We start from the raw sequence: 72,089 nt of genomic DNA on the forward strand, positions 1-72,089 counted from the left end.
CCCAGTGCCCAGTTCAATTTAAGAACTTCTGCTTAAACCAGATCACTGTCAGGATCCACCTGGCTTTGAAAGTCTCAAAAAGTTCAGCTTATCAGCTGAAGCCTCTGTTCTGATCCCTTTTAGTGGGGGGGAGGGGAGGCTGCCTTCTGGAGCACTTGTTTAGCTACAGGTGCATAGGATCAGGACAATTCTGGTAGCCTTGCAGCTCCTCCACCTGATTTTCCACACCAACCAAGGCATGTTTGCTTACTTGCGAGTAAACAGGACCGTGAGGTTTAGTTTCGCTTTCCATGGGGCTCAATATAGTCATCTGCTTGGAGGGCAGGACTTCCTTCTCAGGTGTTTTTGGGGGTTACATTCATTGGATCAGAACCATTCTGGTGTTGTTGGATTCCTCTCAGCCTGCCCTTTCTGATGGACCATGGCAAGTTTGCCTATTCACGAGTAAACGCGCGATATGGCTCACTCTCACTTTCCATATGGATTCATGCATTTTTTGTTCTCCAGTTTTTTGGCCATAGCTTTTGATCAAAAGGTGATATTTCACTCCGGTTTTTTGCATTGCATTCCGCTTGAAATTCCACATCCAACGGTATATAATATGATGGGGTTACTCCTAACCACTGTGATTTTGGCATGTCACCCCAGTGCGTGTCACCCCAGTGGCCCGCACCTCCCGCACCCCCCTAGCGACGCCACTGGTCCCCAGCAACCCGTGTGGGCAACAAGTCTGAATAGATAGGAAAATGTAAGATCCTAGGAAATTTCTGGGCCCCTCCTTTGGCTCCTGGCCCCCCTTTTTGACTCTGGGCCCAGGTACAAATTACCCCCTTTACCTCCCTCTCCTAGTGTCTTCCTGGTGAAACTATTGCAAGAGAGTATACAAGCTGCTCACCTTGCCCGTATTCCTTAAATCTAGTAATGTAGATTGTGGGAAGCAATTTTTCAGCTCTCTAGTTTGCAATTAACAGAAAGCCTTGTCACATTTTTAGTGCAAGGTGACCAAATGTGTGTGCTTGTGTGTGCCTGCCAGAGTACCACCAGCCAAAGTTGGCATCCTTCAGTCTTGGAAGACTATGGTGTCACGCTCTGAATGGTGGTTCTGGAACAGAGTGTCCTCTCCAGTGCGCGAAGCCTGGGTAAAGTAGGTATGGAGGATAGGCTGTTACCCATGCAGCAAATCCCCCCTCTCCACGTCGCTGAAATGGTCCAATGGAAAGGCAGAGGCCAATACGGTTGGTTCCAGCGGCGTCACAGGAGTTGCCAGAACATGACTGTGTTCAGCCATGAACTGCCTCAGGGACTCCGGCTCCTGATTTTGCCTCGAGGTTGACTCCTGAAGCCTTTTCCATAACTGGATGTAGCCACAAGGCAGTGGAGGTTTGGGATCAGAGTTTTCCTTCTCTCAGATGAGCTGCCTTCCCAGGCTGACGAGTCCCATCTACCCGGTGGCTGTTTAGTCGCCTCTTACGACAAGTACAGCCAAACTGAGGACCTATTCTTATCCCCAGCCCCCAGGGGTAACCACCACCAGCCAACTTATTGCATATATCAAAATTATGTGCCTATGCTGGGCATATGCAGTTAGGAGATGGCAAAAACAAGCCAGATACACGTACTGAAAAGTGTGACAAGGCTCAAGATTTTGGAGTGTATTTTGTATTTACATAGAGACAAACATACATAATTTATACTCTGCCTTTCTGAAACACTCAAAAAGACTTACAAAAGACGTAAAGCAGCATGCAATACAATTAAAACAATCAATCTTAAAAACAGAGCATCCTAAAATCACTAAATCCTTCACCAGTCATTAAATAAGCAAGCCCCAATCAAAAACCAGAAAAAAAAACAACTTGCCATATGCAACTGGCATATTGTTGCTGCATACAAGAGGATTTAACAGTTTTTGTTTATGATGCTACAATGTTATGATTAGACGCACATTAAGAGCTCAAACCTATGCATGTTTACTCAGAAGTAAGCCCCATTATAGTCAATGGGGCTTGCTCCCAGGAAAGTGTGGATAGGACTGTAGCCTAAAACAGCTTAGGGTTGATTTTTCAGGGGCAGTACAAAGGGCCAAATTAGACATGCTACAATAGTGTAGCAGTAAATTTTGAAATGCTGGAGTTTGTCATGACCCCCTGATAACCACTTCCTGTTAAGATTGTAAAAACAACAAGTTGAAAGTTCTTGCTTCTTGTGTTTCCATGGCCTGACACTTATGCCTAATTTGAATCATATTATACTGCATTTAAAGATATAGCTCAAAAGCTGGCACATCATCGGATATGGTAGCAAGCATTTAGCAAGCATTTAGCTTGCTGCCAGGCACCCAATCCTATCCCTGGTGGCGCCATCAGGTGCAATGGCGTCAAAATAGCTACTGTTGCATCCAGTGGCACTGTCAGGGCTGCCAAAGGTCTCCTCAGGGGAAGGAGACTTGCATCCCCTTCCCCCAGATAAAGTCCCAAGCCCTGCAATGGGGCTTCTCAAGTCTGCGCCAGCTATTTTGCTGGCACAAACTTTAAAGCCTCTGTATCGGGCTTTGCAGTCTCTGAGCAGGGCTGTGCCTGTCCCACCTCCATCCCGCCCCAGTTCCTCCCCTTGCCCTGCCCTCTCCCCACCCCAGAATGCCCCCTCCCCCAAGGCCCTCACCATCACTCAGAGCTCTTACTGTGCTCCGGGTGGCATCCATCTGGCACTGGGCTCAGCGCTGCCTGGTACTGAGCCAGCGCCAGTGCTGACTTCTCTCTGGGTGAATGGACATGCCTTTCTACACCCACACTGGTGCTGGAGCTCACTGCCAGTGCTGGTCCAAAATAGGATTGGGCCCTTAGGTTTCAGGAGGCCATCCCTGCTTTCCTCCATCATGAGTTTTTCTGAACTGCATGTACTGCTAAACCTGCTTTTAAACTCAGTGTTGCAGGCAGTTTGGATGATCCCCTTGCCCAAACCATTGGAAAACTATCTCAGAAGTTAGGGAAGGGGCCAAGATGTGGAAGTATCATGGGCATGTTTATTATTGCATGGGACCAATTCAGGAGATAAGTACTGTATTAGCCAAATTAACCCTAAGCTGATATGAGCGTTCTGTCTGTGATGTTAGAACTGACCTAATCATACATGCACAATTATTCATTGGAAGTTACAGTTGTAAAGTGATGAATATGCATGTATGGATCAACACTATGTCTTGGAGCTAGCACATATCTTTGCTAACTAATGCAGCTCTGAAATTGGGGATCAAATGGAAGATCTATAGATACTATCCTGCTCCTGATGAAGCTCTCTTTCTTCCATTTTTCTCTTGGCCCCAGGGAAACTTTCTGGTTTTATCTCTGATTTTGTCTCATTCTGTGCAGATTCTGTATATTGTATCCAGCAAATTTATTTAAATGTTTTAATGAAGAATAGCTCCAGTTAAAAGGAACTTTAAAAACTAATTACACAGTCTCTGCTGTGTCAAGATCAAAAGGAAATGCACCGTTGTATTTCTTTTGGATTTCTAAGTGTGTTTTTAATATGCTTTATTTTAAGAAAGAAAAAACCTCCAATGCATGGCAAGCCGAGATCATATCCTCTCACCCCAATGCTAGTGCAATTTATAAACACAAAAGCAGCTATGCACATCTGTTCTCTTATTTTCTTTTTCGATTTAAGAGGGAAATTGACCTTACAATCTTCAACGTGACTTCAGGTCATTGTTATTAGAGATGAGAAAATGCTGGTGTTCTTCTTTTGACTTAGCCTGGCAAACCTCCCAGATACTTTACAATAAAAACTCTGAACTGCTTTACAGTATTTTATTTTTCAGGTGGAGACATTTGCTGTCCTCTGTACTTTGGGCAAATAGAAAATTCTGCTTGTAAGAGGACTGAACAATGGTTCCTTTTAAATGCACAAAAATAAATTCTTCACTTGACATTCTTTCATGCCGGTTGGGATGTAATTTTAGTGTTTTAGAGGAGATCAGGTAGCCGTCACAGTTTGCAGGATTTTCTATCTGAAGTGCCCATATATCAAGGGTGCCCAAACTGTGGCTGTTTGACATATAATGTGCAGCTTATGGAAATATGTTGGTTGAGTTCGCCCCCCTTTTTTTTGCATCAAAATCAATATAAAAAGTAAAAAAAATTCAAGCTTTATAATTACTGTTCATATGTACCAAGTATAAACTGAGAGTCCACCAGGATGCAAGTCCTGAGTGCTCCCTGAGCCATCTGGTGGGCCATATAGGAAGCTGGACTACATGGGCCTTTGGCCTGATGCAGCGAGGCTCTTCTTATGTTCTTATGTTATGTCCACTGGATTAAAATGTAAGTTTAATGTTCATGGTGAGTAAATATATTTAAGAATTTAAATACTTCTTAAATATTGCAGCTCTCAAGCATCTGAAGTTTATCATATGTGGCTCTTGCATTAAGCAAGTTTGGCCAGCCCTGCCATATATACATGTGGCAGTATCTTCTCCCACACACATGTTCTGAGATCTTTAGGGAAGTCTTTGGGTTGGCTGTGCCTTAACTGCCCTTTTTTTCTTTAAGTGTCTCCCAAATGTCTCTTCTCCTAGAAATGATAATGAAGAAAAAACACTATTCTGGTTTTAGAGGGGGGAAAAAATGCCTGTGTGATATCAGCAGCCATTGCGCCTACTCTCAGTTCAAACTTAAGGAAAAGAAGTTGAACTGAGTTGAGATTTAGGATTGGTGTAATGGCTGCCAACAACACAGATGTACTGCTTTTGCCCCCTTACTCCTTGCAAATCTAGCAACTCTAGTTGGAGTTGCATTAGAATGGTCACAGGAGTGCGTGACAGCTGGCTGTAAACAGAAGGAGGCAGGAGCCTGAGGTAAAAGGGCAGATAAATCACTAGACGGAAAGGAAAGATAGGTGGAAGGAAAGATAGGTGGAGGTAAGCCTGTTGTGATGATGGCTGATCACATTGTCTTACACATTACCACCATTTTTTTTGGGCACTTCACTACTATTAAGAACAAGACATAGCCAGAGAGCAAGCTCTGCTGCACCAGTCCACCCTGTTGTGGCTCTCATTCATTCATTCAACAGTGTCTGCTCAGGACTCTTGCTACTTGAGTGTGTCCACAGAGTGATTTCATCTGCTTGACAGTGCCAGTATCAGGCAGCTGGGGGCCCCATGGAACCTCTGCCCAGCACCCTCTGCCATTGGACACTGCTGCTGATGCTGAGAATTCAGGTGTCAACCAGACCCAGTAAGGCCATGTGATGGACATGAGACTTGGTCAATGCCCAGCCTAGGTGACCTCCAATGCCATCCTTTCTGCCTTAAAGAATATAAGCTTATTTCTTCTAAAAGTTTTTTAAAAAATATATAATTTAAGCATTTTGAAGCAATGTATTGTAGAGAGCTTCTGGAATTCTTACACGTGGTTTGAATTTTTTAAGTTCAAGATTTTTGTAGAGAAGATGATTCTCAGAATCCCCAAGTAGTAGAGTACGTGCTCTACTTATGAGGTTTTCCAGCATTAGCCTTTATTTAATAAATCCTATGAACAATAAGTAGAGATAAGGCAGTGACTTAAATGCACAAAACAGAGGAAATTCAGAGATCAGCTATTTCGTTCCAGCTTTCGCTTGTGCCTTTGTGTTCTGATATTGCAAGAACCTGAGTTCCGTGTTTTAGCACATAAGAAACAAGATAAGAGAATGTAGCAGAGGAAACAAAAGCAACATGTTCTAAGTGCAAAATTAATATAGTTCTATGCGTTCTTATTTGTAATAGAGTGTAACCAGCTGATGAAGGGCTAATCCTTGAAAACAGGGTTGGCCTGTTGGAGATGGAAACTAGTATTGGAGCAAATGTGTGCAAGCTTTTAATACACCTTTTACTTCTAATAGCTATGAGGCTCCTTATCCTTTCTCCAAAGAGAACACACTGGCTGGGAGGTAGAACAACTATGTTGGTAAAGCAGTCTCAGAAGTCATGCCATAACAGTCTTGGTTTCTCTCAATTTCTTGCTTTCCTAATTTGGACGTGGACACCACTGGGATGCTACTATAGTGGTTATGATCAGGGCAGGCTTTAAGCCAATTTGATCAATTAAACCCAATTGGGCACCATGCCTAAGGGTGTCCTGTGCTAGGGTAATTTACTCAAGTCTTGTCAAATACACACAACACATTACATTATACTTCACTCACAACAGGAGAGGAAACTGAATGCTTTCCACATGCGCTGCCTCCGACGTATTCTCGGCATCACCTGGCAGGACAAAGTTTCAAACAACACAGTCCTGGAACGTGCTGGAATCCCTAGCATGTATGCACTACTGAAACAGAGACGTCTGCGTTGGCTCGGTCATGTCGTGAGAATGGATGATGGCCGGATCCCAAAGGATCTCCTCTATGGAGAACTTGTGCAAGGAAAGCGCCCTACAGGTAGACCACAGCTGCGATACAAGGACATCTGCAAGAGGGATCTGAAGGCCTTAGGAGTGGACCTCAACAAGTGGGAAACCCTGGCCTCTGAGCGGCCCGCTTGGAGGCAGGCTGTGCAACATGGCCTTTCCCAGTTTGAAGAGACACTTGGCCAACAGTCTGAGGCTAAGAGGCAAAGAAGGAAGGCCCATAGCCAGGGAGACAGGCCAGGGACAGACTGCACTTGCTCCCAGTGTGGAAGGGATTGTCACTCCCGAATCGGCCTTTTCAGCCACACTAGACGCTGTTCCAGAACCACCTTTCAGAGCGCGATACCATAGTCTTTCGAGACTGAAGGTTGCCAAGGTTGCCAAGGATTACATTATACACAACAACACATTGCAACAAACACCTAAAACTTTTCAGGTTTTACAGAGAACAGCAATTATTTTAATTTTCTTCTGAGTTCTTAAAAAATCACTAATGTCACATACACTTTTTAAGCGAACATTTTGATTGCTTTCCATTTTACCATAGAGATATAAAGTCTATAATACATTTTATTTATATCTCTAAGATTCTGTAGACCTTAGCTGTGACCCTGGGGCCCTGCAAAAAGTGTTCCAATTGGGCCCTGCAGCCCTTAAGGCTGGCACTGGTTATGATGAACGGGAAGTAAGAATTTACTGGGGTTTGGTCTGGATGGGTTAGGTCTTCATGAACGTCCCTTGTCTGAGCCACAGAGCAGCACCTTCCACCTGTTGCACATCAGACCCTGGCTTCAGGAACCTGAAGTCAATGACCATACTCTAGGTATGGGTTCAGACAGTTATAGGCATCCACTGGCTTCTGAGCAGTGCCTTTCTGTGGTGCCTGAAAAACCAAATGGAATCCCATGGAATTATTAAATGGGGCACCAACACATTCTTGGACAGCTTCTGTTCATTTCAGTGGGACTTGAGCAGTGCAAGTCTAGGATGGTCACCTTCACTGTATGGTAAGGCCACCTTTGATACCAATGTTTCTAATAGGAATGTTTCTAAGGATGCCACCTTGATCCATCAATGCTTCTGGGAATCAGTGTTGGTGCCAGATCAGGGTGCTGGGGCAAAATCCTGCCCTGAGTTCCTTATGGTGTCACTGGGATTTACTGGGTTATTGAGGACTCAAGAGTTGATCTGCCCAGATGAGCCTTCAAACAGGGCCCAACCTGGCCAATCCCCGATGTCAGTTGATGTCCCCTGATGTCTGGGTATCTCTTGACAGGTTACAAGGCTCTTGTTAGCTACAAATTAACCACTTTGCATATAGTTTTAAGCCATGAAGTGTTCAGTATATACTGAACATAGCCAAGGCAATGCATGTCCTGCACAGGTACAGCTGAAGCAGGGCCACTGCCTGAGGCAGCAGCCTAATATTGCAATCCCTCACCCCCCCAAAAGCAGTGCAAGCCCCTCATCATCACCACTGCCTCTTGCCCATACCTGGCTATTTAAGAAAGCAGCAATGAGAAGGAGGCATGAAAATCCCCCCCCCCTTATCTGGAGCTCTCATGGTAGCTGCAAAGTAATTCTGGTAGGCTGGTCTGAAAGCAAGCGGAAAAGGGACTGGTGACCCTTGGACTCAGTGAGTGGAGGGCCAGAGGGAAAAAGTGGGCAGACACAAGGTGAAGGGCACCCCTCTATACTTTGCCTCTTTCCCCAATTCACCACTTGCAGTCTGCACAATGGGTGAACTGGCCCTGATCCTGTACCAAACAGAGATATTTTGCATCAGGGTAATTCAAATATGGTACCAAGAAAGCTGAATTCTGTAACCTGTGTGAATTACATATATCAGGGGAAGGAGCAGAGACGGGCACTAAAGCCTTAAGTTGCCCCTTGCAACTGGAAACCCTGTTCAAGTTCTTCTCCTGGGTTCATCTTGGAATTATTCACAAACTTTTAAACATGCAGCATTAAGGGCTAGAAACTTTATTTCTAAAGTTTATTTTACTTTATTTCTGAGTTCAGTGCCTGTACTTGTCCAGTGCCATCATGGAATTTCAAGAATGTCATGGCTTTAACATAGCTATAGTTGTAATTGGCAATGGCTCTACCCCAGTGGAATTCAGGAGTATTAAATGTAAATAGTAGTACTCTGATTTAAATAGTAGTACTCTGGTAAAAATGGGATTACAAATTGTGGTTGCATGTTTTCTCCATATCAAAAGAGGGGATCTTGACTGCAGCAACAGCAAAAAATACTAATAATAGATAGCATTACTCTATAAAATATATAGAGAGCATTACTCTATAAAAGATGGTGCTCCTCTTTTATTTAGCAGGGGGAGAGTAACTGGCCCTCCTCACCCCAGCAGTGTCTTTTCTAGTGGCTGTTTTCTGGTGTTCTTTTGCATCCTTTTAGATTGTGAGCCCTTTTGGGACAGGGAGCTATGAGTTATTTTGGGCAGGAGGTCTGGTCTAGAGGGTAGAGCCTCCGTTAGCCCGAAGATAACATCAGAAGGTCGCCAGTTCGAGGACACCGGCAGCTCCCTGAACAGCTGAGAATGGCAAGACCTTGAAGCAGCTGACAAGCCCAGCTGAGTGATTCCACCTGCTCTTGGTGAGAGCAAGAAGCGTCTTGGCTGCCCTCCATGTGAGAGATGGAGCTGCTTGTCAGCCTGCCTGGGAGAACTGGAGGCCAGAAGTGAGACAAAACCAAGAAGATCCATTCTGAAATGTTGTTGGTTCTTGAAAAAGAGAATCTCTAAATCCCCTTGAGGGATTTAGAAACACCTGCCTATGTAAACCGCCTTGAATAAAGTCAGAGGAGTAATCCGATGACCAGAAAGGCGGTATATAAATACCTAGTTGTTGTTGTTGTTGTTGTTTGATTTTTCCCTGTAAACCGCTTTGTGAACTTTTGTTGAAAAGTGGTATATAAATACTGTTATTAATAATAATAATTAATAATACTTAGTTGGCAACCTTCAGTCTCGAAAGACTATGGTATTGCGCTCTGAATAATAATAATAATAATAATAATAATAATAATAATAATAATAATACAATATAAAATGAGAAATTAAAAACCAGAACCTTTTCATAGAAAAACAAAAATGGAAACTTGTTAGCATGAAGTCAAATATAGGTGTGTCTCCTTATAGTGGAAACCACAGATATGGGCTAACGCCCATCCTTGCAATCCAATGGGCCACCCCCCCTTGCCTCCAGAGGGGAGTCTGAGCTTAGCAGAGGCCAAGGACATCTGTCCCCGGCCTTTGCTAGGCTCAGATTGAGCTTTAGAACTCAAAATACGTGACTTCTGGTTTCACAGAGAAACTGAAAATGATGTTTTAAATGCCTTAGAAGGCATCAGGAGGGCTTCCCCGGACCTTATACAACATTAAAAACGTCACTTCCAGTTTTTCCGTGAAACTGGAAGTCACATGTTTTGAGCTCTAAAGCTCAGTCTGACCGAGGTAGAGCTTTAGACATCCTCAGTCTCTGCTGAGCTCAGACTCCCCTCGAGAGGCAGAGGGCGTGGACCAGATCAGCAGATAACTGATTCCATGGATCTGTGGATAAGGGGGCCCCCTCTATATTGTTCTGTTAGCTACTGGGCAGCCCAATCCTGAGCTGCCCGGGGCACCCAGCCTCAGTGGCACTGAGAACGGCTGCTGCTGGATCCTTTGCGCCCAGGGCTACCGCTACTTTCGTCCCCTTCTACTAGATAAGGTAAGCAGCCCCACAGTGGGGCTACTCACTTTTCTGCCAACCAAAAGGTCAGCAGTAAAGTAAAGTTGCTCATGTAGGGCGCCGAGCCCTCCACAAGTGCCTTGGATCTGGTGGAGCAGAGCTCCACAGACCCACCTCCCTCCCTCCCCCGGCATGCCTCCTGCCCACCCCTCTCCACGTTGTGCCTCCGCGTCATGCCTCCCCTGCCCTCTCTCCGCCCCTGCCAGCCTCCTCCCTCCCTGGAACGCCTCCTCCCCGCCCCCTCTGCACCCCACTTACTGTGCCATGGCTCGGTGGTCTGTGAGACCGCTGAGCCGCGGAGGCTGGGCAACTGCCCTGTGCTAGCCCAGTACCAGCCAACACGACAGTGCGCAGTGGCATGGATTTGGCTCGAAGTGATTACCTCTTTAGTAATTTAGGGAACATTTCTATCTTTTTGTCAAAATGAAGAAAGAAAGAAAGAACGAAAGAAAGAATTGTGTTTCAGACATGTCATCTTAAAGTTTTGCTTCTCACATGATCTCAGTCCAAAGGAACCCTGATCCAGTTAATTAACATTTAACATTAAAAAAACCACACTGTGCTTGCAGAGCTCGCAGAGCAGATAACATTTAGTCTTATCCCAAGTAGGATGTTTCTTGAATACTTCTGGTGGTCAAATTGCAAACAAGAAAAAACAATTAACACATACACACACACATACTCCATCAGTGGGGTTTGAGAAATGTATCTCCACCATATTTGAACAATATCCAGTGATGCTGAGAAAAGATGATATAATAATAATACAAAACCTGAAATGAGTAATCAATTTGCCTATCAAATTTTAACTGCCCAATAAACCACTTTGTCTGAGAGAGAAAGTTTAGAACATTGTTTTGCAATTAGAAAAATACAATATATTTTCAGGAAAACTGTACATTTTTCTTTGTTAGGTGGCCACGTTTGAAACTTTACAACGCTTTTTTTTCCTATTAAAAAACCCCAGTCGATTAATAATGTATATTGTTCCTTAGGAAATCCATGGTAGTTTAGACATAATTAATGTCCACTTTTCATTTCCAAAAAGGAAAACAAATTTATCATGCTCAGTGGAACCAGTGTGAAGGATCCATCACGATGTAAATGGAACTGAATGAGACACTTTCATTAGCCATGGATCATTAGTACAACACCCCATAATGGCCCTGCCAGAGCTTTGGGGGTTTGTCATGTGAAAGCATGCCCACATAGCCCGTTAATGCATGAACAGCAGACATTCTACATCAAAACATTTACCCTCTTAACGCTAGCAAATTATTCCAGGACATCTGCATTTATCTCAGAATGAAGTGTTGCCCCTTCCATAAGCACGAGACTGAGTAGTTTATTACAGTGCTATAAATACATGAAATTTAAAGCTGTATCTACAGATAGGCTGAATTGATACAGATTGATAGATGCACTTCTTTTGTTTGTCTTTGAAACACCATTAAAACATAAAGCCAAAAAGCCAAAAAAGCCAAAAAACAAAAACAAAACATAAAGCCAAAAATAGATGTGACAGTGACAGATCCTTGAGTTTAAATGGGAATCTGGGACAATCATGTAGAAACCAGTGTGTGTGCATTCTCACATCAGATTTTAGAAGCAAAAGGTTGCTCAGGTGAGGAGTACAGAACCCTCCATCACTCGTGGCTTATTGCTGGTTTACAGATGAAGAACCGAGGATGACAGAACCCAGGGTTACCACCATGACTCCACCAGATATTTCCTCCCAAGTGCAGGTATGTCACTCTTGATCTCAGTGGGCCTCTTTGCATATCATGTATTTTAGAGCCAAAATAGACGTGATTTCAGGAGAACTGTGATCTAATCTCCTGTGATTTTCTTCTGAAGCTAAAGGCAGCTGCAAGAAGAGCCCAAACCAAATCTGAGTCATAGTGAGGGGGTTGGGATTTAACCCTTTTCCCCTATTGTTTTGCTGATTTAATTTTTCCCTGGAACAGGTACTATTCCTACAGGAAAAATATCATACCAGTATCTGCATGCTACTTATCCTTGCTGGCCCATGACTCCCTGACAGGGCATGCCAAATGCTGCCCCCTTACCTAATGGTGTGCCAGCCTCTGCTCTTCCCATTCTCCAGAGTTCTAGCTCGGAACTCTCCTCCCCTCCACATTTCCTGTTCCTCTCTGTTTCCCTCCTCCTTCTCCAATCCAGGGACTGGAAGAAAAAGAAAGAATTATGGAGGCAAGTAGACAGACAGAGATGATCAAACTGCTGCCTGAGGCAACCACTTCAGTTGGCCTCATGCACGGGCCGACCCTGCTGTGAATAGTTAACATCTGTATTTCATTGTGGAAGATTTTTCCCTCCAGTTCTGAGGTGCTTCAGGTTCCATGGGGAGCTAGCTAATTAGAGAGCTGGAGAGGCAGCACCAGAGAAAAGATAGTCAGACATGAGGAGATTTTCTCTCTTTCTCTCTTCTGCATGCTTCCGACTGGGCAAGACAGGGAGGGCCCAGTCACCGGGGAGCAGAGTGGAAGGCTGCTGGGGAGAGTCTGCTCTCTGGGGAGCAGAGTGGGAGGCCGCTGGGGAGGGCCCGCTCTCTGAGGAGCAGGCTGCTGGGGAGAGCCAAATAGAAAAGGGACCAAAAATAAGTCAGGAGCATCAGGTTTTGTTCATGTATTGGGGACTCTTGTCCCCTCAGCTCAGGCTAGGCTGAGTTGGGATCCAGGCTCTTAGCCTAGTCCAGCAGGGCCTACACGTGGGATGCTTTCCTGCAGTTCCCATTCAGGGGGATGTTTATTTGTAGGTAACCAAACTGTTACCCTGCACATGCCCAATCTCATCTGATCTTGGAAGCTAAGCAGGGTCAGGCCTGGTTAGTACTTGGATGGGAGACTGCCTGGGAATACTGGGTGCTGTAGGCTTATACCATAGTCTTTCGAGACTGAAGGTTGCCAACCACCAAGCCTGTTTACATTGTTTTCCTCACTGTTAATAAAACCTTTTTTCCTTAAAACCTCTGCCTGTCCTGGGATCAGTGGATTTGTCAACCTCCCCTCTCTGCAGGTATCGCAGTCAGAGTGAGGACATTTTAACAACCCTGCAGAGCATTCTTGGGGAGGGGTTTTGCTCAAGGAACCCGTCTGGGAACTGGATCTCTTAGGCTGGTGGCAGCAGACTAGATCTACCAGATCTTGTCTCACCAAGGGTGCAATCCTTCCAGCACTGACATAAAGGCAATGCAGCTCTGAGGTAAGGGAACATACATTCCCTTACTTTGAGGAGGCCTCCGTGAGTGACACCCAACTGCAGGATGCAGCACATGTCCCATTGGCATGGCTATGCCAGTGCTGGAAATCACTGACATAAGGGGTTAAGATTGCACCCCAAGTTGCATATCTAAACCGAATGGAAGAGTTTTGGAAGAGTGGGGGATGGGAAGGGAGTGAGTGCTTGGCACTAGGCATCACTGCCCTGGATCAGCAGGTAGTCAGCAGATGTCATCCCCCCCTTTCATGACACCTGCTACATATGTACTTTGCAAACTGAGCAAATCAGGGATGATTTAAATCAGGAAAATTGTATGTGGAAAGGGTTAACTCCATCTCCCGAAGCTCAAATATGATTAGTGTCCCCACCCACAGCTGCTTTTACCCTTTGCTGCTGTTACTCAAGAGATCTAACCAGGTATCTACCAATGTCACACCTAGTTTGGCCCTAGGTAATCCTCAGAATGTTTTGTGTACACCTAGAAACATGAAGAGCGATGGCAAGAATCAAGTGTTTGAAGCCATGGCTACAGATGGCTGTCCTTGCAAACAGGAGTGGGCAATACCTTTTTTTTGTAATTTGGAACCTTTATTGGCATAGAATAACATCAACATAGCCTAACCAAAAGAACATATACAACCAAAAACTAACATGTCCATCAATTGTATATAGACAATAAGTACAAACAATCCCAGACTACTCATCCGCAACTCACTCAATTACATTATATTTTGAACCCACATCTCTGGAGCACAACACTAAGATTATTTCTGGGCTGGGGCACCTTCCTTATGAGGAAAGGCTACGGCGCTTGGGCCTCTTCAGCCTAGAAAAGAGATGCCTGAGGGGGGACATGATTGAGACATACAAAATTATGCATGGGAAGGATAAAGTGGATAGAGAGATGCTCTTTACACTCTCACATAACACCAGAACCAGGGGACATCCACTAAAATTGAGGGTTGGGAGGTTTAGGTCAGACAAAAGAAAATATTTCTTTACTCAGCGTGTGGTCAGTCTGTGGAACTCCTTGCTGCAAGATGTGGTGACAGCATCTGGCCTGGATGCCTTTAAAAGGGGATTGGACAAGTTTCTGGAGGAAAAATCCATTACGGGTTACAAGCCATGATGTGTATGTGCAACCTCCTAATTTTAGAAATGGGATATGTCAGAATCCCAGATGCAAGGGAGGGTACCAGGATGCAGGTCTCTTCTTATCTGGTGTGTTCTCTGGGGCATTTGGTGGGGCCACTGTGAGATACAGGAAGCTGGACTAGATGGGCCTATGGCCTGATCCAGTGGGGCTATTCTTATGTTCTTAAGATACTTCTGACTTGATGTATAAGGGACAGAACAGCTCCACATGTTCAAGGGTTTCCACACACTTCATTCTGCAGAACCAGAGTCTTTCTAGTTTAGATATACCCTTATACCAGCCTGTCAACAGGGCTGATGGGATGGCTTTACACCTAGCTAGCATGAAGGCACTTCTTGTCTGTGATTTGTATAGTTGATATCAATAGGGTGCCAGCTCTGGGTGACTAATAGGTAAATGAAAAAACAGCAGGAAACGTGGTGTTTTCTGCGCTAAACAGCTCCTGATGCTCAATGTCTAAGGTTCTATTATCAGTTATTAAATACTGATACATTGTTTTTTTTTCTGCTGCTGGCTGAGCCATACCCCCTTGTGCCTTAGTTCCTCAAAGTGCAGACAGGCAGTCTCCAAATTATCTCATACTCATGGCTGGCGTTCGGAGCTGCGGGACCCAAGACAAAACATTTTTGCGAGGGGCTGCACCCCTGCAGGGCCCTCCTACTAACCAGGATGAGTGGCAGTGGTGAGGCACCCAGCAGCAGCATCCAGGGGTGTGTGATTTCAAGCCAATCAGACCCAGTGTGGTGGGAGGGATGCCCATCCATCAGCAATGCTTCGCTCACCGCGCTCTCCTTGCAACGCCTCAGCATGGAAGATTACTTGTCAGAGTGTCAGGTACAGAGAGAGGTGCCAACTGCAGCTTTTCTGCTCGATGCCCCAGTGTGGGATCCCTTCAGCAGCCAGGCCCAATTTGGCCAAATTGATCAAATTGCTGTAAGGCTGGCTCTGCTCATATCCCCCCCCCCCCACGCACACACCCTTCAGAAGGCTGTTCTTAAGGAGCTTTTTCCCCCTTAAGAAATGTGCATGTGGATCTGATCAGACTAGTTTCAGTACTTTATCTTGTAAAAGTGTTTAAATACTATTTTACATTTTTTTCTTCTGCTTGAAAAAGTGCTGCAAAAAAAAGAGAGTGCCTAATATAAAGGTCAGCCAATCATTACAATGCATATCTGTCTTCTACTACATACCAGGAAAACAGATTTCCTCAAATTTGATTCAAGGGAAGAGATGGTACATATGGCCAAATTGTAGAGACTCCTTTTAGGAAGCCTGAATTGCCTGCAGTTCCTGGTTGCCTATTCTCTCAGTGGCAAATTGTTGCTTTGTCATGTGTGAGAATGGGCCCCAGGTAGCTTTTTGATTTTTAAACTGGCAACTGCAGGAGGAAAGCATAAGAAGTTTCCAAAGACACTTTTTTTCTCAATTAGTGGATTTGCCTTCCCATTTCATAATAAGCCAGATGCTCAGATGGTGTACTAAAATTAGTGGAACCACCTTGACATTAATAAAGCTGTTCTGAGATCTGGTAAATTTTGGCCCAGTGTTGTGAAGTGGCAGGGTTCCCTCTCACACTTTGTAACCGCCTTTAAAGTAAAATGTCAGTGTATGATTTTGCACACCGCACAGTACATTTAGTCACATTTTTCACACATGATGATGCACTTGCAATCCATATCTGTTAAAAAAAATACAAGCTGTTGAATGGTGCAGATCAGCAGCTTTTGCCAAGGCTGATCCAGCAGCAGAGACCAAATAAATTCACTTGCAACTAAAATATAGTGTCATGTTTAATGCTATGCAAAGCTTTTGTAAATCCTAGATGTGAGGAAAATCAGAGACAGTCTTATTGCATATGCCCTACTGTGATTTTGTAGATCAGCTGAGGCTAGAGATGGATAACGGGTTTTTTTCCCCCACAGAAAAGAAAGCAGAAAGTACGATGATGGAGTCATAATTGCCGATGGTGTGAACACTCATTCTGCTCTCATCTCTCTTCAGAGGTTTTTGTAGAGCTTAAAAAACCTGCAAAAGCTGTTTGAACAGAGGCAGCAGTGGGACAAAAGAAATGAGTGTATCCCTCATGGCAAACGATGTCTCAGCCATAGCACCTTCAGCAATCTTTAAAATGATCTTTTCTCTCCCTAATGATGACAATCATACTACATCCTCCGAGAACCTTGAGTCAAATCCCTGCTTGGCCATGAAACTCACTGGTGGAGCAGGGCACAAGTTACTATTTCTACTTCAAAGGATAAACATTTGGGGCTGGGGCTGTAGCCTGGTGGTAGCCAGTGGCATAGCTAATGATCGTGTAGCCTGGTGCCAAGTTCAAAATGTTGCCCCGGAAGTGATGTCACACCCGGGTTTTTAAAGAAGTGAATGTTTGGAGGAACCCACCTCCTCCCCCCAGCAGCTCAACACCCACTTGCTCTACTGCCTCCCCCTAGTCAGTGGCATAGCTAAGGCATATATCTGCTACCTGGGGTCAAAGAAGTTTTTTCAGCCCCTCCTGCATGACAAAATCAAATCTAATTAAGTAAATAAATAAAAAGATATTGGTTCCATGCTGTATTATAATGTCATCTCATTGGCACTCAGAACAATCTGTCTCATAGGTCAGTTTGGAGTTAAGCAAATCCACTTTTTGTTCCACAAGGCAGTTGTGTTTTCATTTTCTGGTTAATTGACCATAACTTTTGATAAAATACAGATATTCCATAGCAGTTTGTTGCATAGTATTCTGCATTAAATTACCTTTCTAATGATATATAACATGATGGTATTATTCATACATACCAAGTTTTTCACAATTTTGGCCAAGCTCAGCTTCTTGCCCCCTAAAGCTTGATGCCGGTGCAACTGCTACCTCCTGCATCCCCTTAGTTATGCCACTGGTTGTAGCTCCTGCTTTGCTTGCAGAAAGTCTCTGGTTCAGTCTTTGACAGTATCTCCAGATAGGGCTTGGAAAAACCCTTGTCTGAAACTGTGGAGAGTCTCTGGCAGTCAGAGTAACAGCTCATCTCCTGTTTACAGAAGAAAACAATCCTCTGATTCATTGTAAGCCAGCTCCATATGCTTAAGTCCCAACCTGCCTCAAAGTGTTGTTGTAAGGGTACAATTAGTAGACTCGTGTTGCAGGATACAGTTCTGGTGCATCACTCATCTTTTATGTCTTGCTTTGATTCAGTGTTCAGGACCGTATTATGAAAAGTGAATCAACCTGCATATTCTTGCTCTTCCATCTGTGGTACACATATATTTTTTTCTTACATCTGTGTCTTTCAGCCATAATAGCTGGATATGGTCTTCACTTTCTCAAAGGTTTCTTACTGTTATTTGCAGTGTCAACAGCAGATTTTTCTGTTCCCCGATGAAAAATTTTGCCTAATGCAAAAGACCAGAGGCTTTTGTCAGTCCAGATACTAGTGCTCACCCAAGCCGTCGCTTCACATTTAATTTTATTTTTTGCAACTGGCAGAGTTATCTGCCTAATGATGTGGATACAAGTAGACCACCTTTGTGGCTCATTTGTTTGTTGATGCAGTATTTGTAGCATTCCTGAGCTGAAAAACCTCCAACTTACTCTCCAATCTGGCTTTGTTTGCTTGGCATCCAAACAGCGGCAAAGGATATCCAGTAGCTGGAACCCAAAGCAAGGAAATTAGATGCATAAGTGCATTGTGCATCTCTTTTTTGTGTGTCTGGTAAGTTGTGCAAAGGGGAGAATTTGCAAATCTTGCAGTGAGGGAGGATACAATTCTCCTTCATAGTTTCTGTGCAGCCACATGTAGTGGAGTTTGGCTCCACTGGTCCACTGCTCCACTGAGCAGTCACGCTCAAAAACTCCCAGAGCTCTGTTGAGTGTTCTGCACCTATTCTCAAGTGGGGGAAACCGGTGTACATTGTGTGTTTTGAGGGTAGGAAGAACAACCTACCCCTCTGTTCTTTTTCCACTACCACTAAAGCATACACTCTCCACCAGAACAGTTTCATCCTCTGCAGTGAACCTTAAGAGGGTCTGTGTCATCAGCCTTTTTGAAGTGATATAACTTGGTGAAGAGTTGATGCTTCATTTGGGCAAATGAATTGCAGGACATTTTCTACCTATTGACCTGCACTCATCTTCAAATAAGGGGGAAGTAGGCTCGGCTCTACAATGTGTGGACAGATTGGTTTCCTTTAACAGTAGTTCTTCGTGCTCATCTGTATGGGTGCCTGATAGCCAGAAATCTCTATTCATCTTTGGAAATACAGTAAGCACCATCACATCTTGAAGAAGATGGGGGAGAGAACCAACTAAAGGCACATTTTGAAAGATGGAGAGTTTCTAGGTGGAGTTAACTGGAACTGGAAGCACTTCCCAAAGTGTGGAACTGCACAACCTGTTGGGGATCTGCTGCCTGCTGAGAGACAGCCTACTTGCCTCCACTATCCTCTGCTTGTAAATAAATCAAGGACTCCATAAGTCTCTGATCAAAAAAGAACTATACCAAGTAGAGCTGGCAGCAGTATTACAGAGGTGCATGTGCAGAGTGCTGCTTGTTGGAAAGGGGGGAAGCTTGTTGGAAAGGGCGAAGCAGTATGGTAAAATATCCCCCCACCCAGGCTAGCTACTATAAATAAAACATACACAGGAGCAGACATTTGGTTAAGGTTTCATAAGAAATACTTCACTCACAGTTCATATTTGTTTACATGCAGCTTCTGATTGATCAGAGACTCCTACTACTTTGGAACACAGAATCCTAATAGCTTCTCCCTTTGTGTAGAAGTCTGGGGGAGGGGGATGTGGTTTGCCATCATAGAGATAGAGCACAGGTCCCACATGTCCTTCTTCTTCAAAGGTCTGGGACAGTGGTCTCCAAAGTGGAGACCACTGCATGCTGGTAAGCTGGTCCCCAGCACAGAAGGTGCTTACCATTCTGCCTGGGGCCTCTCTTCAGTTCCACAGATTGCCCCCAACCTTTGCCGCTCATACTCGGAAATCAGGGCACAAAGCCAGCTGGGGCAAAAGACCCTGGAAGAGTGAAGCGAGTGTAAAGGCCAGGGGCATTCCGTAGTGCAAAAGAGAGCCCCCCCCCCATGGAACAGTAAGCATCATTCACACAGGGGAGGGAAGTGGCAAGGTACCGGATCTGGCCCATGGGCTGAAGTCTGGAGAGCCCTCGTCTGGGAAGAAGAAAGGAAGGTGTGGAGAAAGGCCAGGAAGGAAACAGTGCTAAGGACCACACATCTTGATGTGAGGACCGCATGGCGACTTGTCTGCCTGGTGCGAAGGTTGCGGACGTCACTTCTCGTCTAGACAGGCTGGTAGATAGTGCTGGGGAGGAGGTAGCGGTTGTGGTGCATGTCGGCACCAATGACGTGGGCAAGTGTAGCCAGGAGGTCCTGGAGGCCAAATTTAGGCTATTAGGTAGGAAGCTGAAAGCCAGGACCTCAAAGGTAGCGTTCTCTGAAGGGCCAACTAGGCAGGCGGCGATCAGGGGTCTCAATGCGTTGATGAGACGGTGGTGTAGGGAGGAGGGGTTTAGATTCGTTAGGCACTGGGGAATGTTTTGGGAGAAGCGCGGCCTGTACAAGCAGGATGGGCTTCAGGCTGCTGGCACATAACACTAAAAAGGTGGCAGAGCAACTTTTAAACTGATCCCTGGGGGAAAGCTGACAGGAGCCAAGGGGCATCCAGTTCGGGACTCCTCATCCCTATGGGATGAGGATGGGGAGGTTAGAGAATAACAAGGTAAAGGCAGAGTAGGAGAAGAAATTGGGAATGGTAGCGTGATGGGATGTGATAGATGGTTTGGCACAATGAGAGGATGCGGGGACAAAGGAGCGAATAAGCAGCCCATCCTGGGGCATTCCATGTACAAATGCTTTTATGCAAATGCCTGAAGTCTCCAAGCAAAGATGGGAGAACTGGAATGTCTGGTGTCATTGACATAGCTGGCATAACAGAAACCTGGTGGAATGCGGAGAATCAGTGGGATACCGCAATCCCGGGCTATAAACTCTACAGGAGGGACAGGGAGGGGCGGGTTGGAGGTGGGATGGCTATCTATATTAAGGAAGGGATAGAATCCAGCAAAGTGGAGATTGAAGGTGGGTCTGACTCCATAGCATATGGGTTAAATTACCAGGCCTGAGGAGTGATGTAATACTGGATGCGTACTCCAGGCCAGAAACTGGAAGGGGACCTTGAAATGAGGAAACAGATCAGGGAGGTGACAAGGAGGGACAGGGTTGTAATCATGGGGGGCTTCAATTATTCTCATATTGACTGGGTCAATTTGTGTTCTGGTCACGAAAAGGAGACCGGATTCCTTGACATGCTAAATGACTATGCCTTAGAGCAGCTAGTCATGGAGCCCACCAGAGGACAGGTGACTCTGGATTTAATATTAACTCAGGACCTGGTTAGAGATGTAAATGTTACTGAGCCATTGGGGAACAGTGATCATGCTGCGATCCGTTTCAACATGCACGTCGGGGGAAGAATACCGGGCAAATCTCTCACAAAAACCCTTGACTTCCGACGAGCGGACTTCCCTCAAATGAGGAGGCTGTTTAGAAGGAGGTTGAAAGGGAAGGTAAAAAGAGTCCAGTCTCTACAGAGAGCATTGAGGTTGCTCAAATCAACAGTAATAGAGACCCAGCGGAAGTGTATACTACAAAGAAAGAAGGGCTCGACTAAGTCCAGGAGGGTGCCCATATGGCTAACAGCCAAGTTAGAGAGGCCATAAAGGGTAAAGAAGCTTCCTTCCATAAATGGAAGTCTTGCACTAATGAGGAGAATAAAATGGAACATAAACTGTGGCAAAAGAAATGTAAGAAGGTGATACAGGAGGCCAAGAGAGTCTATGAGGAACACATGGCCAGCAGCATTAAGGGGAATAATAAAAGCTTTTTCAAATATATTAGAAGCAGGAAACTCGCCAGAGAAGCAGTTGGCCCTCTTGATGGTGAGGGAGGGAAAGGGGAAATAAAAGGAGACTTAGAGATGGCAGAGAAATTGAATGAGTTCTTTGCATCTGTCTTCACGGCAGAAGACCTCGGGCAGATACCGCTGCCTGAACGGCCCCTCCTGACCAACGAATTAAGTCAGATAGAGGTTAAAAGAGAAGATGTTTCAGACCTCATTGATCAATTAAAGATCAATAAATCACTGGGTGCTGACGGCATCCACCCAAGAGTTATTAAGGAATTGAAGAATGAAGTTTCTGATCTCTTGACTAAAATATGCAACTTGCCCCTCAAAACGGCCACAGTGCCATAAGATTGGAGAATAGCAAGTGTCATGCTGATCTTTAAAAAGGGAAAGAGGGGGGACCCGGGAAACTATAGGCCGGTCAGCCGAACATCTATACTGGGTAAGATGGTGGAATGCCTCATCAAAGATAGAATCTCAAAACACATAGACGAACAGGCCTTGCTGAGGGAGAATCAGCATGGCTTCTGTAAGGGTAAGTCTTGCCTCACAAACCTTTTAGAATTCTTTGAAAAGGTCAACAGGCATCTGGATACGGGAGAACCCGTGGCCATTAGATATCTGAACTTTCAGAAAGCGTTGGACACGGTCCCTCACCAAAGGCTACTGAAAAAACTCCACAGTCAGGGAATTAGAGGGCAAGTCCTCTCATGGATTGAGACCTGGTTGAAGACCAGGAAACAGAGAGTGGGTGTCAAAAGGCAATTTGCACAATGGAGAGAGGTGTAAAGTGGTGTGCCCCAAGAATCTGTCCTGGGACCGGTGCTCTTTAACCTCTTCATAAATGACCTGGAGACAGTGAGGTGACAGTGAAGTTTGCAGACGACACCAAACTGAGTGGTGAAGACCAGAAGTGATTGTGAGAAGCTCCAGAAGGATCTCTCCAAACTGGCAGAATGGGCAGCAAAATGGGAGATGTGTTTCAATGTAAGTAAGTGTAAGGTCATGCACATTGGGGCAAAAAATCAAAACCCACAGCTGATGGGTTCTGAGCTGTCTGTGACAGATCAGGAGAGAGATCTTGGGGTGGTGGTGGACAGGTCGATGAAAGTGTCGACCCAGTGTGCAGTGCAGTGAAGAAAGCCAATTCTATGCTTGGGATCATTAGAAAAGGTATTGAGAACAAAACGGCTAATATTAGGCTAATATAAATCAGCTAATGTAAATCAGCCGTAATATAAAATGGCTAATATAAATCAGGCCCAGCTGGGGAGACTGTTTGGCTGGGGGGTGGAGTCTGCAGGCCGGCCTGCCTGATTGCTCTCCTCCTCCTCTCTCCCCAGGTACTTTACAGCTTGCTGGGCTTGCCAGAGGCGCGAGCCTTTGGCGCAAGCTGAAGGGCAAGAGCCAAAGGGCTCTTGGCCTGTGGCTCTTAGCCTGTGGCTCGTGCCCGGAAGATCAGGTGCCCTCTCCGTCAGCGGACCAACTAGCTGCAGTCGGATACCCTCCCCGTCGGTGGAGGCAGGGGAGAGAGGAGCAACAATTGTTTTTACAGCAGAGGATCCGCCTGCAGGCCAGTCTCAGAAGGCGGGCCTCGCCACACGTGTGTGCTCTCAGGAGGGAGCTCAGGGGAAGGGAAGGGTGCCACTATCAAGAGAGTGACCGGCCAGGGGAGATATGGCAGTGGGTGTCGGACAGGCCGTTACAGGAGAAGGAGAGTTAATCATAGGCAGATCATCTCCCCTTCTGGTCCCTCCCCCAATTCTCGGATGCCTGGTGGTCTTGGCGGCGAGTCCCTGGATCTGAAGCTGCTACTTTTGAATGCCAGGTCAGTGAATAATAAGACCTGTATCATCCAGGATTTGATTCTGGATGAGAAAGCCGACCTGGTATGCATTACGGAGACCTGGTTGGATGTGGAGGGAGGCGTTAGTCTCTCTGAACTTTGTCCACCAGGCTTCCAGGTGTTGCAGCAGCCAAGATTGCAGGGACGGGGAGGGGGAGTTGCAATGGTCTATCGTGAGTCCATCTCCCTCACCAGGTGCCCTGTCCAGCAGTCTGCTGGGTTTGAGTGCCTGCATGTTGTGTTGAGAGGACCGGACAGGATTGGGATTCTGTTGGTGTACCGCCCGCCCTGCTGCCCAACAGTCTCCCTGCCTGAGCTGACTGGGGTGATCTCAGGGGTGGCATTGAAGGCCCCCCGCCTGTTAGTGCTGGGGACTTCAATGTTCATGCCAAGGCCCCTGCGGTAGGTGCAGCTCAGGATTTCATGGCTGCCATGACAACCATCTAACCTCGATGTCACCATAGCATGGATCACTGTGGCCAGGTCTGCACGATCCAAGTACGGCCGCAGCTGGCGCACCAGCCGAAGCTGAGCGAAGGTTCCCCTGGCCACAGCCGCCACCTGGGAATCCAGGAGCAGCTCTTTGTCAACAGGGTTCCTGCAGATGACTGGACCTGGTGGTCCTGTCCTCAGGTATTGATTAGGTAAGTCAGACTTTTTTTGATTCAGTTCCCCCTCCCATCCTCCCATTGTTCTAACTTGGACCTTCCTCTCTGTAGCTCAGCCGGTAAGGAGATAAGCTGCCTCTCCAACCTGGTATATCCTTTCTTTAGGGCACAATCCTAACCAGGTCTACTCAGAAGTAAGTCCAATTTTGTTCAATGGGGCCTACTCTCAGAAAAGTGTGGTTAGGATTGCAGCCTAATTCTGATTGCTTCACTCCTGACCTGGAGGAGACACTTACCCTCTCCCCTGTGCCTTATGTCTCTGCTTCACCATTCCACAATTTTGATTCATACATATGCCCCTTATTTCCTGATATTACAAGTTGATACAAGATTCAAGAAAGGCAAGCTATAATGTAATAAGTACATTAATCCCCTCATTTCACTAAGATATTATGCTTTTGGTGTAGTCAACAAGAATGGGTCTAGAACAGTGTTTTGTTACCAGATGAGCTAGGTTTAGTTGTTTAGGGGAATTAGCATACCTGCTCTATTGGAACACTGGGACCTTAGACTGGATGCGAACCAGCGTTCTGCAGAAATTCCTTTTAAAGAAGAAACCGAGAGAAATATTCCAATAAATGATTACAGCTTTATTAAAAGGGACACAAAATAGATATCCAAAAGAATCAGTACAGGACTATTGTATTGCCCTAATCAGAGTGTCCTATAGTGGTGAGTGCAGTGTTATGTGAGTGTATTTGGTGCATCCGAAGAAGTCAGAAAGAGAAATGGTAGGAAAGGATGTCAGGGATCCCTGCTCTGCCAACCCCAGCTGCTAGCTAAAGATGAGGAGAGAAGGGAACAAGGGGGGTGAGAGAAGAGAAAGACTTCAAAGCACAAGACATAGCTACCTGTCTGGGCATCTGGTCTACGAGCAGCAGTTTCTGTGAGCAGCGTGTGTGGACACCCCGGAGAGTGACCCCGTGTTAGGGCACTCAGGAGAGTGACCATTTGCTAGTCAAACCTCCTTAGTATTTAAGGATATTGAAGAGTTGCTTACATGGAACTCCTTGCCGCAGGATGTGGTGATGGCATCTGGCCTAGATGCATTTAAAAGAGGATTGGACAAGTTTCTGGAGGAAAAATCCATTACAGGTTACTTGCCATTATGTGTATGTGCAACCTCCTGATTTTAGAAATGGACTACGTCAGATGTAAGGAAGGGTACCAGGATGCAGGCCTCTGCTGTGCTCCTTGGGGCATTTGGTGGGCCACTGTGAGATACAGGAAGCTGGACTAGATGGGCCTACAGCCTGATCCAGTGGGGCTGTTCTTATGTTCTTATGTGTAAGCAGAATATTTGGGGGATAAATATGTAACTTGGGGGTGTTTGCTTTTCATGTATTAATAGGTAACTTGGGTATGAATGAAGGGAATCAACCAGGTTACAGGTAAACAGGGCTAGCAGGGTCAGCTAAAATGCAGATTAGCTCTTTGGTGCCAGAGGATGTCTGGCAACTTTAAGTGAGGTTTATCTAAGTTAACGCAAAATACAAGTATAATCCAGTGTTTTGGTACAAAATACAGAAGTTACTGAAATTGCATTCAGGAAAGCAAACACAAACTGTAGATACAATGGAAAACTATCTGACAGGCTTACTGAGTTTCATTCAACTAGAGATACAACGTAGGATTATCAATTTCCTTCCAGGATGTGTGATTGCGAGGGGAAAAGAGGGAATACAAACAAACAACCAAAAGTCTGAACTTGACCAAAGTGGGAATGAGACCTGTAGGCCAGTGTTTTCTGGGAGAATAGTTCATTTTGCCTGCTAGCATCCATATATGAAGGCCTGTTCTTGATGTTAAAGTAGCGTAACCAGAAATACAATAAAATGGGGGATTTTCCCACAACAGTTTCTCAAACTGGTTGGGACCCACTAGGTGGGTCGTGAGCCAATTTCAGGTGGGTCCCCATTCATTTCAATATTTTATTTTTAATCTGTTAGACTTGATGCTACCATCGTGTGTGACTGCATTTGGGGAAATGTTACAGACCTGTACTTTTAACAAGCTACTATGTATATTCTTTTAACAATGCTAGTAAACGGGACTTACTCCTGGGTAAGTGTGGGTAGGATTGCAGCCTAAGATTGTGAAAAATTCTCCTGCTTGACGATGTCACTTCAGGTCATGACACCACTTCTGGTGGGTCCCGGCAGATTCTCATTCTAAAAAGTGGGTCCCGGTGCTAAATGTGTGAGAACCACTGGTCTAGAACAGGGGTGTCCAAAGTTTTTGGCAGGAGGGCCACATCATCTCTCTGATACTGTGTCGGGGGCCGTGGAAAAAAAGGAATTAATTTACATTTAAAATTTGAATACATTTACATAAATATACATAAATGAATATATTAAAGATTAACTTATATGAATGAATGAAGGTCTTGCAATAGCTCAAGACCTTTAAAAGGCCTTGCACAAAGCAAGGCTGGCCTTTCCTTTGCTGCCGCTACTGCATCACAGACATGAAACAGCAAGCAGTGGAGGGAGCCCTCATCCCACAGCTCACGTGAGAGGTCAAACAGTTGCCCTCATGCTGAGAGCAGTTGCGTTGGGCCAGTGTGGGCTCCAACAAATCTCTGGAGGGCCAGAGGCTCATTGGAGACTGGGGGCTCCCTGAGGGCCACATTGAGAGGCCTCAAGGGCTGCATGTGGCCCCAGGGCCGGGGTTTGGGCACCCCTGGTCTAGAACATTTCATAGTGGGGTGATGGTGTTAGTTTTGTTGTTGATTCAATTCATTTCTTGTTATTTTGCATCAATATACTTAACTGTCCATTCCTAAGTGTTTGGATGTAGGAAATTCTGCTGCAAATTTTCTCATCACAGGAATCAGAAAAATAAAACAATCAACAACCCTGCCTGCAATATTGATTTTGGAAGGAACACACAGAGTCTATGTTATGAAAATGAAGACAATAAATTAAGAAATAAATCTGTAAACTGTCGCTTTTTCTATATTGGTTTATAAGAAAAACAGGATGCCTAGTTTGTGTGTATGTGTGTGTTAAAGATATGCATCACATTAAGAATTGCAGCTCATTGGAGAAATGTACTCAGCATGACTTTGGCTAATGCTATTGACCATATGTAGTATGGTCAGTCAACCAGAGAAACATGAGCAATCTCTCATTGCTTTAAAAAATGAAGCCTGAGAAAACTGTGCCTTGTCAATATTGCATGTTTTGAATTTGTGTAGTTAGGTTTATTTTTCACCAAGGTAGGAAGCCTGTGCTGAGCTTGAATCGCTTCAGACTGCAGGCGGAAGCTCACATGATTGACAGCTCCTTCATACAAATATTTGCTCCATGTAAAAAACAAGATGTTGCTCCTTGACATACTAGTTTCCTTTGTGTTCAATGGAGGAACATTCATGAGTCACCCCATGCTGTCTGGAACACCCCAAAAGTGCTTGTGCTCCAATCTGAGCACTTGAAAAGTTGCAATTTGCCACTGCTGCCCCCTTTTCACCTTCCCTAAAGCCAAAAACAAAATAAAAAGACTCGCACCTTACCTTGAAAGTGGGAGGCAACAGCAGCAGACAAAAATAACGAGACAATGGTGGCAGCAGGGACTCCCACAGATGCATGGAATATTTCCTTCCCCCACAAGGATCCAGATTCCCAGCAGGAAATGGTGCTTCATGCAACACTGCCTGCTGAGGAGGTCCTAGCAAACATCTCCTCAGTCATGTTTCAGGAACCCTGGTGGGAAAAAGAAATTCTCTGTGTGACTGTGGAAGCCTCCTCAACTGCTGCGGTTGCCTCCTCTTCCTTCTTCCCCAAGCTAAGGAGTTTGGTTTTGTTTTACCTTGGGGAAGGGGGAGAAGGATATACAAGCACTGTGGAAAGATAATTGAATTAAGGAGCCTCCTCAAGGTGCGCTGTGACTGGGCACCCTGCAATGAATTCTTGCCCACTCCCTAGTCTGGGTAGAATTAGGCTTACCAGCCAATTTTTATTTTATATTCATTCCTACTGCTCTCTCAAGCACCATCCACCTTCTCAGTAAAGCATTTGCTGCATGTGGGGGATGTGATTGTGATGTGGTGACAGTGGCATTACTAGGGGGTACGGACTGCACCAGGTGACATCCTCGGATGGTTATATGACACTACTGGATGCCAAAATTTTGGAAACCTTTTGGAAAATGTGTATTTATGTATTTTGCATGAAATTACTTTTCCAATTATAAATACCATGATAGTGTTATCATGGTATATATCATTGGAAAGGTAATTTCATGCAAAATGTTGAATTATTTGTATTCTGTCAAAAGTTATGGCCAATTAACCAGAGAAAGAGAACACAACTGCCTTTATTTTGGTATGGTTATTGAATTGTCTTTCCAATGAGTAGTGATATATAGGAATTGATACGTATGTTCTTGTTTGCTCTTCTTGTTCTTCTTGTGATTGACCTTGAATTCAAGGGCTGCTGCACACAAGTAGCATGCAAAGTGACAACATATGACTTTGAAATACCATTACATGAATACCCTCATTCAGTTTAGAACCTGGGCTCTGGAAAATAATCAAAATGGGATTTTCACTGCATAATAATTGTGAAGTGCATGTATTACAATCAATGCTGTATTTTTTAAAATGGATTCTAAGTTATTATGACCATTTCTTTGATAGGCAGGGGAATCTAGTCCAGTAGAAACTACTTTTGAATTATATGAAACTTCTAGGAGAATTTAGATTTACACTGTATAGGTTTAATTTTTATTCTATGTAATTTTCTATATTGTTATGTTCTACTGAATCCTTTTATTTTCTGACTGAGGTAACCTTCGGTGTAGTAAGTCAAGTGTGCTAATTTCAGCCTAATGCAGAGCTTCAGTAGTATATCTGTGATTACATACATGGAGGATATTGAAGGGTAATACTTGCATTGCTAAAACCTTATGGGTTTTTTGGCCTCCTGGGGCAACATTCTGCCGCAAGATTCCATGCGTGCGTGCGTGCGTGCGTGCATGCGTGTGTGTGTGTGTGTTTTCTTTTCTGTGCTAATTAATCTTGAGCAAGAAAATGAGATGTTATAAAGTACCTTAGTAATATGTGTAATCAGCTGTGTGCATAGGTGGCCTTAGCATGGAAACAGACTTCAACAGAAAACAACTATCTCATAAATTAGACATAAAAGGTTATTTCGATCTACCAACATATGGGCAACATGACTTGCTAATCTCATACAAAATCAAGAAGCGATATTTTCAGCAAAAGTCTTTTGCCCGAAAAAAGCACCTGAAAGACTATAGTCCTGGCCCACTGCTGTGCAAGCAGTGAAATAGACCCCAGTTTTGGTGTAACTACATGTTTTTCCATGGGCATTGTGTCTGTATTTATTAAGGCGATTTTTATCTTGAATAATTCTAGCAAATGCCTGTCCTCATTAAATGCAAGTTTAGATCTGTTTCTGAGTTGTCATTATTGCCCTTCGTAGCACTTACTCAGTCTCCAAATGCAGTTTAATGTGCTTGTGTGACTGTTGGTTTGACATAAACGACAATAATTACTCCAAGAGATGCTATCGCAGTCTACTTGATCGGTGAACTATGAACTCAAATATCTTAATAAATCATGACCAGAAATACAAAACTATCTCAAAAATAAGAAAAATAGAATTGCATAGTTTAATGGCAACCTGTTTAAATATTGATTCTCTTCATTAAACCATGTTTCATTTTAAAATGAGACTGTTTTGCAGGATCGAAAGAGACCACTGACACCAAACTACCGCAGATATAAGCCGATCCCACAGATAACTCGAGGGCAGGCTTTGATTAAAAAAAAAATAAAAATCATGGGATTTTATATGACCCTTGGATAAGTCGGGGGTTAAACTTAGCGGGGTGTCTGAGTCTGACTAATTTTGTCTGATTTTACCCGAGCCAGATCCTGAAAAATAACCTACCTGTTACCTAAGAACTGTAAGTCACTAATTTATTAAAAACATAGTATTAAAAACACAGTATACATACATAGTATGTATACATCTATACATACATACAAGATTCATACATACAAGATTCTCCCCAAGATTGGATGTCCACCCAGGCTCCTCAGCATCATCAGATCTTTCCACAAGGACATGAAGGGCACTGTTGTTTTCGATGGCTCCACATCAGACCCTTTTGACATCCGAAGCGGAGTGAAGCAGGGCTGTGTTCTTGCACCAACCTTGTTTGGGATTTTCTTCGCTGTCCTGCTGAAGCAGGCCTTTGGAACTGCAACAGAAGGCATCTATCTCCGGACCAGATCAGACGGAAAGCTCTTCAACCTCTCCAGACTGAGAGCAAAATCCAAAGTCCAGCTGAAATGTCTGCGTGACTTCCTCTTTGCCGACGATGCAGCTGTCACTACCCACTCTGCCAAAGATCTCCAGCAGCTCATGGATCGTTTTAGCAAGGCCTGCCAAGATTTTGGACTGACAATCAGCCTGAAGAAAACACAGGTCATGGTTCAGGATGTGGACTCACCTCCCTGCATTACAATTTCTGAGCATGAACTGGAGGTTGTCCATGACTTTGTGTACCTTGGCTCAACGATCTCCGACACTCATTCTCTCGATACCGAGCTAAACAAGCGCATCGGTAAAGCAGCTACCACGTTTTCCAGACTCACAAAGAGAGTCTGGTCCAACAAGAAGCTGACGGAACATACCAAGATCCAGGTCTACAGAGCTTGCGTCCTGAGTACACTTCTGTACTGCAGCAAGTCATGGACTCTTCGCTCACAACAGGAGAGGAAACTGAGCGCGTTCCACATGCGCTGCCTCCGACGCATCCTCGGCATCACCTGGCAGGACAAAGTTCCAAACAACACAGTCCTGGAACGTGCTGGAATCCCTAGCATGTATTCACTGCTGAAACAGAGACGCCTGCGTTGGCTTGGTCATGTCGTGAGAATGGATGATGGCCGGATCCCAAAGGATCTCCTCTATGGAGAACTCGTGCAAGGAAAGCGCCCTACAGGTAGACCACAGCTGCGATACAAGGACATCTGCAAGAGGGATCTGAAGGCCTTAGGGATGGACCTCAACAAGTGGGAAACCCTGGCCTCTGAGCAGCCCGCTTGGAGGCAGGCTGTGCAGCATGGCCTTTCCCAGTTTGAAGAGACACTTTGCCAACAGTCTGAGGCTAAGAGGCAAAGAAGGAAGGCCCATAGCCAGGGAGACAGACCAGGAACAGACTGCACTTGCTCCCGGTGTGGGAGGGATTGTCACTCCCGGATTGGCCTTTTCAGCCACACTAGACGCTGTGCCAGAACCACCTTTCAGAGCGCGATACCATAGTCTTTCGAGACTGAAGGTTGCCAATACAAGGATACATACATACATAGTATGTATACATACATACACACACACACACATAGACTATTAAAAATAGTCTCTAATTTATTAAAAACGATGATCTATCTCATAGATCATATGATACATTTTTATTCACTAATTTTTAAAATTGTACTCTCAACAATCATTTGTAAAGACTATCAGAGTAAGGCCACAATCCCATCCACAATTTCCTGGGAGTAAGCCTCATTGACTTTAATGGGACTTACTTCTGAGTCGACAAGCCTAGTACTTGGGCTCTAAGTACACTGGAAACAGCATCCCAGTAGAACCATTAGTGAAATCCTCCTTTAAAGTGCCTGGTGCCTTAAGCCAAAGGCTCTATGTAGAACACACAACTGGGAGTGTGCAATGCAGTTCCCAGCAGAGAGACAAGCAACAAGGAGCGACTGAACAAGTGCAGCTGCACATAGTTGGACCTGATGTACTTGGAAGTAGACCCTCTGTTGAGGAAGGGCAGCAGGGCCTCATGTGGAGTTCCTGGCAGCTACACCTCCTGCCAGCCTGCAACCAGCCACTCCCCTTATCATTCCTGGAGCCGGAGGAGCCAGGGCATGCGGGGCAGTCACCCAGGCAGGCGGAGGGGGCCATTTACACCTGGTGGGCTTAGGAGGAGGATGGGCAGCTGTGCCTCCCCCAGCCTGCACCCGGCCGGTTGCGACTGGAGCCTCGGAGGAGCCCCGGAGGGGGCAGGGCATGTGAGGGTGCTCCTACCAGCGATGCTCCCTTGCCTCTCACAGCCCACCGTCTGCACTCCCTGCCACAGTCCCGTTGCCTGTGGGGGAAGGGAGCGGAGCGGGCGTGTCCTGGCTACTGCCGCTGCTCGCCGGACCAACGGAGAGCAGGGAGCACTCGGGGAATGACCTGCACTGCCCCGCAGCTGCGGCCAGCAGGGAGGGAGGTGCCGGGGAGCACCTGGCAGGAAGCAGCACAGGATGATCCCCCGCACGCTCCCTGCCCTCCGTTGGTCTGGTGGTGGCGGCAGCAGCCAGGACACCCCTGCTCTGTTCCCTGCCCCTGCTGGTGGCAGGACTGTCACGGGGGTGGAAGGCTCTGAGAGGGTGGGGGGAGCACCAGTGGGCAGGCTGGAAGCTCCCAGGTTCCAGGTGCAACAGGCAGTGTGCAGGCTGGGGGGAGGCGCAGCTGCCCATCCTCCTATCAAGCCTCCCCCTGCATATGGCCCCCCTCCACCCAGTGGGGTGACTGCGGAGATAAGATGAGGGAGTGATTCTCCCATGAGTTTGGGGCACAAATTTATCGCCGTATAGGCAAGTATCTACGGTAAGTTTAAGGCTTTTATTAGGAGGAATGGAACCTGAACCAAACAAATGGAAAGACCTTATTTCAAATTCCCCCAATTGAGAGAGGACCTGAGGCAGGCAGGCAGGCACTAGACAGGCAGGACGCAGCAGGACTTGAGGCAGGCCAAGGACTGGAGGCTTGATGGAAGTTCCCCTCTGGTTCTCAGCTTCAGCAAGAGGCTCTCTCTCCCAGGGCTCCTTCCAGCAGCTCTCTCAGCTCTCCCACAGAGCTCAGGGTTCAGCTCCTCTCTGCAGCTCTTTCCTGGTGGTCTCTCCAGCTTGCTCTTCCAGCTCCTTCTCTGCAGAGCTTCCCTGGTGGTCTCTAAGCTCTCTTTGCTGGTGCAGCCCCTTTTATAGCCTCAGTTTCTCTGCACACAGGAGCCTCTACCTTTCCTCCATTGGTACTGCAGCCTTCTCTCCTGCAGCAGTTTTCCATTTGGTCCTCCAACTCTCAAGGGCTTGTTACAAGGTACTCAGTTCACTTTCCTCAACAGTGAACCCATTGGCTCAATCAAAACTTTATAATGATTGGCTCAGACATACTCAGACTGACTGACCATTGGCTCATGAAAGGCATAGGTTACGATCCCCTCAGGCCAATTTACAGCAGTCAACTGAGCCGAAGTTCTGCACCTATCAGACAGTCTGTGCAATTGGAGCAAGGATAGAATTACCAGTTTTCAAGGACTGGCCTGGAATGTCCTGAAATCAGCTCTGCTTTCAGTTGTCACTTGAAGAGCAATCCTGGAGATTTTAACAATATTTCCTTGCCGTAATGACATCACATCATGCTGGAAAAAGAAATATCTAGAACAGCTTCATCAGACTTGCAAACCCTATGCATGGGAGACCAATCCTCAATTTCATCTCAGCTATGAATTTCAGGACCAATCCAAATATTTGGCATATGAGGGGGATGAGTAGATTGCAGAGCTAAATTGGCAGGTAGGGGAAGGGCTAAGCATCGTCCATTGTAAATTGCTGCCCAGCAGACCAGGTTTCACAACTCCACACTAGTCACCAAATAGGCAGAATGTCCCCCATGTCTTGGCCTTGGACAAATTAGACTCTCTTTTGGCCTGTTTACATATAATGTTTTCTAGGGAAAACGTGCAAGATTTTCTCTGAACTTCAGCCTTTAATTTAAATTTTAAAAATTAGTCTGTGAATGAGACAAACACCCAGATCATTCCCCTCACACCCACCAATAAACACATGAGCCAAGTTATTGGAAATATGAATTGGGCCATAGTGATTGAATGAAGTCAGTCAAAATGCTATAACAGCCATGTAGCAGGACCTACCTCTAAGAACTCCTTCCTCCTTCAGGCCTTTAAGCTGGAAAAGATTATAAATCACTGTCTATTTCTCCTAAGGGCCATCTCACCCTGACTCTAAGCTGCAGACCATTGTTGTCCATCTCTACACTAACCCCAAAGAATTGAAGAAGCTGAACTGCACTACCTTCTCCAAACCTTCTCCAAGCCTTTGAGATAATCATTGCAATTCTAGCTGGAGGGACTGCCAGCCAGCATCTAGAGATTGGTACTTGTTCCCTTCTGACTCCTGCTTATCCTAGGATGCACACCAAAAATTTCCTACTCCCTGCCCCTACTATACCTGCTAACATGCCAGAGTTAGCCTGGAGTTTATCTTCGCCCCATCCCACAAGACTGAAATAGGCCCTGCAGGCCCGCTGCAAATCAGGCAATAACATATCTGTTCCGGTAACAGATAAATGAATTCTATTACTCCTGAAGACAGCAGGCTGTGAATGGACAATGGCTGGGGGTACAATAACTGCCCTGCCCACCTCAGCCACCACTCCAGGTCTCTATTAACCTTCCTCCTGGCCTATGGTCCAACGTGCAGCTCGCAAGGCCATTTTTGGCACTCCCCGAAAGCCCAATCACAGCCCCCTATTGCCTCCTCCTGCTTCAGCAGTTTTTCAGTTCCCTATTGTGCTGTTCCAGCTTTTCCTTTGGAGAGGAAGAAGCCAGAATGGTGCATCAGGGAGACTGATGCAGAAAGCCCCACTGCACCAACCTCTGCTTCCTTTGCTTGTGTCCTGGGTCTGTCAAATCAGTGGCTCAGAATGTGGAAGTAATCATACAACTGCTTTCAGGTCAGCACAGTCAGGGGTCCTTCAGCCCCCTCCCCTCGGCTGCTCAACTTGAAGCCTTGGTCCTGGCTATAAATGAAAGTACAGTATTGTTGCAAGGTGCAAAAACCAAGATGTTACAAGAGATCCCAGATGTTGCACGGTAATCCCAGGTTGCAAAGCAAACTCAGTAGACAAAAGTGATCAAATCCAGGTCTTTATTGTAATCCATCAGCAAGAGGTGATGGATTACACGTGATCCATCCACGTCTCCAAAGGAGATTGCTTGCACCAGAAGTGGGGAGAAGAGAAGCCTGGAATGCCCCCTTCAGCTGTCTTTTATTACAATCTGGGGTTCCCTCCTTGAGACACATACATAGAGACAATTCATTGGTCCATTCAAAACAGCTGTTGTTCCATCTTATACATACATCATACAGATTTGTGCAGGCCGTCGATGGGTACTGCACTTGCAATCCTGCTCAAAATGACCTCACCCCTAACCATTGCATGACTTTACTTCTGGCCTTCGTTTGTAGCCCGTGAAATGCAACATAATTGTTTTTGGAAACAAAAACTGCTGTCTTTTGCTTTTCTGTGGGAACTTGACCTGTGAATTGGGAAATAGTTTGATATTATATCTCTTTAAACCCTAGACTACTAAAACTCACTTAAAAGACTGTTATGTGTTAGGTACATGTGTTTATGCACCAAACTGGTTCTAAATGAAGAACAAGAAATGTAAGGAAACTAAGCTGACTAGTCTCCTTCTATGAGAGCTGGTGTAAATATTTGCTTTCTAGCATTTGTGTGCACAGCCTAGTGCTCTGAAAGTCTTCAAACTGGACGTTTTTAAAAGCACCAAGGAAAAAATTTTTTTTCCTTCCTTCGGAGAACCAAAAAGCCTGTTACACTAGTGCCTTTGTTCAAATGTATCAACATTGTTCTGCAGAGCATCTGTGGCAGGCTGCCAAGTTCAGCCACCGCTTCACTTATAGGAAAACCGAAAACATTTTAACCATTTTTTTTTACTCAAGTTGAACATTCAGAGAGAGAGAGAGAGATCAAAAACCATGCTGTTTACATTTCAGGTAAGCATCCTATACCATAACTACCAGGCTTACTGTGCATCAGTATGATTAAGGTCTTTTCCTTATTGTGGGCAGTTTTGTCAAACATTGAAACCCTTTAAAAATGCCAGGTATAAAGTGTTCTTAAGTATCGTAATTTGTAAGTGAATTATTGAGCTGAATCTGTTACAAGAGTACTCACAGGTGAAAGAGTTTCAAAGCATTGACTTGTTCCAGCTACACTTGTAATATATAATTATATAAGCTTTTAATGATAATTATGGGGTGAAAGAATCCAAGGCTACGTGCAAAAAACATTCAAATAGGGCATTCTGTTTCCATTTTCAGATTTATAACACAGCACAGTTCCTGAACAAAGCATGTGATCCTGTCTGAAGAGAAATTAAGCTGCAACTCAAATGTGTGTTTACATCTCTCATGAATGTTGCTAATCTGTCAGTCACTTTTGAACTCAAACAAGATTCACATTACCTAGTAGAATACATGTCATGGAGGGACTGTAAAAAATAAAATAAAATAAGCTGCTTGGAGTTTACTAATGTACAAAATAGCAGAATACTGTATTTGCATTTCCATACATCACAATTACATGCTGATCTTACAGTGTAATTAAGGATTACTATTTTGAAATGCCAATGGAGTGGTTTAGTGTTTTTAAAAAAGGAAAGAAAAACATGAGTACGAGCCAACTGTAAAATGAGTCTCTACATCATTTCATGTAAAGAAGTAAAATGTCTGAATTCTAGATGTTGGGAACAAATGATAATGGCTGTCACCTTACATATCCTGCTTTGTAAGGTATTTGACTGGCTGCTAGAACAGAATTCTGGACTAGGTGAACTCTTGGTATGATCCAGTGAGTTCCTTCTTAGGTTTTTATTTTGACTTTCTTCAAATGAAGCACTGAAAACATCTACAAAAGGGATAAGCTGTCTTTTGGTCATTTATTTAAAATGTTTTTCCATTAAGTAAAAGTTATTAACTATCAAGGGTTTTTGTTTTTGTCTTGAGATGCCTACAGAACACATGAGGAAGTCAGAAAGACCTTGACCAACTTAAATCTATTTACATTTCTTTTATGGAGAACTGGATTTTCAACTGCTTGGGATTACAATCAAAATGAATTTGATGGTTCAGCTCAGTTTCCAGTGGATTATGGTCTGCCATCTGCTTCATATTATCACATTAAAATTGTGATCCGCTTCCAGATTTAGAAGTCCAGAACTGAACAAACAGAATAACTAAGTTCCATCTTTTGATCACAAGAAGGAAAAAAGAATGTCAATGTCCAGGCTTATTCTCTGGAGAGGGGCACTCTCTGGTTTGAGCACCTGCTATTTTGACACTGCATTCACCATCACTTTGAGAGAATAAAACCAAACAGAAAAATTTCTTTCCTCCCAAACTCTTAGTAAAATTTACACACCCAGACAAGACTGTCAGAAGGTGCTTGTAATTGTTCTATCATCATCAGTCAGTGCATGATCGCAAACAGCCAATGAGAGCCAGAAGAGATGTGAAGATGAAATATGAGAATGCTGACCCTGCAATGTAAGCAGCAGGATCTGAGCTTTGTTTTGCAGGCCAGGAACACAAGAGTCTCCTCCCCTGAAAGGGGATTGGACAGGGGCTGGAAGCTGGGCGGACCCAGAGGGTTCTTAGGGCACCAGCACCCAGCCCTCTTCTGCTTTTTGTACCTGGGCACGGTGCAATGGTGCTTCATCTCCTTAAATTTTTTGAAAATAGTTGCTACCAGGAAGCCTAATCCAAACTAAGGCCATGGAAATTGTGGCCAGCAGGAGCAAAGTTTGATCATTCCCGCTGAATTGTTTTCCCAAAGAAAATCTATTCTTGGAAGTTTCTGTTTGCCTCAGTACAAATAGTATCTGTATTAACTTATATTTTGCCTACCAGGCCCAGAGGAAGGAGTGTAAGTTTTGTGGAGGAGATGGGGAGGGAGAAAGAGTTAAAATCCCTTGTCCTGTGCCATATTGGATTGGGCTTCCCTGTGATTGCTACTTTCATAAATTTTCAAGCAACAGGGATATTTTCACTTCTCTCTTATCAACGTCACACATCTAGTTTAGTCTTGGGTATGAACCCAGGGCAAGCTATGCACGGCTTGTTGGTTCAGTGAGGACATTAATGATGTTTGGACTGATATACACGGCAGGAAATCTTGAAGAAAAAAGTGGCATTAATATGTTCAATGAAATTCATTAAAAAATTGGTTTGCTTATTTCAGTCCTATACTGCTGTGTTGCAAAGCTCTGATTATGACATTCACTTTCATCATCCAAGACTGCAATCCTAACCACACTTTCCTGAGAGTAAGCCCCATTGAACAAAATAGGACTTACTTCTGAGTAGACCTGGTTAGGATTATGCCTCATGTTCCTCAGGGGAACTGAAAACAGCCAATTTTAAATATTTTTAATATTAAAAACTTTTTATTTTTATAAGACCCTTGGTTAAAGTGATGAAGCATCTTGGACCTGGTGACTGAACACAGACTGTAGGTTCAGAGGTGTCCCTTCATAGGGTGCCATCCAGTGCAGTGCTTACCTGCAGGAGCTCTGAACTCTGGAAGTGTGGAGATGACATAATAAAGTCAACACTGACCTTCCGGGCTGTCGCATTGCTTTAATACCCCCTACATACCACCTCTATTTGGTGATCTGTCTGCTCTGGGCACATTGTGTTCTCACTGGCAAGCAGCAAAAAGAAACAATTGTTGGTGAGAACACAAGGCAGCTGGGCCCAGAAAAGACCAAAGATTGCCAAACGGAGGGTCGGGTGGTGTGATGTCACCCCTGCTGAGGGTGACACCTGGTGTGGCCTGTATTCCCTGCACCTCCATAGTGACACCACTGTTGAGGTCTGCAGTCAACCTAATTTTTAGCTTTTCTTCTTTATCTGGTGCAACTCCCTCTGCTTAGAATGGAAATCTTGCCTTTCTTAGTGTGAGACTTGTGGCAGGATCCATTCCCAGGCAGGCACAGATGGGTCAACATGAGGTGATAGCACAGGACCCAAAATTAATTACCACAAGATTTAGTGGTAGCCATGGATTGAGAAGGTTTTAAAAAGCCTTTAGCCATTCCTGAAGGGGGATGGTATCTCAAAAGCAATTAGCCACGAGAGCTAAATGGAACCTCTAGATTTCAGCTTTGTACTTTGTGCTATGGAGTGGACCTCTTTAGAAATCGCTCTCCACAAGTTATATATTGAGTTTCTTAGTTCACTTCATTACTCTGTTACCTATGAAAGCTCTTGCTACAAGAAAACAGTCAGACTCTGCAGCACGACAGCCCTCTTTGAGCACTGTCCCTGGGATGTCGTCCTTCACAAGCCCCACTGAAATGAAAGAAATGCTCTTAGATAGATAGATAGATAGATAGATAGATAGAAAGAAAGAAAGAAAGAAAGAAAGAAAGAAAGAAAGAAAGAAAGAAAGAAAGAAAGAAAGAAAGAAAACTTTATTGGCATACAAACAGTCATATTAAAGAGAGACAGTGAATTAAAATTATCATAATAATACAGGGACTGACCCTCTAGCAAATGCTATTGCTCTTGTGCATGTCCCCCTTCATTCCAATGCAATTCTGCAAGAAGTATTTCTTGTTTGATCATATATTGTGCTGTGGCTGCTATAGTCAAATGGTTGTTTAGGACATCTCATTGCTAATGGGGATAGCAGACAGAAAAAACCCCATCTGTTTATTTGCTAGTAATTCAATGTAATATAGCAGCGATCTCATCTTTGGTTGCCCTGAAATGAATTGTTGGAGCACACACATCTAAAAGATAAGATGTGTAAGATGTGTAAGATCAGAGGGGTAAGATCTGTGTACCTGTGAAGGAGGCATAACAACCCCTTTAATGGAACTCTAAGTACATGGGAGCCTCTGATGCCCAGCTCCTTCTGGCACTGTAGTCATCTGGCAGAGTCCAAATCATAGTTGTACCCCAAACCAGCATTTCCCTTCCCAGAAGCTGGAGCAAAACTGGCTTAGAAAGTGGCTGCAGTGTGGACTCCTCACAAAGGCTGCAATCCTATACACATTTACTTGGGAGTAAGTCTCATTGAACAAAAGGAGACTTACTTCTGAGTAAACACAATAGGATTGTGCTAAAAGATACAGGCAGAAAGGCAAGCACCAGATAAGTAAAATTCTTTATCTGCATGCTTCTGAATTTTTCCAGTGCGGAAGACCGTGCATACTTTAATGTCTCAGTTCAATGGCTGGCTTATTCATTCCAAGAGAGAATAGTTTTTTGCCAATGTCTAATGATATAATCATTGATGTATAAAAATTTGACTGTTAGGTGACAAACTGCTCAGGGTATTTTACCAAAGAGGTGCAATACATCTGTCACTTTTGTTCACAGATCACTGCTGGAGATCAGGAGGAAGTCAGTTGTGTCAAGAATTATTGAGCTACTATTGAGTGTGCACTAAGAGGTGTGTCTGGCACTGCTAAACTTTGCTGATATATTATTCTGTCATCTTGGTCAAGAAAGATAGGACTGGTTTGAATTCAAGGTCAAGACTATGATGAGTCAGGGTTTGGCTCGGGACAGGAAGAGAGTGTTAAGGAATATGGCAAAGCATGGTGGCTTGTGGGGAGATGGGATGGGGATATAAACAAGATGAAGAGGGCTTTGTGCATTCTGGAGGCAGGATGGCTGCCAGATGTTAGGTTATGTGCTGGGGTCATATGTGTCTTACATGTTCCTGCAAGGATGAAAAGGCTGGAAAGTAGAAGCAAGTCAAGAGTGTGACTTGTATATCAGAGGCAGATAACCACTGCGAGGCAGAATCTCTGGAGTCTTATTGCATCCAGAGAAAAAAGACTATCAGGTGGTGGTGGAGAAAGAGAATCAGAGGTAACAAGGAACCCTTTCACTGCCATAGGGGTGAGCTCTCCATAGGGCAAAGTGTCTTGACCTTTGGGGTGGTTCTGCAATTCTCTGTCAAATATTGCCTCTGGAGGTTATTATTAGACATATCAATGAAAGAAGTCTGAATGAAATCCATACATTTTTGTTGCTGATTTCTAACTCAAAGAGAGCTCTTTGTATTTATTGGCAACCTTCAGTCTCGAAAGACTACGGTATCGCGCTCTGAAAGGTGGTTCTGGCACAGCGTCTAGTGTGGCTGAAAAGGCCAATCCGGGAGTGACAATCCCTTCCACACCGGGAGCAAGTGCAGTCTGTCCCTGGTCTGTCTCCCTGGCTATGGGCCTTCCTTCTTTGCCTCTTAGCCTCAGACTGTTGGCAAAGTGTCTCTTCAAACTGGGAAAGGCCATGCTGCACAGCCTGCCTCCAAGCGGGCCGCTCAGAGGCCAGGGTTTCCCACTTGTTGAGGTCCATCCCTAAGGCCTTCAGATCCCTCTTGCAGATGTCCTTGTATCGCAGCTGTGGTCTACCTGTAGGGCGCTTTCCTTGCACGAGTTCTCCATAGAGGAGATCCTTTGGGATCCGGCCATCATCCATTCTCACGACATGACCAAGCCAACGCAGGCGTCTCTGTTTCAGCAGTGAATACATGCTAGGGATTCCAGCACGTTCCAGGACTGTGTTGTTTGGAACTTTGTCCTGCCAGGTGATGCCGAGGATGCGTCGGAGGCAGCGCATGTGGAACGCGCTCAGTTTCCTCTCCTGTTGTGAGCGAAGAGTCCATGACTCGCTGCAGTACAGAAGTGTACTCAGGACGCAAGCTCTGTAGACCTGGATCTTGGTATGTTCCGTCAGCTTCTTGTTGGACCAGACTCTCTTTGTGAGTCTGGAAAACGTGGTAGCTGCTTTACCGATGCGCTTGTTTAGCTCGGTATCGAGAGAATGAGTGTCGGAGATCGTTGAGCCAAGGTACACAAAGTCATGGACAACCTCCAGTTCATGCTCAGAGATTGTAATGCAGGGAGGTGAGTCCACATCCTGAACCATGACCTGTGTTTTAACTGGCATATGTTAAAGTCCACCAGATGCAGTAGTCTGACCCTTTTTCCTTGGGGAGAGAAATAAATGGGATCAGCTGCTACTGCAATTCCACTGAAACGTCATTTCATGGCAGGGACAGAGTTTTTCCCATCAGTGGATCCAGAAGCACCCACTACCACTACCTTTTGTTTTAAACTGTTACAAATAGGTTGGGGAGACAGGAAGGAGGCATATATAGAAGCAAATTAAAAGGAAGTGCTGCCACCAGGAAAAAATACTGGGGGAGGAATACAGAAGGGGCAAAGCATGTTTCTTGGAGAGGCAAATTTTGTCCCAAATATTAGATTCTAAAACCAAGAATAATAGTATATTTCACATCAAAAGCCCCACCATAAGCAGAGCAAATATATGAAATACAAGTGGAAGTGGGCCTACAGGGAACTACTCTCTCTCTCACACACACTCAGACGCTACATTTTCTACATATACTGATTGATGATAAAGAAAAGCACTCTGAGCAGCAGGGAGATGAGCAACATGCTGGGGGCACTGGGCTCTCTTGTCTCTTCCAGCAACTGTATGATGAAGTAGCTTCAGTTCCTCCAAGCAGCAACAGTCCCCCTCCTCCCCACTGCTTGTCAGTCAGCCAGCTGCGAAATTCAGACCCTTTTCTCTGGTCAAATAGAGAGTGGCTGTAACACAGACCCTTACCAGGGAGTTCCAGCCAACTTCTTTAGCAGGTCTCTATTGCGGACATTCCAAGCTGCCTCTGATTGCCTATTGATCACCATTCATTGTGAGTGGCCAAATCTCTCTGGACGACATGTGGCTCATAACTACAGTATAATTAAGCATAAGAAACAATGACCATTAACAGTGCTTACTGGCAAACAGCTGGTTATGTTCAGATGCACTATTTCCAGAGTTGCTTTCAGGCAGCTAGCATCCTCTTTAGAGCAGGCCTTTTTGATACACCTGCAGCATTATGCTGCTGTTTCCTCGCAGCATGATGCCCAGGTAGGCTTGCACTTTACACAAGAGCAACACAGAGATTTTTTGTTCCACGTGTACTCCACAGTCTCCAGATTCTTTCTCTTATCTTTTTTGCCACTGTCTCAGAGCACTCCCGGCTTTCTCTCATGTAGGCAGAATTCCAAGAGCTGTATGCTTCACTCTGTGATCATTGTGTTGTCCACAGTCACATCAGCTACGGCTAATTAATCTGTTCTGCAGTGCACATAAAAAGAAAATAAGCTAGGCCTACTGAATTTTCTAAGCAGCCAGGGTGGAGGGTAGAGAGAGCAGTGTTTGCCTTTCATGTTTTTTTTCCTATTGTTACTTTTCTTTGGGCAAGTGTCTGGCTGTTCTCTCTTCTTTTGCTTGTAACAATGCAGTCCTCTGCCTTTCCCCTACCTTCCTTTAAAAAAAAGGAAAAAAAAGAACAACTCCAGTCTCAAGGGTAATATTCACTTTGAAAACAAGTGAGGCAGTTAGCGGAAATTAAACTCCAGACCTTCTCAATCTGATGCAACATTCAGCTTCTGCCATTGAAATGCATTTTGCCAGCCATACAAATCCATTTTCCCTTGCAGACAAGAAGTTGGCACAAACCACTGTGCAGCAAAGATTATAAGGAAATACTGGGTGCCTGGCTTTGCAGAGGCTTGGGAGAATGATCGAAGGCTGTAGCCTTTGTTCATAGCCTTTTTCAAACCGAGATGAGGAGCATAGCACAGCACAGCACAGCACAGCACACCTGGTTCAGAGAGAAGTTGGTTTGCAGCTGATGCTGCTGTTTCAATGGAAACCTGCTGCTAAGATTTGAAGGTGCTTTTTTGCCCCCTGCATTATCCTAGTCTCCTTGAAAGGCAAATGATTGGGGGTGATCAAACATGGCTCCCCACAGCTGACTTTAGAGAACTCCTTTCAGGATCTCCAGCAGTTGATAGGAATGAGATGTCCATTTGGAACAATAGTGAAATGTGTATGTGAGCATGAAAAGGGAGGCTTTTTCTACACTGGCTTTGTTCCTGAGACTCAGAGAAAAGATAATGTATCTTGATAGGGTTCAGGGCCCAATCCTATCCAATTTTCCAGTGCTGGTGCAATGCTGCTGCTGGGTGTCTCCCAGCAGTGGAGGGGCAGTCACTGGGGCCTCCTCAAGTTATGGGAGTATGTGTTCCCTTACCACAGGGCTGCATTGTGACTACACCGGAGCTGAAATGTTGGATAGGATTGGGCCCTCAGTCATTCAGTTCTTCTGTCTTTCAATCTTCTTACTATGCTCTCTCTCTGAATTCAGATTTGGTATAGAATTTTATCAGCAGCCAAAACCAAGCAACTGATCAGTTTTAATTAATGCTAGGTAGGAATTTTTTTTAAAATGTGAGTCACTAATAGAATCCTGCTAATTGTTCTTAAGTATTTACAGTTAAATCTTATACATGTCTATGCAGAATTAAGTCGCACTATGTTTGGTGAGGCTTACTTTCAGATAAGTGTGCGTAGAATTCCAGCCTTAGTTCAATAATTCCCAAACTGCGCACCAATAGATAGCTGTTCATATGCTGTGAGATATAAATCCAATCATTGAAGGCTACCATGAGCTCACACTACCTGCTTCAGCTGGTCAGGATGCAATACCAGTGGCATCACTAGAGGGGTGCGAGGGGTGTGGGCCACACCAGGTGACACGCACGGGAGGGTGACATCACTATTGGCTAAAAATTTTTAAATCTTGGTACTTTTGAATAATACTATCATGTTATATATCATTCAATGTGTTGTTTCATAGAATGCAGTGAAACAAACAGCACTGAAATCTATCAAAAGTTATAAACAAAAAAACAGTGGAGCGGCTCAATGGTGCATCACCGTGCCCACCACCTGGGGCACTGCGCAACCCACCGCCTGGGAAGAGGTTCATCATGGGGGTGATGTGTCAGCCTCCCGTACTGGGTGATGCAACACAAACTCTAGTGAAGCCTCTGTGCACCTTCAAATCAGTCCCTTCTAGGGTAAGTTAATTCTGCGTCAACTTTTTAACTGGGTGTGATCATGCAAGTGCAATCAATTTAGCAGAATTACCTTCAGAGGAGGCTGCTGATTGCATCTCTGCTTGAGTCACTGCTATTCCAAATAAGAGGCATTCATGGACATAGAAACAGCCGTAGTAGTAGCTGTTCTTGTTGTCATTGTCATTGTAGTAGTAGTAGTTGTTATTATATCCATGTACATAACTCTACAAGGAATGAGAGGATGAATCTCTATCTGAGGGTTTTATAATCTACATATAAACACAACAGAAGATGGGGAGGGAAGTGGTGGGGAGGGAAACAGAAGAATATGTTATCTTGCATGTACCTAGGCTTAATTACAGTCGTTAATCATAGGAACTAAGGGGTAGACTCCATCCCAGTCCACCAAATGAGTCTAATTCTTACTCTTGCCCCCCAAATAAACTTCTTTTGGGTATAAAAGTGAAACGTGCCTCTAATTTTAATTCAATCCAAATTTTGTGCCTTGACCATCAGAAATATGGGGAACATTCATGTAAGATGAACACGTGCTTATTTATTCAAGCATTGACACATTTCACATATTTGTTTAAAAATAGAGCTGCTTGCTCTTTTGACCCAGATACAATTCTATCAGGACTTTTTTTTTTTAAAGAAGATGTAAATAATTGCAAAGGATTAGTTGAGTATTTACATTGTCATAATATTTGAGATAACAGAAGATTAAAAGGTCTAAATGCCATGGTTTATTCAGTCCTGTACTATTCAAAATGATAAACTGAATGCACTATGATCCATGCCTTGTAAGCCATAGTAGTTAGGTGCAAATATACAGCCTATGTATGCTTAATCAGTTCTACTGATGTCCATAGGACTTTCAAGAAAGAATACAGTACTTAACACTCCACTAGTGTAATCCTATGGAATACAGTATTATGTGTATATATTTCCATAATTTTATTTCTCTATCAGTGTTCTGTTCATGGGTGTAAGGACGTGATAAATAGATGAGGCAGTTCATAACAGCAGGTATGTACAGGTTTGTGACATCTCCGCATACAAATAGTAGGAATTGGTAGAAAACGGCTAAGTGTCATTGCGAGTAGAACTATGTGAATATATTTAAATGTAGTTAATTTAACCAAAACTAATTAAAAGTCATCTTAATTGAACATGGGGAAAAAATTCAAATTGTTTACCAACCCTCCTCAGTATTAGAATAGGTTAATAACTCCTCAGTATTAGAATTTTAATGTTAATATAATATCTCGACATCTGCTTTAGTGTTTTCCTGTAAACTTCTGGATGGTGGTGCACTTGCCCTTCCTTAAGAAAAAGGTGAAAAGTAGGGCATTAGTGGGTAATTTACGTACCCTGTAGAGACATACCCTTTGGTCCAGTGGTTCTCAAACTTTTAGCAGCGGGACCCACCTTTTAGAATGAGAATCTATCAGGACCCACCAGAAGTGATGTTATGACTGGAAGTGACATCATCAAGCAGGAAAATTTTTAACAATCCTAGGTTGCATTCCTACCCACACTTACCCAGGAGTAAGTCCCATTTACTATTATTGTTGAAAGCATATACAGAGTAGCCTGTTAAAAGTACAGATCTGTAACATTTCCCCAATGCAGTCACATGGTAGCATCAAGTGTAAAATATATTAAAATATTGAAGTGAATGGAGACCCAACTGAAATTAGCTCACAACCCACCTAGTGGGTCCTGACATACAGTTGGAGAAACACTGCTCTTGTCTAGTGTGAAGGAGATTGGGGGGAGCCAAGAGATAATTCTTTGTCCCTAACTATGAGGATCTCTGTCCAGGCAGTGTTGTTGCTTCAGACAAATGTTGAACATGTGGGGAGAAAGCAGAGGCAATCCTGGACTTTTCCCCACCAGGGGCCACCTCTCTCTTTGCCGCCCCCCCCACCCCTGATTGTGGAAGTAATTGTGGCAAAATTATCATCACCACAATAAGATAACCACTGTGCAGCTGCCTCCCCCATTCCCCCTTTGAGAACAAAGGGGAAGGAAGGAGGCAGCTCAGGCTCCATTGGAGTGTTTTGGCGCCACTAGAAGTGGCGCCTAGGAGGTGTGCACTGTCTGCCTCCTGGAAGTGGTGCTTGCCTCTGTCCCAGGCTCTGCTTCTAGTGGTGTCAAAATGCTCCAATGGAGCCTTTCATGCCACTCAGTGCAAAAGGCTTAATTGGAGCCACAAGTGATGCAGAAGTGACGTACATTAATTGGAGCCAGACTTGACGCATATTCTAAATCGGAGGAGGTGTGCCTGGGCTGCCCTTCCCCTTCCTTTAAAGGCCCTCAGTCATGGCCAGGAACCGCGCCTAGAGTGGCTGCAAGAGCGCAACCACTCTCAGTGCACTTCCCTACTGATCTGAGTGCCACCCCCTCCTCCCCTATAAAGATAGGGAGAAGAGGAGGCAACCCTCAGAGCAGTGCGGAACCATGCTGACAATGGCTGTGTTCCTCCAGCCACTCTCGACGCGGTTCTCAGCATACCGGGGGTACGAGAGGGTCACAGTGCCACCCCCCCAAGTGCCACACCTGGGGCATTTGCCCCCATTGCATCCTCCTGGGTATGCCACTGGGGGAAAGTGATTTGGCAATACAGTGCAGTCACATCTGACATGGGGGGCCAGGTGCTAAAGTTAGTGCATAAGGTGAACATTGAATATAGTCAAAATTACCTTTGAAAATCCACTAAATTTCTTGTATTTAGGTACCATGTTGTACAAAAAATACATTCTGTATCTTTAAAAACAAGACGCAGAGGTGGGAACCAAGAGTGAGGCTGCAATCCTATATACACACTTTCCTGGGAGTAAGCCTCATGACACACTGAGTGTTTACTTCTGAGTAGACACGCATAGGATTGTGCTGTGAATCTGTGAACAGCAGATTCACATCTCCCATTTCATGCTCGCTCCAGGGCATACCCTCTTTGAGTGGAATGGTGGGCAGAACCATCCACACTATTTAGACTTTGCCAAGCACATGTTGTTAAATTTATGTAAGTTGAATGCTTGCAGGATATGCCTTCACCGTACATCAGTGGAAGCATATTTGCATGCTGCAGGATTTGCTACCATGCTCTTGTTGCCTCCCAATGCGATATCCTACACTTTAGAGGTAACATCTGGATAGGGCTAGTATAATTTGGATTTCAGCTATTTCTTGCAGCTATCAGTGGGATACAGATGGTTCTGGCTTCATCTCCCTAGGCAGCATATTATAATCCACCATCCATTTATGGAAGAGTTCAGGTTAGTTTTCAATAAATGTCTCTGAAGCATGTTTCGGCACCAAAGAGGTGAGAAGCAGTTAAGCAAGCACACTCTAATAAAAACTACAGTTATTCAATGGGGTTTGAGAGCACATCTGTGTGAGAAATGTCATCGTACCACTAATTAACACCAGCCCAAGATCTTATTCGGTGCTGGTGCTAACCTTCCAACATTCTCATCATTATTTTCATATTCATCAGTGTTCATAATGCTGTGCTCCTAGATATCAGAAAGACGGGGTCAAAAGCCAAAAATCAAAGATGCTGCAGAACATAACCTTCTGTGCATTTTTCAATGTCAGAGAAAATTTGCTGTCAAAACTGATTGCTCCAGTCACACTCATTATGTGCTCACAGAATAGTAACTTCAAGTGGCGAACAGAAAACTAGAGTGTCTCACTGCTGACATCATCCATTCCAAGTGTTATTAAGTTAGAAAGTCATTATCCTGCACTCTTGCTCTGCTGTTGATTTCTTTTTTGTTCTTATTTTTTAATGCTGCCAGCTGAGTAGATTTTTGAACAGGCTGTCTCAGCACTGTGGTTGCTGTGGCCTCTGTCGTTCTTCTCATGCTGTCTCAGAAACATCTCCATCTCCTCCACATCATTCAGTTGTAGTTGCTCCACTGGTACCTGGCTCATCCAAATCACAAAGATCATTGCCCAGGTATCCCCTCACAAATCACACTCAGATCTTGGAAGGAATCTGGGTCTTTATTTAATTTATTGAAATTACAATGCCAGATAGCACTTGGTGAATACAGCAGGTCCTGTCTAAACTCCACCCCCCCCCCCCGGGCAGACATTCACTTGGGAGGAGACAGCTGACCTACCAAAGCCCTATCATATTCCTACCAAATTCATTGGGTGAATTGCCCTGGCTTAGAATCCAGGGTTACGTTACAACTTCTTCCCTGCTAAAAGGGATCAAGGAAGCTGAATTGTTTTGCCTACTTTAATCTCTAAAGTGGGTGTCCCCACTCAAGCCTATGGGTCAACTAGCTTACATCCTCAAGCTAGATAATAGTTGAAATCTGGTTCTTGTCTTTGTCTCAACTTTTGCTTGCCTAAGGGCAGAAACCTGGCAGACACCTTGTGTCCGACTGGAGACATGCTGCAGATGTAGAACCAATAAGAATGTAATCCACTGCTGGAACAATTATACAAAGAATAATTATTTTTATATCTGCACATGTATTTCTCAACCTTTGAGACCCATTTTTGTAGTCCTACCCAGTGTACACCTGGCAGGGCTATCCTGTTACTCTATGCTGATTTCTTTAACTTTAAAATTCAGTTCTTTAAAATTCTTTAACCCCATCCAGCCACCCCAGTAAGCCAATACTATCCCACTGATGGATTTATCTAAACTGGAAAGAGAAGCATCTCATCCTTCCTAAACTACACTTGGAGCAATTGGTTGAAAGTCTGGAGTCAGTCAAGAATCTCAAATCTGAAACAGTTTTTTAAGAGTTCAAAAACCTTGAACACATATCAGAAAGCCGGGAAGGAACCAAGAGGACATCATTTTGGTAGTCTGGGCTTTCTCCCCAGCATTCAGATAGTTGCCATGATCATTCCCTATGACCCTCTTTGGAAAAAAAAAATATTATTTCTGGTAGTGGTGATAATGAACTTTATCAGAAACCTTGATTATAGCTCTCATTGTGAATTTCATACTACATCACTTTCAATGATATTTTCCATTTATTCATTTGCTGCTTCAGCTCTTAATAATTTGGTGTAATGTAAAAATACACTTTAAATTGATCAAATATTTCTAACTCACTTTAGCTCTTGCTCAGAACTGCTGAGAGGATGTTACCATTTTGCAGGCAGATTTGCATACCAAACGATGACAGCCTTTTCCAAGAGTTAGCTGACTGAACCTTGTTTCAGAAACAATGGGAAACCTTTTAGACGGGAAATGTCATGGTAGGTAAGAAGTACAATACATACGCATGATCACGCAGATTTTCATTTTTGAAATACAGGATGGAGACATATGTTTATGTTATCTTCATTCATTGCACAGATGTAACAAGGTCTTCATTATTGTTTGCCTGATTGGTAGGGTATCTGGGCTGCATGGAGACTCACATACTAAAGAAAAGAAGGAATAAGACAAGGAGAAGTTGATGCCAAGTTTCACCTTAACATTGTGCAGATGACAATTCTGTATACCAGGGGTCTCCAAGCTTTCTGGCCAAAGAGCCACATCAAGTATCTGGCACAGTGCCAAGGGCTGGAAAAAATTTTAAAATTTTTTTATATTTATAAATATATTTATTTATATTTAAAAATATAAAATTTAAAATAAATATATTACAGAACAGGATCAGATTTCCAGGATTTCTCCAAGCACTACCACATACCACATAAATAAAGAAATAAAGCAAAAAAATAAATGGACTCCCATTCCCCCACCCCACAAGTAGCTTACTTAAATATGCAGGAATAAATACCCCAGAACCAGCACATTACAGGAAACACATGGAGTGTGTTCTGGAGGAAGGGGAGGCCTCCCCAATTCTCAGAAAGCCTTCCAAGGCCTTCAGAGGACACAAAAAGTTACTTCTGGTTTTTTGAGAAAACCAGGGAGTGATGTTTTTAGGCTTTGAGAAGGCATTCTGAGAGCTGAGAAGGCTGCAAGCAGCCTCCCTGGCTCTCAGAACACCTTCTGAACACAACTGGAGTGTTCGGACGAGTGCACCAGAAGCTCTTAGGGGACCGGAGGCTGGTTGCAGGCTAGACAGAGGCTAGCTGAGGGCCGCATCTGGCCCCTGGCCCAGAATATAGAGACCCTTGCTATATCACCCAATGAATGGGGAGCAGAGAGGCAGAGCTGTACCTGCTGGTTCTGCTACAAGCCTCTGTATGGTATTTCAGTCTTCTGGACAAATCCTAAGCCTGTAGGAACTGTCAGTTCATGAAAAAGTTCATGTACATATTGCATTGAGAGACTATGTAATGTGTAAAACCTGTATGCATGTAGACTCTGAGCAGATGACCACTCAACTTATAGAAGTCAAGGGCTGAACTAATCAGCTCCTCCCTCCATGCATTGTCATTTTTACAAGTTTCAGCTCCTGCTTCTACTGTTTTGTTTGTTGTTTAAAAGATTCTTTAAAACTTAGTTATTTTGTTTAAGGCTCCAAATGGCTGCTACATAAATGACCAACATTGACAGCTTAAGGGAGAGTTCTAACTTAAATCTTGCATGGTCTACTCTTTTTTTAAAAATTAGAATCTCTGTGGTCACCAACATGTTATAATTTGCAAAGCACCAAGCCTACTCAAAATTGCTTAACAGTTAAGGCATCACTAATCTTTGGTAAATGATTCTGATTAATAATTTCCAGAAGAGTAGGCATGTTAGCTTGATGGGGCAAAAACAAGACGGAGGTTTAAAGCACTTCAAAGACAAGCCTATTTCAGCATAAGATTTAATGGACTCAGGCTGATGCAAGAGTTGAGATACACAAGTACAATCCTGAGCAGGCACTCTTGTTTCTGAACTTAAGAGTTCTCTCATCCGCCTTGTCCACCACTCTTTTCAAGAGCCCCAGTAACCACTTGCGATCCAGCAGAAATCCAAACGGCCCTGGAAGAGGCAGGCCCGAAACTGGCACTTGTGCTTGGAAGGAGTAATTTATTAGGCAAAGACTACAATGTGCTTTGACCAAAGTCCTTCCTCATGGGCCAAGGGTTTTGTGTTCTTTTCTGGTACATTATTTTAAACAACCCATGCAATGATACACTTTCCAGTAATTAGCAAATAATCCACAAGTATGCCGATCCCTCACTGTAAGCAGAGGGATTGTGTTTGTTTTTGCCCAACCTGGAGCACAAGAGTCTCCTCCCCTGTGGGGGGATTGGAGAAGGGTTGGAGCTGGGTGATCTCAGAGGGCTCTTAAGCCACCAGCACCCAGCCTTCTTCGTCCTTTTGCACGTGGGCACAGTACTGACCTGACCCCATCCTGGACTCAGGACCAGTGCAACTTCTGAGGAAGCCTCCCCTGCACTGGATCCCATGTGACAGCTGTGCTTGGTCTGCAAGGCGGGGATGGGGGTTTGGATGGGCTCTGCCCAAGGGAAGGATCAGGTGCAGTCCAGGCACACTTCCCTGGGAGTAAGCCCCGTGGAGCGCAGGGGGACCTGCTTCTGAGCAGTTGTGCCTGGAAGGTGCGCTCAGTCCCTGGCCCCACGAGTGGAGGGAACGGGCTGCCGCCTTCCAGCTCGGAGCCAGGTCTCCCTGCTGGCCGCAGTGCTCCTGGCGCTTGCAGCTCCTGCTGCTGCAGCTCCTCCCGAGGGAGGGCGCAACCCGCCTGCTGCGGAGCCACCCAGGGTTGCTGGTGGGGGGCTCTGTGAGCTCTGTGCTCCAGGGCTCTCCCCGCTGCCTGAGCACGTGCGAGCGGGCTCCGCATGACTCGGAGCCCTCCGAAAGGCACAGGCGCCCTGGCGCCTGGCCACACGCTGCAGCTGCAGGGCTACTACAGCTCCCTGCGCTCAGCAGGCAGGTAAGCTGAGGATCCCTGTGACGTCGCGCACATGGGGAGCCGCGTGATGTGAACTTTTAGTTGAAAAGCGGTATATAAATGCTGTAAATAATAATTAATAAACAGTCGATCTTCTTCTATCCACCCTAACTTAAAACACTTAGGGCACAATCCTAACTCCTTATGTCAGTGCTTTCCAGTACTGGCATAGTGGTACCAATGGGACATGTGATGTATCCTGCAGTTGGGTGTCACTCACAGAGGCCTCCTCAAAGTAAGGGAATGTTTGTTCCCTTACCTCAGACCTTCATTGACCAGCTTCACTGACAGCTAGAAAGCACTGACATAAGGGGTTAGGATTGTGCCCTCAGGGTCTAATCCTATCCAATTTTCCAGGACTGGTGCAGTGGTGCCTATGGGGCATGTGCTGCATTCTTTGGTGGGGTTGAAGTCACAGAGGCCTTGAGAAGGAAACATTTGTTCCCTTACCTCTAGGCTGCATTGCAGCTGCACCGGTGCTGGAAAGTTGGATGGGATTGGTCCCTCAAGCAATTAAGATCTTTAGGCAAACTTCCAATTCAGAAGTCAACATGGATTTCAAGGCTGGTTCATACAGATACATTCATCACTGGATGTTTCAAGTGCAAAATCAAGAGGTGACCTGCATGCGTGAAGAAATACACTGTTTGCAGACAGAACTTTCACAGTGCCACAATACAGTGCTTTTCAATTGAGTCGGTACATGCATTCAAATGCCACTCATCAGTTGAACAGTGAGCAAGTAATGAGAACTCCAGTGATGCAGACACATGTGCAAACCAGACCTTACCCATTATGTTTACAGCATGAAAAGCAGCCTGGTGCTGCCTGTTCAGAACTCTGAAATCTCCCTGCCTACAGGCACAGAAAGCTGGAGAAGCTTGAAGGGAGCTTAACAGGGAAGGGAGCCACTGGTGGACTTTCTCCTCTTGTTTATTAAATCTAGTTCTCTCTCCCTGTGTGAATGAATTTTTCCGGATAGGATTAAGATAGACCAGTGCTTCCCAAACTCCTACAAGGGAGTTGTAGTTGTAAGTGTGTGCAGGGAAGGCGCTATGGTTGCAATGCAATCCCCTAGATTGTGCTACTGCTGCCAGGGGGAATGGGGTTTTGAACTTACCTGAGAGAGTACTGGCCTCCAGGGGTTGGGGGAAGCCCTGCAGACGCCTCTGCAGGGTTCCCCAAGCTTCTGTAACAGAAAAAAACATGATTGAAAATCACTTCCTGTTTTAATCAAAACCAGAAGTGGTTTACAAACTTTTTTTAGTGTTAGAGAAGCTTGGGGAGCCCTACAGAGGCGTCTGCAGGGCGCCCTGCACCCCTGGAGGCCGGTAAGCCCTCAGATATGTTTGAAAAAACCCTCTCCCCAGCAGCAGTGCAACCCTGGGAATTGCATTGCTGCCTTCCCTTTCTCCCCACCACTTAAAGAGCAGGGACAAGTGCTTCCCTGGCTGGTGGGTCGTGACCCACCAGTTTGGGAACCACTGAGATAGGCAGACTAAGGAGAAAGTCCTGCTCCTTCCCTATGTGTATGACTTCAAGCACCTCCAACTTTTTTTTGCCTCTTGGCAGGAAGTCTTTAAAGTTCTGAACAAGCAATGTCAAACTTCTTTTCACAGGTAGCCCAGCTCTGAGTCCCTCACTTCTTTTCCTGTACTTCTTTTCCTGCTTCTGTTATAACATAAGGTACTGGATTCACAGATCCTTGCCTCCAGAGCTTTAGAAGCCCTCCCACTTCTCAAGTGATATACCATAAGCAGAAAAAGAAAAGCTATTTCTTTACTTCACTGTGGATTGCAAGAACCAATTCTCAGTTGTGTTGCAACACAACACACCACTATACTGTAGGTTTATTTATTTTCTAGATTTTTATTTAAGGAACAGGCTGGATTCTTTGCCTAAGGGTCTTAACTGATATGTCCTGACCTATTCTCTTCTAATCATTATTTGACCAGCTAATTATTTCCTGATCAGTGTTACTTTTTCTGTCAATAGCTAAATGACTTGATTCACAATGTCACTGTGTATTTGCCTCTAAAAAACAAAAACAAAACCCCCATAAGAACAGCCCCACTGGATCAGGCCAAAGACCCATCTAGTCCAGCTTCCTGTATATCATAGCCCTCCAAATGCCCTAGGGAGCACACCAGATAACAAGAGACCTGCATCCTGGTGCCTTCCCTTGCATCTGACATAGCTCATTTTTAAAATCCCCATACCTGATCCTATCATTTTTTTTAAAAAACAGAATACCTATTATTATTATTATTATTATTATTATTATTATTATTATTATTATTATTAACAGTATTTATGTACCGCTTTTCAACAAAAAGTTCACAAAGTGTTTTACAGAGAAAAATCAAATTAAGAACCCAATCCTGTGGTTGGCGGCATGGAGCCGTGCCACTGACCACAGTTGCAAAAGTGCCGTAAGGCACATTTGGTGGGCTAGCGCCAGCGGTGGGCCAGCAGCACCACCGGCCAGTGGTGGGCTAGGGCAGGGCAGTCGCCCAGCTTCTGCGACTCGGTGGTCTCCTGGACTGCAGAGCAGCGGAACAGGAGGCAGGGGCGTGGATGAGGGTGAGGAGGAGGCGTTCCGGGGAGGGGGAAGGCCGGTGGGGGTGGAGAGAGGGCAGGGAGGAGGCGTGCTGAGGGACGGGTGGGAGGTGTGCCAGACGGCAGGCAGGAGTAGGATCCATGGAGCTGTGCTCCTCAGGATCCAGGGAACTTGTGAAGGGCTGCGCAGCCTACATGAGCGCCTTTTCCTAAAGTGAGTAGCCCCATTGCGGGGCTGATACCTTACTGGGGGAAGGGGATGAATGCCCCCTTCTCCTGAAGTGCCTCCTGCGGTGGCGCGGGAGGCACAGGATTCAGCAGCAGCCCTTCTCGTTGCCGTCAACCCTAGGCGCTCCGGGCAGCTCAGGATTGGGCTGTAACTATTCATTTTACTCATCAGCCAGTAGTTGTCAGATTTTTGATATTGAGGAAACCCTTTCTGTATTAACTTTCCAGGTGAAGAACCATTGCAAATCTGTCACAGAACTCATAGCATTGTTTAGGATTTTGGGGTATATCCAAGGCCTTTAGCTGGTGAAATACTACCTAGAAGTGGGTTCAACAGTGCTACCACCATCATTTTTGTTTCAAGTTTAGTTCTCACCATTTGGAGACAGAGCCTGAGTGCACCCAAGACTCAGTTTTGGTCTTGTGTAAAGCATATAAATTTACAAGTATATAAGTATATAAATTTACAAGTATATAAGCTTAAAGCATACAAATTTTAAAAAAATTAAAGAAATTTAAACTGCAAAATGTATTTAAAAACCAGAGCAGCAAATGCTAGCTACATTTTAAAAAAACAAAAACTGTAGGTAGTGATAGGTAAAAACAGCACACATGCTAAAAATACTGAGAAAGCGAAAAGCATACAAATACACGATAAAAGAAGCAGACCAGATGAAAGCAGGCAGGGATATCCCACTCTTGCCCAACCCCAAATGCTAGAGCTGCGGTTTTCAAACTCTCCGGGAGTTTGAAACCCGCAATAAGTTGTTGCAGGGGCAGGGGGAGGCAGCAGGGGGAGGCTGCAACGTAATCCCCAGTATCGCGTTGCTCAGGGGTCTGCAGGGACTGGGGTGCACTCACCAGTCCCTGCAGCAGCCCTCCCTGTGTGCAGGGAGCCCTGCGCAAGCGCCTGCAGGGCGCCCCAGGTCAGGGAAAGGGAGAGTGGAGTGATCTGCTCTGCCTCCGCAAAAGTGGAGTGTGATCGCCCCACTGTCCCTTTCCCTGACCTTTCCCTGACCTGGGGAGCCCTGCAGGCGCTCGTGCAGGGCTCCCCGCACACAGGGACGGCTGCTGCAGGGACTGGAGGGTGCACCCCAGTCCCTGCAGCCCCATCAGAAGGGAAAGTGGAGCAATCGTGCTCCGCTTCCGGTTTTGTGGAGCGGGGCGCGATCGCTCCGCTTTCACTTTTCCTGACCTGGAGAGCCCTGCCAAAGGTTGTGCAGGGTTCCCTGCACTCCCGGGAGGCTGCAGGAGGCTTGGGCAAGTGCACCCAAGCCCCTGCAGCCCCCCTGAGCAGCACGATCCTGCAGATCACGCCACTGCCTTCCCCCTGTCTCCTGGCAGGGGCAGAGGCCAGGACCCACAGGCTGGGGTGTGGCAATGCCCCAGTTTGAATACCACTGTGCTAGAATAAATAAAAATGTTCTTACACCTTGCTGGAAACTCTCTACAGAGGGGCAGATTTTACATTTTCTGTTAGTGAATTCCATAAAACTGGTGCCATAACTTTAAAAGGACCTGTGTGCTCAGGAAAAATGTCTGATCAACAGACATGGAGAAAGAGTTTCTGAGCTGGGCTCAGGAAGAGTCATGGAAGAAGGGGGAGAGCCAGAAAGGAAAGAGAGTGATCAGTTACCAGTCCAGGTGTCAGCTCAGCACAGTAGTTTTTGAGAAGGAGCTGGAATGGGGAGTGACATAACTCAGCACTGGTGGATCAGATGCATGAACATGAAGGCAGCAAAGCAGACAGGTAGAGAATGAACCAAAGACCCAGCTTTTTATACTTTTTCTGCCCATAAGAACCTATGGGATCTTTTGTGGGGGTGAGATCATCAAGGATGTTCTTTTGTGAGTGGATGGCCCTTCATTGCTGATCCTTGTACTGGAATCGAAGATCTGGCGAGGAGATAGCATGTGGTGTCAGCAGTGGCCCCTTTAAGGGTTAAGGCCTGGACTTTCAGCAGACACTGTGCTGCACAGCTGTAGCCACTAGAGGCAATGTGGCCTCGAGGGATAGTAGGAGCACCTGATGCAAGAAGGGTTTGTGGGTTGTAGTGGAGAGAGAGTGGAGGAGGAAAAGGAGGCTGGCTGATTTTGTGCTTGCTGACCTACTGGACTGCTAACGCATGAACTGACTTACAGCTCTGTGTTTTGAACTGACCTTCTAGCTAACTGACTTACTGGTTATTAACTCATGGACTGACTCATGACTCTCCTAATGAACCAATGGACCAGCTAATGACGTATTGGACTTTTGGACTGATTACACAGGTCTGCAACCAAAAAGCTGTTTTCATAATTTTATCTGATTCTTATGTTTTTTGGTGCGCTGAATTCAAAAATGACCACCGTTTTTTCCTGGGACGTCAGGTTTTTTCACAATCGATATGTGCCTTGGTCAAACAGGTAGCTGGAAATCGCTAAATTTCAAATTCATCATACTTGGGGGAAAAAAACTGAACATGGAAAAACAAATTTATTTTCACTGCCAGTGCTCCCAAAAACATGAAAATACATGTTCTAGACTTAAAAGCAAAAATTTGTTGATGGAAGGTACATCTTTTGCATGGTACAGACATCGGGAAAAAGACTTTCTGTCTTACTTTTTTCATGAGGGCAATTTGGTATTTTGCTCTGATTTAGAGGGGTTGATGGCTCAGTTCCACATTCAGTATGATTCTTCTGAATGGAGGCTTTTCATTGACTCTTCCAAAAGAAGCTTAAAAGCAGTTTTACTTCACAATGGTGGCCGTTATGTGTCCATTCCTGTTGCTCATTCGGTGTACTTGAAGGAGACTTATGAGAACTTGGAGTTGGTACTCAAGAAAGTGGGTTATCAAAACCAAAACTGGTTGGTATGTGGGGATTTAAAAGTTTTGTGTATGCTGCTGGGACAACAGGCTGGGTACACCAAATACTCTTGTTTTCTATGTTTATGGGACAGTAGAGACCGACAAAATCACTGGAAGCAAAAAAATTGGCCACCAAGAAGTCTAGTTGTTGGTGAAAAGAATGTTCTCAGAGATACATTGGTACCCCCTGAGAAGGTTTTATTACCACCACTCCATATAAAATTAGGATTAATGAAGCAATTTGTTAAGGCACTTCCCAAAGATAGCGAATGCTTCAAGTACTAAGTTTCCAGGTTTAACGGAGGCAAAACTGAAAGAGGGGTTTTTTGTTGGCCCGGATATTAGAAAACTCATATCCGACAAAGACTTCATCAGTTCAATGACTCCAACTCAAAAAGAAGCGTGGGTTGCCTTTACTGTGGTCATAAATAACTTTTTGGGAAACCAAAAGGACCCAAATTACAAGGAAATGGTGGAAACAATGTTGAAAGTGTTCCACAAGCTTGGTTGCTCCATGAGCTTAAAAGTCCATTTTCTCAACTCACACCTTGACTATTTTCCTGAAAATTTGGGAGCAGTGAGTGAAAAGCAGGGAGAACATTTCCACCATGATATAAAGGAAATGGAATGAAGATATCAAGGGAAATGGAGTGTAACGATGATGGCTGACTACTGCTGGATGTTGTATAGGGATCTTCCAGAAGCCACCTACAAGAGGAAAAGCTCAAAAAGAAGTTTAGAGTTTAAAAAAAGACAATTTCACAAGCAATCTACTTGAGTGTGGTGTTAATTTTGTTGTCACCTGTGCAAATGAGTTAATATTTTTCATGTAAATAAAATATTTGCGTTAAGAGATTTTTTAAAAAGATGACCACCCGTTTGTTCGAAAACCTGACGTCCCAGGACAAAACTGCTATCGTTTTTGGATTCAGCGCACCAAAAAACGTAAGAATCAGTCAACAAAACCAAAACAGCTGTCCCCCAATTTTTTTTTTGCAGACCTGTGTTATTTGGCTCACTGACTAATGGATTAACTAATGGACTACTCAAACAGACTGCTGAGAGCTGAGGTGCTGCTGGAATGACTGCTGCTTGGAGAGCTGGGACCCTGCAAACTTACAGGCATGCCACCTACTGGTCTTCTTCCTGCTGGTGCTAGCAGATCCAGCTGTGGTTAAGCTGGGGAGCTAATTAGCCTTAAAGTGGATCAGGATCTCTAGACAAAGAACAATATCTGAACCTATATTGAGTCATATATTGTTTTGCCAAGGATGAGGCAGATAGCTCTAGAAACCAAGGATGAGGCAGATAGCTCTAGAAACCAATGGCTGAATTAGCATGGACTCTTTGATTGAACGCAGGCATACAGTTGGTGAGGGGAGTTGGTTGTTGGAAATCCTTCCCATGTGTGTTTGTGTGTGTCCATCATCAGGTACACATGTAATCAAGTGTGCTGTGTGTTATACACCCTAAGCAAGCAAATATGTTTTGTTTGGGCCAATAATACATGTTCAGCATTATCTCAGATGCATTCATGCAGCACCATGGCAACCAGTTTCTGAAGTTATAGACCTGCAGCTACAAGCCTATATACACTTGCCTGGGAGTAAGTCCCACTGGACTCAATGGACTTACTTGTAGACATGCATAGCATTGTGCAGTGTATCTGGGAACCTAGATCTCCTCCAAACCGGTAGCCCACTGCACAGTTGCCTGGGCAGGGCATGAATTGGAGCAGGTAGGAAGGATATTTGGGAGTATTTTGATCTAGAATGCATTTTTTGTCCTCTGGAGAGGAGATTATTTGTGCTAGTTGATAGAAAAAATGAATAGTTACTGTATTGGTTGAACAGCATCTGTATAATGTTTATAAACAACTGAATTCAGATATTGTGTTGGCCCTAATACATAAAATGTTTAAGGCTGACGCAGCTACCTTGAATTAATTTTAAAACATTTGGAAATACCCTAACCTAGGGATAGAGGCATGGCTAGTGGGAGAAGGCTGCCCTGGGTGCCACCCTTGGGGAGGGTAACACCACTAGTGATCAAAATTTTGGAAAGTGTGGTTTATAGGTTTGACACCATCATGTTACATATCAATAAATGTGCAATTTAATGCAGAATGTAATAAACAAACTACATTGAAATATCTGTGTTCTTTCAAAAGTTATAGCCAAATAACCAGAAGAAGAAAACACAACTGCCTTATTCCACAAAAAGTGGATTTTCTTAACTCAAAACTGACCAATGAGTCTGAGTGTTTTGAGTGCTAATGAGGTGTTACAATGACACTGCATGGAACCAATAAAATGTTTTTATAAATAAAACAGAGCTAATCTGTTTTATTTATAAAATAAATATATATAAAAATAAATATATAATTTATTTTATTTATAAAATAAATATATAATAAAATATAATAAAAATAAATTTATATAATCTTGAGCTAATACTCAAACTCCTATTCATTTGTGTGAGTGTCTTCAAGTTGGCCACTGTTTGTTTTTGTTTTTTGTTACTGATTGGTTGGATGACCTGTACTGTTCTATAGTAAAATAAAGTTAATAGGGGTGACCACACCGGGTGACACCAACCCTAGTGAGGCCACTGGTGGGAAGGTTGGATGTTGCTGGTCCCTAGCTTAAATGACTTTTAAAGTAGATTCTGAACTTCATGGTGGACTATAGTTTATCAGTGGTTATAACCATGATGGCTACATTGAACCTCCAGATGCAGGGGCAGTATGTCACTGAATACTATGTGCAGGGGAGCAATAGCAGGGGAGGGTACTGGCGTTCATCCACTGCTTGTGGGGAAATATTTACTGCATTTATTTTCTGGCCATTATTATTAGTAATAGTCATGACCTGAAATGAATAATATCTCTCAGACTCACCTACCTCACAAGGTTGCTGTGAGGACAAAAGAAAGGAGGAACCATACATCACCCTGAGCTCCTGAGAGGAAGGGTGGTATTAAAATGTGAAAAATATTAGTTAATTTTGTCATATGGGGGGGAGCCAAAAATTTATGGGCCCTGGGTGTTATATGACCTAGCTACACCACTGACCGTGAATATAATTGTCCCTAAGAGTGTCACAGTGTTTAATACAGATGGTTTCATTTTTTCCCCTTCTGTAAATGATAAAAGGCCCTGGTGCAGCCACAGTGCAGCCCTGGTTCTAGCACTGGTGCAGCCACAATGCAGCCCCAAGATAAGGGAACAAGTGTTCCCATGCCTTGAGGAGGCCTCTGTGACTGCTGCCCCACCAATGTTGAAATTTTGCTTTATGCATAGATTATTTGTGCAATATAAAAGAATGAGTTCTCTTGGCATCCGTTAAAAGTTCATTCAACCCTTTTGATTCTATTCAGCCTCACCTTTTTTCTCTGTTGGTTACAAGAACACATGGTGGTTATTTGGAATTGAGGAAGGTCTGCCAGCATTCAGGACCTGCATCTTGACAAGTCCCACCCAGGGAAGGGTCTGTAATTCAATGGCAAAGCAAATGCTTTGTGTACCAAAGGTCCTGAAATCTAACTGGAATCTCCCGTTAGCAGAATCTCAAGGAGAGCCTAGGACCTTTGAGAGCCACAGACAATACTGCAACTAATGGTCTGACAATATAAAGCAGCTTCATACGTTTATCTAAGAATGGCCTGAAAGAGCCTTCTTGTGAAGTACCATCCACTAGGAAAAAACAATTGCAATGGTAGAATTATAGTGTTCAAACCAGCCTTTCTTAACGTTGGCCAATAAAATTCTGCCTAGTCTGCCAATAACAGAGCTTATGCTCAGTTCAGAATGTTTGGCTTTGGAGATCTAATGGGTCCTTTGCTGCCAAAGTGGGATGCATGCTGTCCTACTTATGAATTAAAATGTTGTCATATCTTGGTTAGGTGCCTGGAGACCTTTGGAGTTCAATATATTATACAACATTACTGCTTGTTACATCTTTGTCATCACACACCATGAACTGTCCTACGGTTAGTTTAAGGTTTTTTTTCAGAAGCTATAAAATTCTGGCTGTCTGCCTGCATTGAAACAGCAAATGCATTCCATGTTAGGATATCCTTTTTTCCTTAGCTTAACGTGGCTGCATTTTCTAGCGTAGTAACAGTTTGATTTTGATGTCACTTTAATTTATTGCAATTCTCTGATAGATTTTTAAATTTAAAAAATGTTATACTTGGGTTACAAACTAGAACAATGAAATAAAACATTCACTAATAAAGGAGAGCTACATTTTAAAGCTGATTTTAAATTAAGATAATGATTGGTATTAAATCTTTGCCCTGGAAGGAAAGAATTCATTTTGGCACAAGAAGTTCTTCATATGTTCTCAGTCTTATGTAATGAATTGTTTTTGCCATTATTAAAATGATGTACCTTATCAGTACAACATTGTATGTGATTCTTTATTTCTTTGAATAACACTTTAAATCAAAGAACTTCCATAGGTTCAAGGCAGTTTGGGTTTTTTCAAAATTTGACGCTTGCACCTTTATTGAATTTGCTCCTCATAGACTTTGTCTGTTGGGTGCTGGCTTTGTACCGTACCACATGATTAAAATGTTCTCTAAGAAATGTGTGGCGTAATCCTCTGCATGTTTGTGGAGAAGTAAGATCAGTTGAGTGCATTGGGTCTTATACCCCAGTAGCTGTGCTTGGGATTGCAGTCTCAAATCATTCTACTCCTGACCCCTCCCTTCTACCAAAGGTCACTCACTGGTTGAAAACACACCTTCTTGAAAGAAAGTTGGAACTATTGATTGACGAATAAAGAGCAAAGACCGTTTGATTGCCTTTCACAAAAACTGCACTCACCCAGTTTGTTGAACTGTTGACATGCTGAAATACTGAGATTTACGGAGTTCTGAGATTTCAAACTCTATTAAATTTATTCAGTTTTTCTCCCCTTTCAGAGGACAGTTCAGGGCAGCTTAAAATGTTCCCTCAGGGAACACTCAAGACAACTTTCCCTCAGGGCAGAAAAGTTTAGGGTCAGTGTCCTTGACTGCAAAAAGTACTGGAGTCCTATTTTTTCTTTATGGAAAATTATTTTTTGAGGAGCTGGCAAAAAAGAATAGTTGAGAAACACTAGTTAGGAGAGATATTGTTATCTGGGCCTGTATTTTACTTACCTGGATGCATGCAAACTTGTGGCTATTTCAGATTCCAAAAGGGAGAAAAAGAGTCAGGCAACAAAATACCATTAGCCCTCATCTCAGAATATACCCCAGAGTAGACCAACTTTATTGTTCTACTGCTTTGCTTATAAATGGCCAGGAAAGCCACTTCCAAACCATTTCCTGCAGTGAGGCTATTTTAGAGCTCTGATTTTTACCTCATACCTGTGTGAAGTGCCCACTTAATTGAACAGAATTATTCCCAGTGAGGTGATCCAACCCAAAGTGTCCGAAAGAGAAAATGGTGTCCCTGTGCCAGAACCAGCCCAAAAAGGAATCGGTGCCTGAAGCCACGTAGCCTGCCACACTTGTGCAGGGTGTGTGTGCGTGCGCCCCTGCCTCTTCCACTCCAGCAGAGGAGGAGATGACGGTGGCAGCAGTGGTCTTTTTTCTTTTCCCTTGGGGGAAGATGTTGGGAAGAGTCACTCCTAGGGGGGTGAGCCATCTTGTGACTCATCTGTGGGAACTACAGGCTTCTGGTTGGACATGCCCACTAGGCTAGTCCCCACTGTTTCCTGGCTGCAAGCAATTAGTGCAGATCTACCCAGAAAATTCTATGCAGATTTCGTAGCTCCCACTGGCAAAAGGCACAATGCAGTCAGCCGTACTTTTCTGCGCTTAACTTTCGAATGGTTTTATGGAGTTGATCCTTTAAAAAAAAAATTTTTTTACACCCAAGATGAAGAGTGTTAGAATGAAACAGTGTTATAGGAAGAAGCATTGTATACACTTAATACCTTGATACTCATGCTTTGCTATGGTATTTAGCTACTTTAAATCCATTTTGACTCCAATAAATTTTCCTTTGATTGCAATGAAGAATTTAAATGTGGCTCAACTACCTCATGTCAGGCAACACCCTATAATTATTAAAAATCATGGTTCCATCAAATGAATGACCAACACCACATTTATGTTCATGTTGAAATTACCTTTAATTTGGAACCTCACATTATAGTTTTTTAGACTTCAAGAAGACAAATATTTTGAAATTTCATTATTTGGGGTTCCCATCATTTTCTTCACCTGGAGCTGGAACACCCTGGCTATGATGTCATGATGATCATGGAACCTTTGCAGCAGTGCATCTGTGATATTCTTTCACAGGGTTAACAGGTGAAAGTAATGAACAGATCAGGATGGTCGTGATGCTGGATGTATGTCATGATATCTTGAGTCTGCTCATGCATGTAGCAAGGTCCCCCCCATGAAGGACAATGGGAGCACTACCATTTGACTCAACTGAGCAGAGTCAGTATCCTGCTTCTCCATGGCATCCCTTAAGTGCATGTAGCTGTCTCCCCTCAGCTGTGCCTGATTGTAATGTAGTTCCTAATGTAGTTCAACCTCTCAGTCTCTATTTTGGTATACATGGTCAACCGAAAATTGACTGAAGAGGGAGCGGAAGTATACCATGTGGTTCTGACCATGATGTCGTAGGAGTAGAAGCTTGCTGCAGTCTTCTTGAGGGGCAACTTGGTCTCAGGGTCGTGCTGAGGCCGGGCAGTGGAGTACCCATCCTTGCCACGACAGAACAGGACCAGGTACTGCAGCGCGTTGTACAACTGGTGGATCTCGCTGATGTGCCACAGTGTGTTATTATGGCTCTGCAGCACAATGTCTTGCTGCTTGAATTGCTGACCAATTACAGTGAGGTGCAGTTGAGCTGAGGGAGGGTTGGTATGGTAGACACTTCTTCAGGTTCACAAGGCAGGTACACATCAAAATGACCCCTAGAAAGGTCCTGCATAAAGCATAACCTCCTCATGGGCTGATTTTCAGCACTGAAACACTCATAGAGCTCACCACTACAGTAATCTGGCAGGAGGTCTGGTCTAGAGGGTTGAGCCTTCATTCGCCTGAAGATAACATCCACAAGGTCGCCAGTTCGAGGCCACCGGCACCGTGTGACCTTGAAGCAGCTGACAAGCTGAGTCGAGCTATTCCATCTGCTCTAAGCATGGGAGGATGGAGGCCAGAATGTGCGACCAGATCAAGAAAGGAACATCTTGAATGTTGTGGTTTATTGAAAGATAGAAACCTTCTTTCAAATTGTAAAAATCCCTGAGGGGATTTAAATTGCCTGCCTGTGTAAACCACCTTGAATAAAGTCTAAGGAGAAATCTGAGGACCAAGAAAGGCGGTATAGAAATACCTGTATTATTATTATTAATCCTCAAAGATGAACTCGAACAGTTGCCCAGCAGCCATCAGCTTGTGTAAACCACCATAAGGACACATGAGCGAGGTACTCAGTGGAGCTGGTGTAGTTGTCCCCCTTGCTGTCATGGGACATGATGGAGAACTCCTCCCAGTTACCCACTGTGTGCCTCATGATTAGCTCACACATTTACCTAGCCATTAGCTGAGTGTCATACGTGAGATAAGAGAGGAACTAGAAGAGGCAGGCTCCATCTCCTGTGATGGGAACAATAGTGTAAGGGACCATCTCCCCATTAACACTGAAAAACTCATTTGCCATACTGATTCAAAAAGGCTTAAATTGCTCTATAAGGCACAGACCTCCCATGTGCGGTAGCACAGGAAAAACCTAAGTTGGCATGTGGGCCACAGCCCTCTCTCAAGCAATAGCACAGGGAAAAAAGCCAGCCAGGCCAAAGTAATACAAAGGGTTCTATAATTGGCCCCCAAATATAATTGGCCCCCAAATCTAGATTTGCCCCTTTAGGGGGTGATTAGGATAAAATCCTGGATTATATTTTAAAGCATTTGTAAGGGTAATCTTTGTAAGCAAATATCAAATATCTCATCAGGCCTAAGACATATTGAAGAATCCATGAAAACACACATATATATTGCTAAGAGATCATCGTCACTGAGCTGCATGAAGTCCTCTGTCTCTGCTGGAGAGAAGGTGGAGTACCTCAAGACATGAGGGATGCAAACATCATCACGCTGTACAAGAACAAAGGTGACAGGGGTGACTGCAACAACTACCGCGGCATCTCTCTCCTTAGCGTTGTAGGAAAGCTGTTTGCCCGAGTTGTACTAAAGAGGCTCCAGGTACTTGCAGAGAGCGTCTATCCAGAATCGCAGTGTGGATTCCGAGCCAACAGGTCCACCACTGATATGGTATTCTCCCTTAGACAACTGCAGGAGAAATGCAGGGAACAACGACAGCCACTCTTTATAGCCTTCATAGATCTCACAAAGGCTTTCGACCTGGTCAGCAGAGACGGCCTCTTCAAGATTCTCCCCAAGATTGGATGTCCACCCAGGCTCCTCAGCATCATCAGATCTTTCCACAAGGACATGAAGGGCACTGTTGTCTTCGATGGCTCCACATCAGACCCTTTTGACATCCGAAGCGGAGTGAAGCAGGGCTGTGTTCTTGCACCAACCTTGTTTGGGATTTTCTTCGCTGTCCTGCTGAAGCAGGCCTTTGGAACTGCAACAGAAGGCATCTATCTCCGGACCAGATCAGACGGAAAGCTCTTCAACCTCTCCAGACTGAGAGCAAAATCCAAAGTCCAGCTGAAATGTCTGCGTGACTTCCTCTTTGCCGACGATGCAGCTGTCACTACCCACTCTGCCAAAGATCTCCAGCAGCTCATGGATCGTTTTAGTAAGGCCTGCCAAGATTTTGGACTGACAATCAGCCTGAAGAAAACACAGGTCATGGTTCAGGATGTGGACTCACCTCCCTGCATTACAATCTCTGAGCATGAACTGGAGGTTGTCCATGACTTTGTGTACCTTGGCTCAACGATCTCCGACACTCTTTCTCTCGATACCGAGCTAAACAAGCGCATCGGTAAAGCAGCTACCACGTTTTCCAGACTCACAAAGAGAGTCTGGTCCAACAAGAAGCTGACGGAACATACCAAGATCCAGGTCTACAGAGCTTGCGTCCTGAGTACACTTCTGTACTGCAGCGAGTCATGGACTCTTCGCTCACAACAGGAGAGGAAACTGAGCGCTTTCCACATGCGCTGCCTCCGACGCATCCTCGGCATCACCTGGCAGGACAAAGTTCCAAACAACACAGTCCTGGAACGTGCTGGAATCCCTAGCATGTATTCACTGCTGAAACAGAGACGCCTGCGTTGGCTTGGTCATGTCGTGAGAATGGATGATGGCCGGATCCCAAAGGATCTCCTCTATGGAGAACTGGTGCAAGGAAAGCGCCCTACAGGTAGACCACAGCTGCGATACAAGGACATCTGCAAGAGGGATCTGAAGGCCTTAGGGATGGACCTCAACAAGTGGGAAACCCTGGCCTCTGAGCGGCCCGCTTGGAAGCAGGCTGTGCAGCATGGCCTTTCCCAGTTTGAAGAGACACTTTGCCAACAGTCTGAGGCAAAGAGGCAAAGAAGGAAGGCCCATAGCCAGGGAGACAGACCAGGGACAGACTGCACTTGCTCCCGGTGTGGAAGGGATTGTCACTCCCGGATTGGCCTTTTCAGCCACACTAGACGCTGTGCCAGAACCACCTTTCAGAGCGCGATACCATAGTCTTTCGAGACTGAAGGTTGCCAATACATACTTTTTAAAGGAAAGCCTATGTGCACTTCTCATACCCATCTTGCTTTCTCTTCACCAGGATCTAAACCTAAAAGCCATTTGTTTACAAGCACCTGAGGACCAGCAAGGAAGGTTCCATTGAGTCTTATGCTAATCTCCTCCTTATTACACAGGAGGGACCTGGTCTATGCATGCAGCAGAGCAAGATGGGGCAAATGATGAGGTATTAGAATGGAATGGCCTGCAGGGATCATATTTTTGAGTACTCCTCTACGTTGATGTTCTTCAACATAGCTGGCAAAAGGCTGAAATAGCTTTTCTGTTTGCAGAAAGTTTTATATGTGGTAGAACATTCAGAGCTGGAATCCTCACCTGCAACTGAAGTGACCTAATGCACTGTCATCTCCTCCCAATAAATTCCATCAACCAATAAATGCCAACAAATGTAAAATATTACATCACTAACAGGCAGGTTTTCCAGAAAGGATTGGCTGGCTTTCCTCAGAGAATTCATTTCCAAATCATATGCAGGAGGGTGCAGGCAGCACCGGGTGATGCGCCGGGGTGTGTGTGATGCACCCTCGGGGAATGATGTGCTAAAATCAAAAATTTCTTTCAAAAGTTATGGCCAAAAAACTGGAAAGAAAAAAATGCCTAGAGCCCTATGGAAAGCGAAAGTGAGCCATATTGCGCATTTACTTGTGAGTAGGCATACTTGCCTTAGTGCGTCAGAAAGGGCAGGCTGAGAAGAATCCAACGACACCAGAATGGTCCTGATCCAATGAATGCAGCCCCCAAAAAACACCTAAGAAGGATATCCCTCTCTCCCTCCCAGCTGTGAGTGTATTCAGCCCTATGGAAAGCTAAACGAAGCCATGTGGCCACGTTTACTCATGGGTAGGCAAACTTGCCTTAGTCCCTCCAAAAGGGCAGGCTGAGAGGACTCCAACAATGTCAGAATGGTCCTGATCCAATGAATGCAGCCCCTAAAAACACCTGAGAAGGATGTCCCTCCCTCCCAGCTGCGAGTCTATTGAGCCCTGTGGAAAACTAATCAGCCTCACAGTTGTGTTTACTTGCGAGTAGACAGATGTACCTTGGCTGGTGGTCAGGCCAGGCAAAGGGGAATGTGAGGACACCAGAACAGTCCAGATCCAATGGAGCTGGACTGCAACAAATACTCCAGAAGCAGCCTCTCCCCGCCCCCCCCCGCCCCCGCTAGAAGGACAAAAAAAGAGACTTGAGCTGGTAAGGGGAAAGTTTTCTATTTTGCACTTGCAAAGCCAGCTGGGTCTTTATCCTGATATGCTTGAAGTAGAAGAACTTTAAACTGGGCACTGGGGAGAGCTGGAAATCTCACTGATTCTTTGTGGGGTGGGGTGTTATTGCAGGCAGAATACAGAGAAAATTCATTTGGTGGAACAGGGCTATTCCACTTATTTATTTTCTTTTCTTTTAATTAATTATTTATAATTTATTTTAATTTGCTTGATGATATCACTTCTGGCCATGACATCACTTCCAATGGGTCCTGGACAGATTGTCATTCAAAAAGTGGGTCCCGGTGCTAAAAGTTTGAAAACTGCTGCAATAAGTTGTTAGTAAGTTGACACAGTGGTGTGTATGTGTGTATGTGTACGTGTGTATGTGAAAACTACATGTTTTCAAAATCACTAAAATCAGAGTTTGGAGCAATAATACCATCATTATTATTACCATCAATTGTTGTTGGCAACCTTCAGTCTCAAAAGACTATGGTATCACGCTCTGAAAGGTGGTTCTGGAGCAGCGTCTAGTGTGGCTGAAAAGGCCGATTCGGGAGTGACAGTCCCTTCCACACCGGGAGCAAGTGCAGTCTGTCCCTGGTCTGTCTCCCTGGCTATGGGCCTTCCTTCTTTGCCTCTTTGCCTCAGACTGTTGGCCAAGTGTCTCTTCAACTGGGAAAGGCCATGCTGCACAGCCTGCCTCCAAGCGGGCCGCTCAGAGGCCAGGGTTTCCCACCTGTTGAGGTCCACTCCTAAGGCCTTCAGATCCCTCTTGCAGATGTCCTTGTATCACAGCTGTGGTCTACCTGTAGGGCGCTTTCCTTGCACGAGTTCTCCATAGAGGAGATCCTTTGGGATCCGGCCATCATCCATTCTCACGATATGACCGAGCCAACGCAGGCGTCTCTGTTTCAGCAGTGCATACATGCTAGGGACTCCAGCTCGTTCCAGGACTGTGTTGTTTGGAACTTTGTCCTGCCAGGTGATGCCGAGGATGCATCGGAGGCAGCGCATGTGGAAAGCGTTCAGTTTCCTCTCCTGTTGTGAGCAAAGAGTCCATGACTCGCTGCAGTACAGAAGTGTACTGAGGACGCAAGCTCTGTAGACCTGGATCTTGGTATGTTCCGTCAGCTTCTTGTTGGACCAGACTCTCTTTGTGAGTCTGGAAAACGTGGTAGTTGCTTTACCGATGCGCTTGTTTAGCTCGGTATCAAGAGAAAGAGTGTCGGAGATCGTTGAGCCAAGGTACACAAAGTCATGGACAACCTCCAGTTCATGTGCAGAGATTGTAATGCAGGGAGGTGAGTCCACACCCTGAACCATGACCTGTGTTTTCTTCAGGCTGATTACCATCAATAATAATTACAATAATAATAATTATTATAATGTATATAATTAATATGTAATTAATAATTACAATAATCATTATTATTACCATCAATGCGTAATTTCAATGCATAATCAATGCGTAAGTTCATGCAGAATAAAATGAAACAAACCACTTTGAAATATCTTTATTCTATCAAAAGGTGCAGCCAAAAAACCAGTGGGGCGGGACGATGGTACATCACCATGCCCACCACCTGGGGCGTTGCCCTGCCCACTACATGGGGTGAAGCGCAGGCCTCCTGCACTGGGTGATGCAAATCCTAGTGTCACCACTGGCAGGAGTGCTCTGTCTGACTTTGTTATTGTTGTTGTTAAGGTTGGAATCCTAATGCAAACCCAGTTCTAAATTTTACCGAGTTCTCTTCAACTTCATTTTTGTTTGTAAATTAATTTAGTATAGAACCTTGAGGACATATAATTGCACCATTTTTCCTTGCTAAACTGGCTTGCATAGCACATGCAATTCTGTTCCGAATGAGTCTGCAAAATTGATTTTTGATTGGTTTGCATGAAAGTATGCCAGCACTTTAAATTTCTCTAATTACTTTTTGCTGTGTTTTAGTACTAAATAAATACAATGATTTCCATGGGGAATAAATTCTAAAGCTGGAATTTTTAAAAACTCAGTTAAGACAACTAACTTTGGTAGATATCAACTGGTTTATAATTAAATAGATCAATCTGTCTATTTCATGAATTGGAGCTGACTATTACCTCATAAAATGAGATTGCCAACTAGTTACATCAGATCTTCACAACTTGTGAATCCAGTGCCAATGCCAGGTTGTTGGTGGTTCAGAGGAAAACCCTACTCTGGGTCCCTATGGCAACTCCCTCCTGACACCCTGATGGCAAATTAGGCACTAATGTTGCCTGACAAATTTTTTATTTGTATGTGTGAAGTATAACATGCATAATATTGCACAGGGTGCCCACCAGGAGTGGTCAACCAACATGAATTTAAAACAGGACTGGTGGCAAGAGACCTGAGATCCCACAGGCAGAGAGAAAGGCCACACTTTTGATTTGACCAAGTCTGTCCCCAGTATTTCAATAAGCCTTACCTGACTTTTTCTTCTGGAAAATTCCATGAATGGCATCCACCTTGATACATAGTACATATGACCTTGCCTTTGAACAGGAGGATCACTTGGTCTCAGCATTCTAGCGCCACAACTTCTGCAATGCAGCGTACATGAACCAGTAGAGAAAGGTCTGGTAACCTTGGTCCGTCGTAAACACTGGCTATTGACTCACAAAGCCTCCTCTATCTTCCTTGATTTATGTGCAGTCAAATTGACAACATTCTTGCCTCCTGTGTTCTATGTTTGTGTGGTCTGTGCACATGCACACTTGCTTGCACATGCGTGTGTGCACATTTGTTATTTCAGTTAATTTTTAAACTGTTAAGGGGAAGCCCAAAATCAACTAGCTCTCTTCAGAGAGAAGTGAAGTAATTTCATGGCCACCTGAACTTATTGCCTCATGGCCT

At 44.5% G+C, this 72,089-nt stretch overlaps 1 pseudogene; it reads left to right on the forward strand.

Annotated features, from left to right (window-relative positions):
• Positions 1-12,914: 12,914 nt before the first annotated feature.
• LOC136646176 (5S ribosomal RNA) lies at positions 12,915-13,036 on the forward strand (annotated as a pseudogene).
• The last annotated feature ends 59,053 nt before the right edge of the window (positions 13,037-72,089 follow it).

The sequence above is a fragment of the Tiliqua scincoides genome, chromosome 3 (genome assembly GCF_035046505.1).
Source record: "Tiliqua scincoides isolate rTilSci1 chromosome 3, rTilSci1.hap2, whole genome shotgun sequence".
Lineage (NCBI taxonomy): Eukaryota > Metazoa > Chordata > Lepidosauria > Squamata > Scincidae > Tiliqua > Tiliqua scincoides.